At 47.7% G+C, this 60948-nt stretch overlaps 1 protein-coding gene across 1 annotated transcript; it reads right to left on the bottom strand.

Moving 5' to 3' along the window:
* Positions 1–6854: 6854 nt before the first annotated feature.
* Positions 6855–54968, bottom strand: CTNNBL1 (catenin beta like 1). Its single transcript, XM_041419314.1, has 16 exons — positions 54833–54968; positions 47274–47462; positions 45009–45115; positions 44003–44142; positions 40270–40367; positions 37985–38078; positions 37100–37191; positions 34453–34525; positions 34122–34180; positions 33298–33446; positions 28557–28738; positions 20126–20223; positions 19001–19081; positions 13213–13350; positions 12543–12615; positions 6855–7463 (listed from the first exon to the last, which is right to left on the bottom strand). The coding sequence occupies exons 1-16, from the start codon at positions 54860–54862 to the stop codon at positions 7375–7377; spliced, it is 1692 nt and encodes a 563-aa protein (XP_041275248.1). The 5' UTR covers positions 54863–54968; the 3' UTR covers positions 6855–7374.
* Between the last annotated feature and the right edge of the window lie 5980 nt (positions 54969–60948).

Genomic DNA, 60948 nt, shown 5'->3' with positions numbered 1-60948 from the left:
GCGGAGGCACAGAGCAGGCGTCACTCACACGAGAGTATCTGCATGCAACAGAGCAATCAAAAGGATATTATTTGCTCTCTAGATAAACAGAAAAAAATCAGATTATTTCAGGTGTTTTCTGCCATGAGATGACAGATGTTGGCTGCAAAGAGATTCTTTAAATTGGATTTGAAAATACTGACTGTATTTCCTCAGCCTTCCCTTGGCAGGGCTCCAAAAGAGTGGGGGTATTCTTCCCATTCCCCTCCAGCAAGGCAGGTCCCTGGCCAGGAGCTGTGCTGCCTCGTACCTGCCTTACTAATCAATAATTTAAAAAAAAAAAAAAAAAAAAAAAAAAAAAAAAAAAAAAAGTTGTACCTGCTGCAGCATTTGCTGCATGTCAGAATAAAGCCTGGCTCAGAGCAGAGCATTGATCTCTGCCCAAGTTCATTACTCCCTCTGGAGTTAAAAGCTGAGGGAAGGAGGGAGCAGCAGTGACAGAAAAATGGGCATCACAGCCATGCCCAGCTGCATGTAGACATTCCCATGGCTGGTTGGGATCAGAGGGTCTCACTCTGGGATGGCAGCAGCACCAGTGGCTAAGGACTTCAGGTGTCCTGAGGTGAAGCTGCCTGGAGCTGCTGAGCAAACACAGCTGGGTCAGGGAGCAGCTCTGGGCTAGATCCTGACAAAGCAAAAGCCTCGGATCTCCCAGAGGCATGTGTGGAGGCAAAACCCACACACTGAAACAGGGGGATTCATGTACCAAAGGATGGGTTTGTGAGGCCCTGAAATAGGGGGTTCTTGCACTGAAAGAGAGAGCTCATGTACTGAAAGATGGAGTTCATGCACAGGGTCAAGTGCAACAGGAGAAGCAGCAAAGGCCAAGCACTCGTGTTCTCCACATTTTGGGTGATTGGCCCAGTCTCGTGGCTGCTGTCTGGCCCAGGGTCCATCCTCTGCCACTGGCCAGCAAGGGAATAAAACCAAGCCCACACTGAGGTGGCAGCTACAAACTGTGCTCCCCCAGACTTGGCGCCCCGCTTTGTGAAGCACGCACCCACAGGTGTAGCCCGAGCAGGAGCAGGAGATATCACCCAGTGGTGACTGCACATTCCAGGCAGGGATTCCCAGCTCCAGCCCAGCTCCTGCACCCAACATGAGGGCAGCACATCCCCCACTGGAGGCCGAGGCCATGCAGCTGCACCTCAAGGGCTGAAACTTGCCTGTGCACCGAGATATTTAAATCATGCCAGGAGGAAGCAAAGAGCATAAATTCCTCCTGGAGCCAGGAACACCTCCAGAGGCAGAGCCTGAATTAAGTCCCATTTCCAGCAGATTTTCTGCCATCACAGTGGATGAAAAACGGGTACCGGGGCTCTGCAGGACCCAGCGGGCAGGGAAGTGCCAGCGCCCGCATCTTAAACACGCTGGGAAGGTTTGGTTCTCCTCCTAAATTTTAATCCATCGGTGACGAGGCCTCGGGCAGGTGCTGCTGCGGGTGCAGCCGTGAACCCCCTGTTGTCTGACAGCGATAGCGGGGAGGTCACTCGCACACAGAGGCGGGAGCAGAGCCAGCGGGAGCGGAGCCAGCGGCTCCCGGAGCCGAGCCCGCACCCGCCGCGGAGCGGGTCCCTTATCTGCTCACTCGTTATTGCTCTGACCGCCTCCCTCACAGGGCTTCTCTTTCACAGGGACTCGCTCTCGAGGATGAAACACTCCTTATCTCTGCCAGTGCCAGGTTCCTGCCCACTGCTCAGTTCTGCTCGGGGGGGGCACACGCCAGATGGAGGAAAGCAGCGGGCACTTCCATGCAGTGGAACCACAAAGATCCCAGAGGCACCACATCCACCATGGGCACAGCTCGTGCGCCCCTGAGGTTTGCATGCGAATTCCCTGAGACACCTGTCCATCAGGAAAAGGCAACCTCCAAAGCTGGAGGGTGCAGTGGAGTTCAGAAGAGCTGGAAGGGGTTGGAAGGGGATGGGGGTCAGCCAGACCAGCAGCACCTCATGGGGCATCAGCCTCAGGGGGACACCCAGACCCTGAGGGGCACAAAGAACCTCCCTGGGGACACAGCACTAACCTGGAGTTGCCCAAGGACACCCTGAATGAAAGCAAGAGCATTGGTCCTTCCTGCTGGCTCCCGAGTGCTGCTCGTGCTCATTCCAATGCCAACACCTCATGTTCCCTTTTGACAGCAAAAGCTGCCCAGCAAATGGAAGAAAAAACCTCAAACCCCAAATCCCAGAGCTGCTGAAGCACTGGGGTCTGCCTCATGCATTATTTTGAAATTCACCTCTTTAAGGGCTCGTGCAGGGGCACCCCGAGGCTCAGCACTGAGCTCTCCTGAGGTCCAGGAGCCAACGCTCGAATTTGCGTCTGCCTGGGAGAGTGAATTGGGTTGTTCATCTCTCTGACGGGCAGAATAAACACCCTCCACATTGATACTGAGCTCATTTCTGATACTTGTTTAGAGACTTGACAATTCCTGTATAAAAGGATTTCCTTCCACAGCTGAAGTTTGACATTCCTGCATTATTAGATTATTTGCAAAGGTCTGCGTGCGCTGCAGGAAAACAATGCTCCCGCCAGGCAACATTAGAGCCTGCTCCTCCACAAATCATCCCGGGCACAGCCAGCCACGGAGGCAGCGCCTGTCGGGATCCCCCGGTGCAGGAAGGGAGCAGCCAGGGAGGCAGAGAGTGGGAGCTGAGCAAACACAACCCAGCCACCCACACCACGACAGCCACAACAGCATCAAAAATAACAGACTGAGCAGGAGAGGGTTTTTGGGTAGAGGGAACCCTGCTCAAGATCAGCACCACCACGGGCTCCTTGTGTCACTGCCAGCACAGCCCTTCCCAGTGGCACGACCTGGCTGGGAGAGCAGTGGGAGCATTTATGGGCAGGGATACGTGGTGTTTTTGTCCCCCTGCCTGTTTTGGGATGGTCACAGTCCTGTGTCCTTGGCCCCCCACCCTGGGGAGCCCTGGGAGTCCCAGCACAATGTGGGAAAGACAGCAGGAACTGCACCCCCCAAGCGCATGGGGGTTTTGGGACTCAAAGGCCTCTGCCCAGAGCAGCCCCTGCACAGGGAAGTCTCCAAAGCATAAAATTCAGAAGAAAATTACTTGAAAAGAGTTATTTCTTCAGAGAACTCAAGGCTGTTTCCAGGCCATTAACTCCTTCCTCTGCAGAACCCACTGCCAGGTTCCTGATGGAGAGGAGCAATATCACAGGTGTCCATCATTGTGGAACAGTTCCCTCCTTCCAAACAATTAAGCACCAAAAAAATGTAAAAAAAAAAAAAAAAAAAAAAAAAAACCCCACACAAAAAAAAACCAAACAAAAAAATACCACAAACTGAACCAGCCCTTCCCCCTCCAAATAATTTCCTGCCCCAAGAGAAAAGCTTTCCCTGAGAGCAAGGCCTTAAAAGAAAAAAAAATATTTTAAAAAATCAATAGTGTAAGTGACTTATTTTGCAGCTGACGGTTTGTTCCCAGTGCTGACAGCCTCTCGCTGTATTTAGCACAGCCTCAGTCCCTCCACTGGGATATCAGGAGATGTTTCTCAGCCATGATTTACACTCATTTCTCCCCGTTTAGGGAGGCTCAGCCGGGAGCGCAGCTGAAGATGGATTTGGACACACAGTAGGACAGTCGGTGCCTGTCTCCCGTGGCCAGGGGGAAATGCCACCAGCTCCTGCCACTTCCAGCAGGAGGAAAACAGTGCTCCCACCCTCCCTGATGCTGCCAGATGGGGATCTCACCCTGCCACCCACTGCAAGGATGGTGTCACCATGCCTCTCCCTCCCCACTCCCCCACCTGCTTCCCCAGGACTTGCCCCAGGATTTGCCCAGCCCCAGCCAAGTCCAGCCTGGCCACAGCCCAACCAAACCTCACCACGGGGCAGAGGAATCCAATGACCCCACAGACTGAGGACACCATCTCCCTCATCCTTGGCTGCTTTCCTGCTTTTAAATCCTGCACTGGTGCTCAGCAGCCTCGTGCACCTGGTACCGAAGGCTGCTGAGCCCTGATCAGTGCCCTGACAAAAGGGCATCAATGTCCAGATGTCCGGGTGACAGGCTCATCCCTGCCTGCAGCAGCCACTGCCCACAGCTGGTCTCAGCCTGGGCAGCCTTGGGCATGCCCAGGGGTCAGAGCTCCCACCACTGCATCCCAGGATCCTGCTGCAGAGGGAAGCGTGAGGCACCGCGAGAACATCCTCCCAGCTCCTTTCTCCTGGAGGGCAAGATTCCTGCTTCCCATCACCAGAGCGCCCCATCCATCATGTTCCCTCTAATTACCTTCTCATTTACCTCTTTAGTCAAATCTGTTTACAATCAGAGACGAGAAGCACGGCCCAGGGAGGGGTACAGTGGAGAGGGGTCTCTGTCCGTGCATGTTTTGCTGCCCTGTGCTGAGGCTGGCCCGGTACTCTGAGAGCAGAGTGGCCAGAGGAGTGTGGCTCAACACAATGAGGGCTCTCAGAGGAGCCAAGGCCATCAGGCTGCTGTCACCAGTCCCTGCCATCACTCCCAGCAGCCCAGAGTCCCACTGGTGCTGCCTGTGTGTTGTGCCAATCCTGCACCCTCTCCCAAAACCCACATTTAGCTCAAAAGCCAAGAGTGATGCTGCAGTTCCAGGGCCACAGAACCAGCAGGGTTAAAGCAGGGCACAAATCCCCCTGTCTGCAGCCTATGGATGCTTCCTCAAGGAAATCTGTTATTAGCTCCACCTTTTAATCCTCCCTCAATTACAATAACGTCATTCTCCACAACTGCCAAGACTTGGGGTGCCCATCCTCACACCTCCAAGGCTTTTCTGTGCTGCTCAATATGACAGCACAAATGAGCTGGCTAGGAGCAGCACATTAAGCTGAATAATTACCTTAATTAATAAGAGTGTGCCCAGGTGGGCCTCCAGCCTATCCCAAGGACCAAGGCAGAGGATCCAGTGTTTCCCAGCAGTGGGGTGTGGGGTCAGTGTGGGTGCATGGCAGGGCCTGCTGTGATTACCAGGATCAAATTTGACTGGGTTCCTTTGGAGCAGTGGGGTTCCTCCCTCTGAAAAAGCTTGGAAATCAGAAAAGAATAATTTGTCATCCACCTTGTAGAAGCCTGATTTGCAGGAACCATCTCTGTGCAAATTTCTCAGCAACATCTGGAGCACTCTCATCCATCACAGGGACAGTGGCTGGGCTGGGTGGGATGGGCACACTGCCATTCCCTAATCCCACAAATTCTTCTTTCAGCTGGGGAACACAATACTCACGGCAAGGCACTCCTGCTCCCCAGGTGCAGCACCACGGCCCTGAGAGCTGTGAGGGACAGTGCAGGGGTGGCACCACGTCCCAGCCCTGCAGAGGGAACACCACCTCACCTCACAGGACACTGCTGAGGCCCAGGCCCATCACAGGCTGTGCCTGCTCCTTCTCCCGACCCAGGACAGCTCTGACTGCTGGCAGCTGGAGCAGTGCCAGGACCCTTTCCTGCTCCCCAGGGAGCCCAGCGAACGCACATACCACACCCACCACACTTTTGGTTCCTCCAGCCCCTGTCCTTTGCTGCTAGAGCTTCCAAAGTGAGTTCACTGGCACAACCCACTGTGGCAGTGACTGGTATTTCACTCCCAGCAGATGCTGCAGGAGGTTTTCCCCATCTGAGAGGAGCCAACTCAGAGCAGGGATCATGCCCTGCACACCCACAGCAGCTCACCAGCTGTGCATGGAAATGATCACATGTATACACACATGTGCAGCAAACAGCAAAGTCAGGTTTAAAATGGACACTCAGATTTATAAACTTACCTTGCCCCTAGGCAGTTTACTGAAGATTTCTCAAGACCTTCTCCGCTCTTTTCTCTCCCAGATACATGACCCCACTTCTCACCTGAAGCTGGTCCACATTCACTAAGTCCCCTTTCTGCCCTGCCTCAAACTCTCTGAGATCCCTCCCTTTCTCCTCAGCTCCTCCAACACAAGCACAGCGTGAGGGGACAGTCAGTTCTCTTCCAGGGGAAACCAGAAACCAGCTCTGACCACAGCTCCACTGGTGTGGAAAGGGAATAAATCCCAGAATCAAGTAAAAACCTAAACACACCTGAAAGCTAAAGGAAAAAACACCTCTAAGGAAGCAGATTGAAAACAGAAGAAAGAAATGAGGAATTTGACAAGTTCCACACAAAAAATATGTATTTTTGTAGCTTTTTGTGGCTGCTGAAGCCACGACTTCCATGCTGATGCCCTGAACACCAGCGTTCAATAGCACCAGGCCAGCAGTGCCTGTGCAGTCAGGATTGAAGGAAGCCTTTAAGCTTGCCTGACAATGCATTTTTCTTGGAGATAAAAAATGAATGCTGCCAGCATGCAAATCTCTCTAAATTAGGCACGGCCCAGCTTGCAGGAGCCACGATGGCTTGTGATGACAGTCATTAACTTCAGCAGCAGAAAAGAGGATGCAGGAAAATATCCTCTGCTACTTCCCATCCCAGCTGGGAGTCCCGGCTCAGGGAAGCACTGGAGTCTGGCACAGTGACACCCAAAACCACACCGTGGTTGATGAGAATGAGCTGTGGCCCTTTCCCCTGGGGCAGGCAGGGCCACATCTCTGCTCTCAGGGACTTGCTGCTCAAGAGCCAAGCTCCCTGTCCAGGAACCACAACTCTGGTTTTCTACTGGACAAGCACAGCCAAGACCCAAAGCTGACTGTGAAAGAAAGGCAATGGAATTTGGGCATGTCACTTCTTACCTCCCTTCACTCTTAGTTCTGGGTAAAACCCCAATGGACTCATTTCCTCTTTTTCCTCTTCAGAAGGGAACAGTGACCAGCCTGTGCCAGAACCTACTTTCAATTCCCACTCACCTTTGGAAAGATGTAACAGGAATGGCTGATGTGGTCAATTCCTGGATCTCGTCTGCCACTGAAGAAGGGATGAACTGGACACACACCACTGCCTCAGCCTCCCTGGTTCCCATCAGAGCAAGGGCTGTACATTTTCATTAATGCATCAGGCTGGAATAACCTGCCAACAGTCTCTCGAGCCATGCAGCCTTCCTCTCTGCCCTCCCTGCCACACAAACATTTGTATTGTTTCACAGTGATCCTTGGCAGCTTGATTTAGGGGGAAAAAGATAAAAAAGATGAGAACCTCATGCTGGCTTTGTGCTGCGTATGCAGCTGCAGCCCCACTCACAGAACACTGCTCAAATAACAAACCAGCAACTAAAAAAAAAGCAAACTATCTTTAATATCTCCCAAATCCCATTTAGAAGCAGTTTCATAGAAACATCACTTTGATCGTGCAGTAGAGGCTGGAGGAGGGGCAGGAGGAGGGAGGACTGGCGCCATGTCCTTGTGGGCAGACACAGAGGTGTCTCCCAGGGCCTCAGAAATTCTCCAGCAGATCCAGGATCCGCTTCTGCTCGCTCTCCCGGAACTCCTGGTTCTTCCCGTCCCCGATGTTCTCCGCGTACTCTGCAGGGAGAGAGCAGAGGGACACAGGCTTTGAGTGCACCAGGAACCAACAAAGGACAACAACTCCTGCAGACACCACAGCAGAATCTACACCCACACTACTGCAGACAGCCAAATGGGAATTAATGCAAGGAGCATTGATGGTTTTCCTGCCCATCCCCAGGGTTAAAGCTTTGCATAACAAACACCTGCTGACACTCATTAAAGCTTCTGAGGCAGACAGACACAGAGAACTCCCTGCTCTGGCCCAAGCAGACAGCAGCACCCAGGAGCACCCATTCCCTGGCATGGGAATCATGGCATTATGCCCAAGAAATGCAAACCATAAATCACTGCAAATCACCGGCTTCCTAGGTCTCTTTGGCAACTGAGTGTCATCAGGGAAGGTGAGGTGGGGTCTGTGACAACTGTTAATCATTCCCAGTCCTGGGTTTAACCTGCCTGCTGTCCAAGCATCCTGAATGAGGATTTTTGCCAAGGAGACCCCAATTCCTTCATCTACCCAGTGCTTTTAACCACACAGAAGAAAAGCCACCAGTTCAGATTTAACTACAAACCAAAGTACTTGTCATCAGGCAGAGGACACCAGACCCTGATCACGGTCTTGCCCATCCCTGCACACGGTCAAACACCACAGAACTAAACACTCCCTCTGTAGCTCTCCTTCCTGATATTCATTTGGAGCTGGCAGCTCTCATCTCCTACCAGCTCCCTCCTTCCCACAACCAGAACCTGCATTTTCAAAGACAGTTTAAAAAGAACATATGAAAAGCAGGTTCTGAGCTGCAGAAGCAAGGAGCTGAACAAATCTGAGGAATCAGGAGCAGGCTGATGGTTAAGACAGCACTTCCCTGCCTCCGCCTGCTTGCATTCTTTTCCTTCTTCCAAACAAACAGAACAGCTTGTATTCAGCACTGAATGGTAAGTTGCTGCAGAAAGTTTGCTTTAATATTTATACATTTAGCACAGCTACACGCTCTGAGCTCCATCAAAGCCTTTGTTACAGGAGCACTGAAAGCAGCGAGGACAGGCAGAAGTTAGCTGATGTGGGAGTCTTCCCTCCTGTGTGTACAGTCTCTCTCTCCATGTAAAAGCAGTAGAGTTCTTTACCAAACCTCTGGGAAAAATACTTGTAATATTTATAAACCGCTCCAGTACCTGTAACATGAGCAGGTGGTTGGTAATGCTGAGGTTTGCTGCAGGTGAACCTGAGCTGCCCATTGTCCCAGCAAAGGGACCAGCTCAGGGCACTTTCTCTCAGTGGAGGAGTTGCTCTCCACAGCTCTTAAAAGCAGCAGAAAGCTCCCACAAGGAGGGATTCCTGTAGCTCCTGTGTATGGAGTGATTGCTGCGAGGCACCCGGCTGTGCGTGCCTTGGGCTGCACCGGGGATCCAAACCTCAGGAACAAGATGATCCCAGTGCACAGGGAAGGGGCTCCCTTCCCAGCCAAGGCTGGCACTCAGCTCAGGCTCCCCTGTCCCCTCAGGCAGCACCAGAGCCTGAGTACTGGGGCTGGTGGAGGAGCCAGCTCTGTCCCCAGCAGCCCCTTCCGTGCTCCATCAGGGTAAGTGCCTCTGGAACATGGCAGCGGATGCAAGTGCTGGAGTTCATTGCAGCCCAAAGGCAACACTTCCCACCTGCAGTGGCCTCTCCAAGCCCAGGTGAGGGACAGCCATAGTCTCCAAGCCTGGCACAGCCAGCAGCTCTGCCCCCAGCATCCAGTAAGGAAGGCCAGACTGCTTGGACTAGGGCTCAAGCAGGGAGCCACCAAGTGCCACTAATGACACTGCCCTTCCTTTGTACAGAGAGATCACCCAAACAAAAACAAGACACAAATTCTTCTTATCTTGTCCAAAAGCTCAGCATTTCTCCTTCTAAACATCTAGGCTTTGTAAGACTAAAACCCCTGTTACTCCAAGGCAGAATGTTTACTGGGTTATGACAGCTGCTAATGCTCATTTGAAGCATTAGCAGCTTGAAGACACCAGATAAAACCCCCAGAACCAGGCTTAAAAAAGTAAATCTCCAACTGAGATTTTATGTATTTACTTTTTTATTTAAAATTCCACCACTTCACTGAGACTGGTAAAAAAAAAATCAAATGTAAGCTGCTCCTGCCAACAGTTAACCAGAGCTTACACACTGCTGTAGCTACACAAAGGGAAAGGGCCCAAGATTGGTTTCTGCTTCATTAGACAAAATACAATGGTTACAGAACAGTAAAAATCAATTGGGAAATACTGAGGCTTGTAATGGATATTGGAAGCTGTGGAGCCTGCACAGATGGAGGCACCATGAGCCAGACTGAGCTCCATCCTCAGAGCACACTGACCCTTCCTTTGTGTTTACCTGTGCTAACAGGTTTGGGCTGGAATGTGCAGCAGACATTCCACATGCCCAGCTCCCAGTGTGCCTGCTCACCTGACACCAGGTGCGAGAGGGGGGCCTCAGCAGGAGCAGCTCTGACAGAGCTCCTGAGGTAGCCAGCATCAATGGCTAGTCTCTCTGGATCAGTGAGGAACAGGGAGATTTGCCATTCCAGAGCCAAGTATCACTCAGAGAAACCTGTGCCTCACTCCATTTCCAATGACAGATGGAGACCAGGCACCTCCCCAAGATACTGACACTGCCATCTCAAATCCAGCCTCCATCCCCAAAACATCTTCCTAGCCAAGGTACACACCACTCAGTTGTTTTCTTCCAAAGCATAAACTAACTGTCCTATTGCAAGAAATGCTTGATCTTTGAGAAAAAGGAAGTGTGGGAGGACTGGTCAGGCTGCAGAAATGCATTAATGAGCCTGCCGTTATTCCCTGCCCACTCCTCCCCCTTGAAAGCTCTACCATAAGAAAACAGTCTCGCTTCCTTGCTTGCATCGTAAGTAATTCTGAGCCACCCCAAGGGATCCATCAGCTGTCAGGTTGCCAGAGAAACATGGAGAATATGTAGGCCATAAAAATCAAACTAAAAACTGAGCACCTAATTAGTATGCAAAAATAGAAAATAAAAACTGAACAAGAGCAAAACACTGAACGAAAAGTAAAAACAAACTGGTCCTCATCTGTCCTGAGAGCAAGTTGGGAAGTAGCCTGGAAACATTCCAGCCAAGGCTCAAGCTCCTGAGCTCTCAGTCACAGGCAACAGAGTCTTGTGCAGTAGACTCCAGTGAAGTTTTGGAAGCCCCTGCATCCCAGCAGCACACTGCAGGGTCCACACCAAATCCCTGTTCCAAACCCTTGGCTTCCTGGGGAAGCTGTGTCCAGGGAAGTGACTCCTTCAGAGAAGCAGATGTGTGTCCCTGGTGCTGTTACAGGCTGGTGAGTCTGTGCTGACTGCACATGTGGACACAGGTGTGTAACTACTGAAATGCTCAAATTTCAGAGCCCAGACTGCAGCTGAGCCCAGTGCTGCTCCTGCCTCCCAGGTCCCACTGTGGGACTTCACAAGCACCCACTAAGAAATTTATCACTGAGGTTTTGATTATTGTCTCTAGAAGTCTCTAAAACTGGCAAGTATACGAAGTGGGGAGAGCTGCAGTCAGAACCCAGACTCTGTACCCATCCCTGCATTTTTAACAAGCCAAAGTGCCCCTTCAAGGCAGGGAATGTGCTGCTGCTGAGAGCAGCCAGCCCAGCACAACCCCGAGCTTGCAACACCCGATACAACCGCGGAGAAAGTTTCACAATGCAAGTCACTGTCTGGGAAAGAAAGAATCAGATGAAATTTTAATGCAGCTGCCCTCCAATTCAGCTTGGTATGTAAGTCAACAGCCCAGAGCTGTGACTGTGCAGTGTGTAAATCCAGCGAGGTGTGCAGACAACTCCCCCAGGGACACACGGCCCAGGGAAAGTGTGGGAATCTGAACATGGACATGTGCCATAGTCCACATTGGAAAGGGGCAGTTTAGAGGCAGGAATTTTCAAGTATCATAATTAAAATCATAAAAGACATCATATGCAGCCCCCCTGCTCACCAGCAGGCATTAACTTGCACTTTGTGGCTAAAGACAAGGGCCAAGGAGATTGCCCATAGCTGCAGGTAATTTCACACTGTCAGAAAATCACTCTTGATTTTGTCATACCAGCCAGCCTTCTGATTCCTTTTTTCCTGCATATCAGAAGGAAGAAAACCGACAGGTTTTGCAGGAAATAAGCTGTGTGTACCTGCCATTATTGAAGTGGGGGCAAGAAAAGCCCAGGAGAACATTGTTGCTTCCAAAAAAAGCAGAAACACTGGAACACATCCCATAGCCCACTATCTCAGAAATGCTGCCAAGCTTCCCTTCCCTCCAGAAGAAAAACAGACTCCTCTCCTCACATTGAAAACAACACAGCCCCTTTGGAGCTGATACATTCCATAAGGAAGCATCCTCTCCAGGCAGCTCTGGCTCCCCTCCTCCACTAAGCCTCTCAGCTCCAAGGGGCCATGGGAAGAGGCTGAGTCCTGCCCTCCTCTCCCCCAGTTCCACTGGCTGCTGCTGCTGAAGGACAGCAGGCTGCAGAGGAAGGCCACAGCTCAAACAGGCATTGCTCTAATTCACCATGAGCATTAAAAATAACAAGCAGTACTTTAAAACTGGGATTGCAAATCACAACAGCTACATTTTAAAGCTATGGAGGATACTTTAATGCTATAATCCCTATTAATTTGACACTAAGAACAAGACAAATACACCACGGGTACTAATATGGTGCAGATGGTAAAGTGCAAGGCCATGTTAATGAAAGATGAGACTCCACTATTCTTCCCTCTAGCAGGCATGTACAATTCCCTTAAATATTTACTCTCACGTTAATGTCAGCAGAGAATTCCAGCCAGGCTGGAGCTGATGGAAGCGTGCAGTGATGTGCTGCTCTCTGACAGCAGCTACAGCAAGTGTCCTAACTCAGAGGCAAAGCAAAGCACGCCACTAATCAGGGTGATTCCAGCCCTGCCAGGATCTCAGAACACTGCTCAGCTGCTGCCTGGAGATGCTCAGGAAGCCAGGGAGAATTACATGTGAAGGCTCATCCTGCAAAGCAATGACCAAGCTGTCCCTGGTAGCGATGAGACACTTGCACAAAAATATCTCTACTCACCCTTCAGGATGTGTCGAACAATTTTAATGGAGCTGCCTCTCATGTTCAGGATCTGATGGACTCTCTGACGAATCTGATGAGGAGTAGGACAGAGAAGAAAGAGATCTTCAACACAAGTCCATGCACAGCCCCAGTTTTTCCCACTTTGAGGGATAAGCAGAGACCTGAACACCACAAAAACCAACTCAGTCTTGGTAGCCCTCAGCATCTGCTCAGGAACACCCAGGAAGGCACATGGCACAGAAATAAGAAGCCACAGGATGCATCCACAAACCCCAATGTATTCACAGAGGAAGTAGAGATCTATCTGTGCATTTTGCACAGATCAAGAAAAGCTGTAGCTGTGCTTTTGTGAGACCTCCCGAGAGCAGGTCCCTTCCCCCTGCTCCCTCAGCAATGGCATCAACACGGCCTTTCCATTTCAAACCCTGACCTTGCTCACACAGATTATATGAATTTGGTGACAACAATCAATTTCTGTTCCCACTAATGCCCTATCTGCTGCAACTTGATGGAACTGTATGGACACAAGTGCAATAAACAGCAGGTTTCCTCCCCAGAAGAAAATTAGAGAAACAATTACTCAACGCAGCATTTGCAAAGATTTAGAGTCTTGTCTGCATCAGGAATGGAAACACAGACAATCTGCCAAGCTTGCAGGCAGCTTTACCTGGGGAACGTTGGCATTACAGATCTCTGCCATGATGTAACAGATGAGCTGCAGCACAAAGAGCCCGGCGTCCAGACGACGGAGATAGAATTCATCTTCCATGTCATCGTCTATGATCTCTCCTCGACGCACCATGTCCTGTAAAAACACACAAAGGAAAGGTGTGAGGATTCTCTCAGAGCACTTCCCATTAGGAGTGGCAAAATGTTGGTGGAATTTGTAGTTTCTTAAGAACTGTGTTCCCCCAAACATTACCAGCCATATATGTCTTGCCGAAGAAGTATTTTTAATAATTCATTTAAATTCACAAAACATTTCACTCAGTTTTGAAGAAGTTTTGCCTTTGCTGGCCATGAAGTGTGTCCATCTGCAAGTCAAAATTTTAATTTAAACATACAAATCACTTTCTACATTGAAGGGTGAGAGTGTGTGACTATGGAACAGACGCATGTATCTGTGGTTTACAAGTTCTTTGTCAGAATGGAACAAAACCTGCTCTTTTACTGGCCATCTGAGGGTGCTGTTCAGCAGTGCAGAACATGACTCCAGCACACTCTAAGATCTATCAGGCTTCTAGCTTCATGACTGACTGATAAATGACAAAACACATCTGAAAATCATGCACAAGGACAGCTTTTCCATGCCCGCCAGGCTCTTCCAGCTGTTTCTAAGAGGTGCTGCCAGAGCAGATCCAGGACAGGGCTTTTTAGCCAAAGACTCCCATGGGAATGATGACCCACCATCCATCCTTCTTCTGTATACATGAGTTTCACTAGAGAGACCTGCCCAGAAAGAGGCCAGAGGAAGAAAGAAAGAGGCCATTCCATTCCATTCCATTCCATTCCATTCCATTCCATTCCATTCCTCATGTCCAGAGAGCTTATCTTCAAAACACTGTCAAGACCCACCTGGCAGCGAGCTCAGAGCAGCCTCCTGTGAGCTGGCCCTGGATGTGCCTGTGCTCCATCCTCACGGGGACTGACAGGCCCAAACAACTGTGTCACGTGTCACCTCCTGCATTTTGGGGTTTGTCTTCAGGTTTTGTTCTTAAACAAAGGAAGCAGCTCATCAGCCCCACGAGCTCGCTGCAGTTCTGTGATTTATTCTGCAGCAGTCTGGCAGGTGGAGCAATATTTCCTCATCAGAGCCATCACCTGCGAGCGCTGCGCGCCCGCAACGCTCCACAGGACGCGCCTCCTCGGGCACACGTGCTCCAGTCACCAGCACCAAAGCTGACTGAGGCTGCCAAATTTTGCTCATCAGAGCCATCACCTGCGAGCGCTGCGCGCCCGCAACGCTCCACAGGACGCACCTCCTCGGGCACACGTGCTCCAGGCACTCACAGTCACCAGCACCAAAGCTGGCTGAGGCTGCCAAATTTTACTGTTCTGTCAAGCCAAGCCCTTGCATCTAGTGGTGAGTTGAGGGTTTTAGACGTAACAAGGAAAATGAGCCCTGTGCAACTTTCCCCAGAGGGGGGAAATGGATGCTCCCCGGATGGAAATCTGATGGGAGTGACTTAGACAGCTGATTCTCACTTCCTCTTGAAAGACAGAGGAAAGCTTAGGTAGTGAAATACTTCTCCTTTCCTCCTAGAAATCCAGTCTGCCAGTAAAAGAACAAGTTTAGAAGCCAGTGCCTTCTTAATCATGTTGTGAAATCAACTGCTTTGGCTACACCCAGATGTGACGCTTTAGCATCAGATCCTGAAGACTCCGACACATGCATGACTGTCATTTACTCCAGGTTTTCAAAATCATGGGCACAGGCATGACTGGGCAAAGCCAGCATGTGAGCTCTTGCCAGTAAATAGAAAAATCTAATTTTGTGCAGAGAGTGACTTCCCTCACCCTAAATCCGTGCCAAATGGCTCAAATCTGGTCTTTAAAGCTGAACAATGATGAGTCTGGCTAGTGAGAGAGCTGAACACTGACTGAATTACCTAAAAAAACACTCAAGAAAGACAACACACTCACTCCTGTACCACCGCTCACACTCCGCACTGCACACAGGCTCATTGGCTGCTCTGCTCGACAGTGCTAAATTCCTGAGCAGAAAAACATCCACAGGCCAGGACTCTGAATCTCCAGAGCAAGAAACCAAGGCCAGGTCTGCTCTGCATTCTGATCCGAGCACGGCGATCACAGGAGCTGGATCCAGGCAGGCACGGTCTCGATTACAGAGCGGTGGCAGCTCCAACAGCCCCTCTCAGCAGAGGAGATTATTTTGTGCCAGTAAATTAAGCAGATATGAATTAGAAGACAAGTACAGTTTTAAGGTGCCTTTTCACAGTCCTCTTTTGTTTTTTTTTTAACCACAGCCACCCTTTCAGTGCTAGTCTGCCTCCAGCACAGTACCAAGCAGGGCCTTTCCCACTTGGACTCTCTTTCAAAGCTGTCAGTCGCTAACCTCCAAATGAGCGCTCAGGTGCCATTTCTAATCTGCCAGCAATATGTACTGAGATGCCCCTTGCTGATGGGAGAAGACAGCAATAAGATGGGCTTCTGTGAAGCTAAAATGAGCTTCTCTCACACTAATGAGGCAGGACTGACAGGCCTCGAGGTGTCAGGTAGAGACTCCAAGCCTAAAGATGCGATGGATGTGCCAGTGCTGTACCAAAAATCACACTGCTCCATACAGGCACTGGAGGAGATTTCTGCATCCTCCTCCCTCCTCATCTATCACTCACCTTCCAGCACACACACTGCACAGCTGAGCAGAGGAAAAGGACACTGATCAATAACAAAGAACACCTCCAGGATCCTGGTTTTACACCCTCACAATGTGGAACAGCAAGGCCAGTCCAGGCAGACAGAAATGAACATGATCCAAATAGCCACACACCAGAAAAACCACCACAACGTGTCTCTCACTCTAAGGATGGAGTCTCTGCCCTTACTACTTTCTATCTATATTACTGGGCAGAGCTGAGGGATGCAAGACATGCTCAGGAAGGGCCTTCAGACCACAGGCTAAGAGCCACACTCACAGCCATCATGTCCTGCCCTCAGCACAGTTCCAAGCAATTCGGTCTTTCTACACCAAACTGAAAGGATGGGCTGACACAAATCCCCACCTGTTATCCCCACCTGTGGATACCACACTCATCCTAGGAGTTCCACCTCTTCCTTTCAAGGATGGAGTGGCTGAGCTGTACCACAATTAGCATGTAATTTGTAAGTCATTATAGCACAAAGTGTCTGGTGAGAATATTTTATTGAATAAACCTGATGAGCATAATTTTCCGTGGAACTATAAAAATATTAAACTATCTCTTGTCATTTCCTACCATCTTTAGAGATCATCAAGGCTATTGCTGCCACCCATAATTATACCTCATTTTAGAGAGAGGTAAAGGCCACAGGATGTTGCACCGTTTCCTACAGAAATAATTAAAGAAATTGAGAGGATAACAAGATATTTTCATTAAGTAAAAATTCTGAGAAAAGTGCTAAGATAGACATGAGGTGTTGGGAGACAATGCTCTCATGGACTTTGCTCCTGGGTTTCCCATGGCAATTAGGATAATCACCAAGCTATCACCTCTGAAACCTTTCTGAACAGATTCCACTGAAGGAAACAAGGAAGTAACACTAAAAAGGGGCTCAATGACCTCATCCTGTTTCACAGTCCAGATCAGGGTGTAGATTATTACAAGTGCTCCTCCCCAAAACAGCTGGTTTGAGAAATTCCCCCCCTCCCTTCCACCCTCAACTATTCCACTACCATCACTGCCATGGGCTGAAAAGCAGGGCTATAAACCAAATCACTAAAATAAGCCAAGCTAAAAGAAATAAAAAGGAGGAGAACTACAAGAGCAGGAATTTCTTATGCCAGCTGCACTACTAAAGATAAAGCACTCAGTCATTCTTGTGTAAGCAGCTTTTCACTCCTTGTAATGCAAGACTTACACCAGGATACTCTGTCCGTCAGACTCAGATCTCACTCTCATCAGTGTAAGCTGAACCTGTAAAATCTCACCAAGTATCATTTTTCCATGGGGCAGGGAGGAAGGTGAGGATCTGTATACCAGATTTTTGGGGTACCATGTCCTCTACTGCAAGGGAAAGGTCAAAAGCCCCCCAGTGACAGAGCACAGTTTCTAAAGTGTTCATACAACCCACCTCAGTGATTCATGTGCCACACAACAAGGAACATTAAAGTGTCCCATAAATCCTGTCACAGCCAGACAGTGCCATGATGTGACAGACAGAATGATGGTTTTTGCTTATTTCTGTGTGGGGAAAACACTTGAGCCACTTCAGATCTCAGGAGACCATGTCCCACTGACCATCTGATGATGCTACAAAATAAAGCAAATGATAATTCTCCAGACGTGTTCCAAGCTAGGAATGAACTTGAACATCATATTTTATACATGCTGTGGCCAATATGTTACACCCATGAGATGCTTCTGCCAAATCCTATTATTAGTTCTAATAGAAGGTAAAGAATTGAGGTCCATTTAATTTGGATAGGAGGAGAATCTGACATTTCTTAGTTTTACTTCTCTTATGCATTTAGTAGACACGAATGGGTTAATATTATTAATTTAAAAGCTTCCACAAAAACTTCTTCACACTCAAATTCCCTCCACTCCTGCTCTGTGCTGGCTGTTTGCTACAGATGTTAACGTTTGCAGGCTGCTCCAGGGTGTTCCTGAATTAAGGGTGCATACCCTTGCTCTGCATGTGGTATTTTAGGGCTCTGTACAAGCAGCTCCAACACACTACAAAGCTTCAACTGAAAAAATCCAGTCTGGTGTTTGAGTTCTAAAACCTCCACACCAACACCAAAATGTAAAGAATAAATAATTTCTTGCCCTGTCCTGAGGAGGAAGGACAGAGCACAGAAGGAAAGCAGGAAAGGGTAAATGCTGTTTTCCTCCAGGCCACTGCTCAGCGGTGCCGCTGCCCATATGGAGCCTGAGTGCTGGCAGCAAAAGCAGCTCCATTCATCACTCACTCCCGTGCCTCTTGGAGCAGCAGCAGTGCTCTGATGCCCTCGGAATGTTTGGCAGTGCCCAGAGAAGCAGCCTTGGCACGGGCAGGCAGCTGTTTGTCGGGGCCTGGTGGGGGGCTGCTGCCCGTGGCACACAGAGCGCGGCGTGCGCGACGGCAGCTGCAGCCATTGCTCTCCGTCGGTGCTAATCAATCTCACACCCTCCCCAGCACTGATACAGATAATCTTGTGGGAAGCTGGCCAAGCTCGCTAACAGCTCTGCAAGCTGCTTCCTGACTCCAGCCGCTCTTTCAAAAGGTCTGTTCCAGCTTCAGTTCCAAGGAAGTGCTGTGCGGTACCAAGGCTCGCGTCACTCAAACGTTCACTGCTGGTGTGCGGAGAGCACACAGCCCTCGGCTGCTCCTCAGCCAACTCATCAACACAGACACCTTCTCATTGCTGATCACAAGCCTGCAGACCAGGGTAGGAGGCCTCACACATTATCATGTAATTGTCTCTCTGCATTTCACCTGCTCTCCATCTGCCAAACCAAGCAGGACTGCAGCCAGGTGAAAGTGAAGGCAAATTGAAGCACAGACAGACTTAGGTACTTCTAGTAAAATTCACTATAAGAGACAGCCAGGAGCACTTGTAGAGAAATTCTTGGCCCACTTTATCTGAGGTTACCTGGAACTTGGAAAGTGAGGCAATAGGAATTCAGAGGAACAGCAGAGGTATGAGGGCACACCTGAGAACAGTGACTGGCTGAGCCAGAAGTCCTGTAGAGATAACATGGCTGTGCGCAGGTGTTACAGACATGACTTGGCAAATCTTAACCAATACATACGTGTTTCTCCCCATCAATCTTCTTATCAGCTGCCTGCATTGCATCCAGGTACTTAAAATACAGTTCCATCAGCCTATCAACCTGCAAGGGCAGAAGAGAGAGACATAAGCAAGAAAAAAGAACAACGCAATCATCTTTTATCCTTCATGCAATTTTGTTTTCCTCTCAACTTCAGCCTTCACAAAGCAACAGGCAGCGCTGTCCCTCCCAGGAAGGAATGTGTTACAGAAGGAGGGTACAAGTGCTGGTTGGATGAGCACACTGGGGCTGCAGGCTTTTGGATGTGATCCTACATGGGAACACAGTCCCATCAGTGCCAGATAAATGGCAGCAAACAGACACGTGTCCCCAGATCACTCTCTGTGCTGTGGTCCTCCAGGCTCCTGGTTTCCCCAGTGGACTTGTCTATCTGTGCTGGATGTTCCAGCTCCCCCACTCTCCTCTGAACTGTTAGGGCAGTTGAAATCCTGTCTAGTAATTATCTACAATTGGTAGAACAGGTTATGAAAAACACCTTTAAAACACACTAATGAGGAATACTAAGGAGCCAGTGTTTTCCCAGTGGCAGAATTTACAAATCCCTTGGGATCCCTGGTTTGCAAAAGCTATTTCTTTTCTGCAAAGCTTTGATCTATCCACCACCATGTAAATATTTTGGGAAGAATTTCCCAGAGCAAACAGCACTAAAATGAAACATTCTAGGACAAGAGTGGAGAATGTTAAATGTGTACCATAGCAACTCCTAAACTCTCTGCAAAAGAGCTTCACCAGACACACTGGTGCCTTTCCACGCTGTCCTGATCTCAGAGCCAGCATAATGTAATAGCACAGATTGTCTTCTAGGGGCAGGTTTCAGCAGAGACACAACCCAGGACAGAATTACTACTACCATAGGCAAGGGCACCAGAAGACAAGAGCACAGGGGATGTGGAGGCCGTGCACTAAACATCCAGTTTTGCAGTTTGTAGATAAAACGTGAATGAGAGAAGAAAGGTCTGTGACAGAAGAAGTCTCTGCAGGCAGGTAGGAGGATGGCTTTTCCTAACTCAGCAAGTGCACCAGGCACCCTGAGCAAGAACCCTCCCAAGCTGGAGGCCAAGAGCCTGAGACACAGTCAGCACTCACCTTCTCACTGTCATTCTCTGTGAATTTATTCAGTAACCGTGTCCTCTGCTGCCCTCTCAGGTTTCGCAGAAGGGAAGCCAGGATGGAACAGACATGTTCTAGAAATACAAAATGAAAATTGCATGCTGAGATCAGGAAGAGGAGCTTATTTCCCTCTGTAACATGCCATTAAATTCACTATTAACACTCCAGCACCTAGCTGTTGATAAGCAGAACCCTGGTTCCTCCCCATCATGGTGAGAGAGACAGAGCAGCAGTGAGAGCCACAAGCCATGTTTGCAGGGAGCACAGATAGCTCCTCATTCCAGCCCCGCCAGTGAGGTCTCCTCTGCCTCAGGGACCTAAAGAACAAGAGAAATTGGTTTTCTCCTCTTTTGTGCCTAAAGGAGCCCTGGCCAAAACCAGCATCCAAATGACCCTCAGGTCACCAAATCAGGGACAGCTACTGAAAAAAGAGAGCAGGAGAAAGGGAATAAGTGCACTCCTATAGAGACTGAAGTGGTATGAGCTAGTGGAAAAATTCTCAAACCAACCAGTTTCATTTAAAGAAAATCCCATCAATGAATATAAATGGGCCACAACAAACCAGAAATGACCAAATAAACATGTTTACAGTATTCTCAATTGCACTTGGGGGTCATATTTTTCAGCACAAACCAAGGAGACAAGTAAAATTCAAGGCTGCAAGCACACAGGAGACACCTGTGTCCATGTCCCACCACTCTGAGAGGTGACTGAGCCACTCTCCTCAAGCCCAAGCACAGCAGTGCAAAGCAAAGGAGAAGGGCTTGAATCTCCTTCCCTTTCCAAACCAGTCAGTACAACTTCCCACCTGCATGACTGCATTAAACACAGACCTGCTGGTTTAGCCACCCTACCTTTTCCAAGATGTCCTCACTGTAATCTTGCTGATTAAGACTGATGAAAATTAATGGCCACAAACAGTTCCTCAGCCATGGTGATAGGCAGCAATGAGACCTCAAGATTTTATATTTTCAGAGGGGGAAACACAACGTGCAGACGAGAGGGATCACCATCTCATTGCTGTCACACCATGCATTTCCCCAGCCCAGAGCCACGAGCAGCCCTGATTGATCAATCCAGCACAACGAATGAGCAACACCATCCAGTTTGCTGGCAGCTCCTGCTCCCAGCTGCCTGGGCCCTGGAAGGTGAAGGCACGCAGGCTGCCTGGCCAGGGTGCTGTGCTCCCTGCTGCACGGATCATCGGCATCCTGCACAAGGGCAGCACGAGGAGAGGCTGCACAGGCACACTCACACCCCCCATGTCATTAGCCGCTTATAAATGGAGCTTCCTTTTCGAAACAGATTTGTGCCTGAGGTGGTGTCAATTTTTCATGTTCCAAGGAGATTGGGAGCGCTGCTGGCAGGAGGAGCAGGCAGATAACAGGTTTATCGGGTGGCCACACCGTGCGGCTGCTCCGTCATTCCGACAGCCCCACGGGGGTGAACGATGGCTCCGGGGGTGTCAGAGCACGCTCCCACTGCACACAAACTGTTACTCCACAAAAAGCAACACCAAATTAAATGCTGGCATTAAAAGCATCGTAAAAACCTTCAAGTTCTTGCAAGATCACGTTTTCTTAAGGAGAAAGAAATCCAACAAAATGAAGAAATTTTTCGCCATATATGCCAACATATGCTCTGCTGGTTTAGGAAGAAGTCAGCATTCTGTATGTCACACTATTTTTTCCCCCAACCTTCTTTTTTTGGAAGTGTTGATGCAGCATTTTAGTAGCAGTATTCTCACCAATGATCTATCTTCATTGCTTTTTTCCAATATTCCTTTACTAAGAAATGTATTTTAGCCATCATTTTTGCTTTGGTGCTTGTATGCAGATATTTATCCATTTTATCAATAAAATCTTTAAAACTACTGACAAGTCTAAAGGAGCTGACACAGAGGTTTTGAGAACAAGGTTATTCTTTCAACACATCACTGCAGAAAAATCCAGGAAGTATTCAGTTGCCTGGTCAAAATGTTCAAAGAAATATTTTACAGAAGTATTTCTGAACCATCTAAAGTGGTTTTTTATCAGCTTCCTGAAAAATAACACACTAGCGTGTTTTATGCTGCACCCAAAAATCAAGGTTATGCCTGATAATGCAAGTCCTGGCCCAATAAATACCAACATCCACAGGCAAGGACACTGGCCAAAATGAGGGCAAAGCTTGATGGAATGAGAGGCTGAGTCCATGATTCAGTGGATTAAAGTGTTTGCACAGCCATGGGAAGGGACAAACACTAACCTTGGGGTGCAGGTTCCCACAGATGGGGTCTCACCATTTTACCATGGACTGACCCAATCTCCATCTCACATGTGCAACATCCTAAAAGCTGTAATCACAATATTAGCTCAAGGTTGGACTGACCCAATCTCCATCTCACATGTGCAACATCTTAAAGCTGTAGTCACAGTATTTCCTCAATGATGGATCTCCTTTGGGAAATGGGGAGTAGCTGATGCTGTTTTGAGTCCCCAGAACACAGAACCTGCAGCTGCCTGGCTTTGATCCCAGTGCAGACAGAGGCCATGAGCTGTGATTGCCCCAGGGTGAAGCCACAGGCAGCCTCCCTGCTACAGAATATTCTGGGAGCTTCTCCATAGGAATGTAACACTCAGCCAAAGTCCACATCCCCTGCACAAAAGGCATGACTTCCAGGAAGGGCACAGTAAGGCCAGAGGCAGAGGTTGTTGAAGAGCCCTATTTCAAAGAATGACTAAATGTGATTCCTTTGAGAAGCAAACACCAAACCAAGCTGTGCTGAAGCACCACAAAGATGCCTTCACAGAAATAACAGATACCAGCTGGCAGCTACTATGCATCAAGAACAACTTTTTCATGTAAACATCCCAAAATCCCCTAAATTCATGGATGTCGGAAGATGGGAGGCTTCTCTCTCACCAGCCAGTAGCACTGCTGCTGCCCCATGGTAGGCTCACCTGCAAGCCCTGCCACTCCCCACGACCCCAGTCCTGCAGGGCACCATCCCAAACACATCCCTGGCTCCAGGAGGTCATATTCCATGTGCTTCCTGCAGCAGCACCGGGAGCCTTTCCCTCTCCAGACAGGCACAGAGACTTCAGCATGCAGGCAGTGTTTAAAACACCCTAATTAGATCGATCTTGACTTCAGCTCGGCGTGTTGGAATACAGATTAATCTATTCCATGGCTGGCACTGGCAGCTGCAACAGCAGGGGGTCCTGTCAAATCAAGCTGTAACACTACACTCCTCTGCCTATATTATCCCCACCCCCTGCTTTTTTTTCTTTTCTTTTTACATCTCATTATAATGGACATTTGCCTGGCAGGGGAGGAAGCTCAACAGTGAGGAAGAGGAGGCAAGCATCATCCTGCAGGAAGGGGACAGTGGGCAGTTCTGGATGCCAGGGAGAGCAGCCCGTTGGAGACCAAGCAGGATGATCTGGTGAACCCAGCAGAACTCATTTAAGAGCCTTCTTGTAAAGAACACTTAAGATAAATTGTAGTTTCTAAATAGAAGCAGGAAAATACTAGAAAAAAGCAAGCCAGCTCTTTGAGAATACTTCTACCCCTCCTAGACACACAACTCGGTGGTTTCAGGGCTGCTGAGAAACCTGGATGAAGCCACTGGTGCATCCCAGTACTACAGGTGGCACTGGGACATGCTATTCCAGTGGTGTAGCATCTGATAACCTGACTTGTTTCCATGTGCATTAATAATCTACATTTCAGAAGAGTAACCCACTTGAATATCACTGCATTTGCAAAAAAAAAATCTTATCTTAAAATACTGAGAACAAGCATGAACACCAATTTTATGGCTGGGTGAAGGGGGGCCTGGGAGGGTTGGAAAAGCTCCACATGCAACAGCCCTGGTGAGCTGGATCCAGTCATCAAGCTGAACGTAAAACAAAATTCTTTCTATTGACTGAGAAAGTTTATTTTTCTGATGCTCTTGCAACAGAGCACGCTCACTTTAATTGAGATAAATTTAACTCTGTTCTCAGCATCATGGCTCACTCAAATCACAGGTTCCTGTCGGAGGGTGATGGTGAAATAACAAATTGGCATAATAAAGTTCTGCTTAAACAGACTGATGCCTTCCCTGGGTGCTCACTCCTCAAGACCACCAAAAGAAAAACACTTTCTGCTGGCTGTCAGAGGGTGCTCAGTTAATACCAATAACTCCTTATCAGGCCATGTTTCTGCTGCTGCCTTTTCACTTCCCCACGCCCAGGGAACCTGGCTCTGAAGCAGACATTCATTCCAAGGGCTCTGCTGCCTTTAGTAAATATACTCTTACTCCTTTGCTGTCACAAAGGAGTAAGAGTATATTTACTAAGAAATGGGTTTTGTTGTTGTTTTTAAAGGGAGGGTGTAGCTGAGGATCTCCAAAAGAGGCTTTGTTATTGATAGAGGGCAAACAAGCAAAACACCCCAGCGACAGGAATTCTCCTTTGGAAACTGGCTGAACTAATTCTCAGGTTATCAAATTAAGCATTCCTAAGTAAAACTGACACCTAAGACAAGAGAAGGCTTTTAAATGAAGATGAATTGGACAAACATCCTTTTATAGTTCATTACACTCTCCAAGTGAGCAAAACTCGGCTGCAAATAACCATCCTGAGAAAGAGCAGGAGGATATACAGCCTGTCGAGCCAGCTATGATTGCTTCACTACAGACTCTCTAATTCAGGAGGAATTTGTGTTTTCTCCATTTTTAGCTCCCTGAGACTGTTCAAGAATTTTAAACCAGCATCCAACACTGTGACTTGCCTGTGCTGAGAGCCGCTGCACACTCATGGACAGGGGGACACCCCGACTCTCAGCTCTGCAGCAGGAAGGTTATGGGAATGTAGATGCTCATAGAGCAATCCCCACATTTCAAAAGTCACAACACAGAAGTGCTATTTAAAATCTTACCCTCTATTTATGCCAAGAACCACCCAGAGGCAGATTTCTGTGCACTCCCTGCAATCAAAGACATTAAAGGGACACTGCTGTTCAACCAGCTCACAACACACAACCACACACCTCCTCCACAGCCAGGCTGGTTCTCTTTGTGGCTGTCCAGCCCAGCTGGGCGCTCACACGAGTACTGCAACTCCACAGACACAGGAAAACTCTAAGCCATTTCTGTCTTCAGCTGCAAAATATTTCTGGTTTGAGTTGCTTCACTGCCTCAGAAAAAGGGAAATTGCTTCCAATGAGCTTTTTCTCCCAAATCTAATATCCTAATATAATGATCTGTACAAACACAGGCAAAATTCAAGTGTAGATAATGTGCACTCAGTTAGACACCACAGGCCCAATCTTCAGGCTCAGATCATCCATAAAGATGGTTAAGAAATTTTCCCTTTCTTTTTTCCTAATTACATAGTGTACATAAAGCATAAATACATGCAGTTTGGATTTAAATTGTTCATAGGCTCCCTAGAGTAAAATAATTTTTAAACACTGACAGTGTTTAAAATGTAGCTAACCAGCACTGACACCTTTATGCTAGCATTTAGAAAGGAAGAAATACATTACAGAGAAGTTACTTTTATCAAATTTAATTTGGATTATAAATTTCTGCAATAAATAAAGGCTCAGCAAGTCACATAGAGATTTTTTTTCACTGGGGTATTTATTATTTTGTCACATTCAGAACACTGCCTTAGAGACAATAAAACAAACATGGTTTTATAGACTATCTCTTATGTAAATAGCAACACTGCTGTAAAATAAAGACAAGGGGATATTTTCCTACAACCATCAGATGCATACAGAAGATTTGGTGCTCTAGAGATTGAGCATTGGTTGTCCTGGGAGAGGTGAAGCACCTGGAGCCACAGTTAGTTCCAGGACCATCAGATGCATACAGAAGATTTGGTGCTCTAGAGATTGAGCATTGGTTGTCCTGGGAGAGGTGAGGCACCTGGAGCCACAGTGAGTGCCAGGACCCCCAGCCTGGTGGCACTTCAGCCACTGCACACAAGGAGACAGAGGGACAGGCAGGACAAACCCTTCAGCAGAGCTGTTTGGTACCTCACCCGGTGCTGGAGCATCTTAGCAAGGCTGGCCTTTATAATTAGGGCCCAGATTTCAGAGCCCACTGAGGATTTTGTGTTTTACAGCACAGCCTGGAGTGCCCAGCCCAACACCATCCCAGCAGCAATGCAGAGAGGGCAAGCACAGCCCAGGTCCTCAAAGCTGCTTTAAATAAATACTGATGCCACTGCTGCAAAACCATTCCAAAGAACCCTCTAAAGGAATCTCTTCCTCCATTTGGCATACACATGAAAGGTCTCCTAACACAGAATTGTTCTAATTAACTTTTTTGAAACAGATTGAACACAGGATAAAGTTTTTATGATAAAAGATGCAGACTGAACATGAGATTTCTTTTTGATCAATAAACAAAGAGATAAGCAGAAAGCAGCATGTTCCTAGGACCAGAACAGCATGGAGGGAACCAGTTCCATCATGCCACATCTGCAGCATTTTCCTTAAAGCCAGAGGCACCCAGGAGCCTGTGCCAGGTTCCCCCCAGGAGCAACTACTGCATGGTTGGGGCAACACTCAGCAGAGTAAAAGCACAGACTGTGCTGCTTCCACCGTGTCAGGACAACGGCGTGACAGGCCCCAGGGAGCCCTGCTGAACATCTCTATTACCTCCTGTCATTAGAAATTCAGTAACTCACCTGCCCAGCGATGCAAAACAAAGAAAATTGGACTTACTACCACAGCCTTTTAGGGAGAGTTTATTTTAATAGAACTGATTTCTGGACTCATCTTAATGTTCTCCATTTCTTCAGCATGATAATGAGACGGAGATGTGATACAAAGCCTGTTTGCATGGATCACTTCATTCTCCTGAGGCCAGACTGGCTTTTCGTGCTATCACAGAAATAGTCAGGAACTGACCCTGTCAGAGCTTTCCAGACTAATCCTCACAGCAGCCAGGACTGCACACAGGTATCAACTGCAGTCTCCAGAAGAAGCAGATGAGACAGAGATTAGCTCACTTTCCAAAACTGAAAAATTAAGTCAATGGCATGAGCCACAGACTCAGACTCTACCCAGAACCTCCCCTTCCAGCTGAAGCTTTCTCTCAGTAAGAAGAATTAAACAAACCTCACTTGCACACTGCAAATGAAAATTTCTAAACCTCCCCTAAATCCATCGAAGCACAACTGTGTATTTTATTACATAAACCTGCAATCTTATTACATAACCTACAGAAACCAAACCTATCTCTGCAAGTCCGTTGAATAAACTCCAGACCACAATTTCCCCCTCACCATTATCTATCCAAGACAAGAAACACAAGGCAGATAAAGTGACCAGAACTGTCAGCAGGTGTGTGAATTGCTCTGGGGTTGGGTGACAGGTGAGCCCCTGCTCTCCACCCGTGCCAGGAAAGCAACCACTGCCACACATGCCCAGCCCACGCCACTGCCCATTCCTTGTCCTCAGGAGGGAGGACAAGCAGCTGTCCCAGCCCAGCAGCTCTGCCAGAGGAAGGAGCTGCGTCCCAGCCAGGGCCTCAGAGAGCTCTGCAGGGACAGCACCTCCCTCCTGGCCTTGGGAGAACACCTGAGTCCCACCTCAGCTGCCAGGACAGTCCCAAAGCAGGGGATTTGGGTTTCAAACTCCCATGTTTTTGCTATTTCCTTCCAATTTCCCTTGGCTTGCTGCAGGAGTTCAGGATGGATCCTAGGCATATATGAGAGCTACTCACACTTCTTCAGCTTTACACAATATTCACCTTCTGTAGAACTGAGCTGAGCAATGAACTGGCACAAAACCTTAAGCATCACTGGCAGTATTTAAAGTTTCTTTCAAGACACAGTCCACAGTCTACTTTGTTTCCCAACAAAATGGGAAAGGCAGTGCTACCAGGAGCAGGAGGGACTGACCACTCAGCTCAGTGCAAGGTCCCACAGTAATCGTAGTTTTATTCCACAGCAGATCACTGTTAAAGCAGTTTTCCAGGGCAGAGAGTTAAAAAATATAAAAAGGAAAAAAAAGCAACTTCAAAAGCAATGCAGTTTATTTCTGCAATGCCTGATGTTCATCCAGTCACACTTCAGTGCTCAGAGCCATGAAAACACTGCTTTTGAGGTGACATTTGTAGTTGCCTCATTACTCTTTTCAAAAGAGTTTTGCATCAGAGTAAGAGCTTCAAACAACAGACTCTACAGGAGTAAAATAACTTATTAACAGCACATGAAATGGAATTGCCAGGAGCTGCTGATACCAAAACAAGGAGGACAAGTGTGCCCTCAACAGCCAGCTGTGACAGGAGCAGCAGGCTGGACACCCAGACCTGAAAGCTGTGAGGATGGGTGCTGTGCCCTTCCCTCCTCCCTGCAGGTACTTTTCAGACACTGGCTGTCCATTCTCCACAGCAATAAGAAGGATCTGGAAGCACACCTACCTTCGTGCTCTTTTTCAGTTGTTCCAACTTTCTTTATCTTTTTGGGTGATTTCATGAAGAGAGGGAAGATGGTTCTCAGCCCAAGGATGTCCACAAACTTGTGACAGTTGTCTGTGCCCTCTGGTCCAATCATGGCGTGGTCCAGCACCTTCAGGGCACTGCTGCGGGAAATCTTCTTCTCCCTGTGAAAAGAGGCAAATTAAATTGTACAGGGACATGAGGAGCTTTGGAGCTCCCTACTTTAAAGAGACAAGGAAAGGAACACAAGGACAAGATGAAGAAGCGTCTGAGCACAAGCTCTAAGCAAGATTTCTCTTCTAGAAGCCAAAATATTGTATCAACAGTAACTCTTTTCAAAACTGTGGCTGAGAATATTGTTTTGGTTATTTCTTTTTTAATGTCTTTTATTTCTTTTTATTTTCTGTTTTTATATCATTTTATGTATTTTATTGTCATGGTTTTATTTTCTTATTTCTTGGCTACTGAAGAAGATATTTTTTTCACTCCTTTACAAACACTGGCACAAAACAGAAGGGGGAGGCTGGGTTGGATACAAAAGGCAAATACTATCTCCAAAAAGATCAGGATTTCAATCTAATTACAGTTTAATTTAATAAAGGAGTAAGCTTGGTGAGCATAGCTGGGTCTGTTTTAATGAAACCCATCACCAGGAACCACACAATGGAAGGAGGCTGACAGACTCTGGGCTGTTCTGCTTTAATGCCAGTTCAGAATGTTGATGGTGGTAACTCACACCAATAACACAGGGATGCCCTGAAAATGATCTCCAGCTGCCCTGTACCTCACAAACCAAACCAGAGGAAGTTGTAATTCATCCAGGGCAAAACTGAAACTGAACTGAAAAACTGGTCAGCAATACAGCCCAGACCAAGTAGTATCAGTAGGAGCTAACATGAGCATAAGCCACCAGTGTCCCCAAAGGCCAGCCTAGGAGGACATTCCCTCCAGGACAGGACAGTCACAAGCCTCACCACCTTCTACCCCAAGCACATGCCAATCTCCTCTGACCCTGCCCAGCTGCAGACTGAGCCACCAGGAGCCCATGTCCATCAGCAGGGGCCCCTCAAAGCCTCCAGAAAGCTGTGGAAAACAACTTCCCTGCAGAGACCCAACTTCATGAGCCCCTAACAACAGGCAGACTAAAATACCTAAAATGAACACCCCAGACTGCAAGAAAGTGACCCTGCCCAGTGCAGCCACAGGCACTTGTGACCCCATGGTGGGAGGGCAGCATGTGGAGCTGGACCCTGAGCTCCCCCCAGCAACCAAGAGCTATGCAGGAGGGTGGTTTGGCACCCCCACATCCCCACCACAGAGAGCTAAAAATAAAGTACTCCTTAGGCCAGATGACACCAGAAATGTTTTCAGGGGAAGTAATTGCATATTGATCAGCATTTAGGAAGGCTGTGCAGGGCTGAGCTCTGGAATATTCATTGGGTTTAAGTTCAGGCTTTTAGAGATCAATAGCTGCTTGCCTGGACTGTCTGGAGTTGATTTTATTTGAAATATTTATTCTGCCAGAGGGCAAGCAGTTTATCTTAGTCTCATCTGTGCTCATTGAGGGAACTTTTAGCTGAACACTAATTCACAGACAAGCAAACATGAGAATCACCAAATGCAGAGGGGCCTCAATGTTCATGGAAACTCTGAATTACAACTTTACTCACTGACCATTGTTTTTCTCCTTTTAACACCCTTTACATCTGAGACAACTCTTTTGATATATCTTTTATTAAAAAAAAAAAAAAAGAAAAAAAGGTTGCTGACATTATTTGTACTTTCCACATTAGCAGAACATAGCCTTTAACTTTCCAAAATACAGTAAACGCAGAACACTGGATTTCCTGGGAAAGTGTGCATAAAATGGTTCCGTTTAATTAACCAGAAGATTTAGTAAAGAGACAGCTTATGTTTCCAGGGGTCATTAGGAACAGCAGGACAAGAAAACATAAAAATATTTTAATAATCATATAAAAAAAATGTACCCTGAAATAGCTACAGAAAAGCTTTAGGGTGCCATATGGAGTTGTCTGGTTTCACCTTGTTTTCTACACAGGAGACAAAAGCTTTTACTGGGGGTCAAGAAAAGTCCCAGCATAGCTGCAGGACAGAACATTTTGTGGCCCAAGTGATGCAGGTCCCCATAAGCTCCCTGGGCTGTATTTGTCTCTGTGCATACACATGCTCCTCAGTTCATAGCTGGGGAAGCCACACATAATTTTCCCCGAGCAACAGAGAATCTCCCTGGCATCCCCTGGGAGTGGCAGGGCTGCATCTCCTCAAACCCCACAGGGCTCTACAGCCAAAGCAATAACTGCCTGTCAGTGTGCACCAGGAGCTGACAGGACAAGCCTGTTTCCCTCTCTTTTGGCTAAACTGCAGTTAGGTTACTAAGGTAAGACTGAGGGACTGAGCAGTAAGAAGTACTTCCTGAACTAAAAAGAAAGTTTAGTTTAATTCTAAGGGACATTTATAAACTTTCCGCTGGTGGCTACTACCTTGATAAACCATCTTGTTTTTGATAAAGATGTGACATAAAATAAACAAGCTTCCCTTGGTGTAGAGATGTAAATTAAATAATTATACATAGCCCTGCTCTCATTCTACTTCCAAATTTCCTCCTTCACTCCTGCTGTCATCAGCTTCATCCCTCTCGACCTGCTCTTCTCCCAGACCCTCTGCTCACCTCCCATGTACCTGCCTGGTGAAGCCCCAATTCCTTCAGGGCCAACTGCAAATCCCAATCACAGCATGAGCCCAGGACCCATCTGGCCATGGACATGCACAATAAGGCACATCAGCCACACTGGGCTCATTTTCAGGCATTACCACTGACCCCCTTTAAACAAGAAGAAGTTCACATGATACAACATTGCCTTTTGCTGTTGGCCACACATTTTAAGGCTCAGTACAACAGAAACCATCCTGTTCTCATGACTATCTGTAGGAATATCATGAGCACATTAAATGCTCATTGAAAGCTACTGAGCTCTCTGCAGGTCTGTGTGCACAACCATCAATAATGGAACGACTTGGCTGGATGGATCGGGCAGCACCAGACACAGAATGCTGTGTTCCCTACGACAGTAATGGAGATTCAAGCCTGATATCTTTATTCTCACACAGCTTATCTATCTCACATCATGTCAATACACTTTCAACTTTGCCTATTTGTCCTTTCATCTGCACAGGCTGCGGTACAGTGATTAACCACCTCCAAAGTAAAACCAAAAAACAACAGTTCTCTGCCCCCAGCCTTCAGAGGACACCAACAGGAGAGAAAAATACTCTGCCTTGTTTGTGGGCAAGGTGGTCAATCACAACTGAAAGGCATGTCTGCTCTCTGCTGTTTATCATGAAGGTATCAAGCAGATACAGATGTACAGCTTCAGATCACAACTATCCACATTCACTCCCTATTTACGACAACAGACTGTGGTCACTTAAGTTGCTCTGTCCAAGAAAAACTGAGCACCTGTGAGAGCTTCTAAGCACTGCACTAGAAGAGTTTAAAAAATATAAAATAATCAGCTGTCAGTATAGTACATGCCTGTGGACAATAGCGACAGAAGCTTCTAGAACAAATTCTGTAATAGGTTAGTTTTTTCCACTGTCACTTTACCAATCCCACTCAAATTGTAGAATCCACAGATTAAGGCCTTGGAAATTCTGTCTATCAGACAGAGCTGTTGCTGGCAGATTCATCACAGTTTGTCCCTCCCAACCCCTTTGCAACTACTATGGGGGGCAAAATGCAGCCAAGGAGAAATTTTCCTCTCATCATAATTTTCCAGCTGGAATCCTGTGCAGAGAGTGGTAAACAGTACAGCCAAAAAATGGGTAAAAAGCTCTTAAAAATCCAAACACTGAATCCCACCCACATGGCACAAAAACTCCAACTAATTAGTTCTGCAAGGCTGGTTTAGCAGCTTAGGACTCCAGGCAGAGGGAGGCCTCCCTCCCGTTCTTAGTTTTGGAGCTTTTCTTTAATTAGCCTCAAGAAAACCCAGCGTTCCTATTTGAATAATCCATGTTGGGTTATTTATTCAGTTCCCTGCTGCCACACATTCCCCAGCCCTGAGCTGCAGGAGCTCAGCATTCCTGGCTGGTGTTTGCTAACCAGCCAGCACACAGCCTGGCACTCTGGGGACAGCCAGACAGAGTCCGCTGTGCCCTCCCGCAGCTCTGGGGAGCCAGACAGCCCAGCAGACACAACTCGGTGCCAGCCCAGCAAGGAAAAGTGCAGAGAGAGCAGAGAAGCCCCAGAGGTTTAGGGTGTGACAAAGCACAGCATAAGAAATGCAAACTTACGCCCCATTCACAAAAGTAATTTTTGTATCAGCAACCACAAAAATTCAGCAGCTCAGAGGCTACACAACACAGTGGAGCCTGAACTGGGAAAAAAAAAGAAAAATGTTTTCTCTAGATACATCCAAAGGTCCTCTCCTGCCCTCATAGAGGTCATTTAAATCCTTAGAGGATTTACCTGACCTACACCATTCTCTAGCAGACACCCAGATGAAAAGATATGCCACTTTCCAGCAGCCACTGTGGCAACCTCAGTTCTTAGAAAATAAAGAGTGGAGATTCCATGTCTGAGAAAGTCCAACTTACTTACCTGATAGAAAAAAAAAAAGAAAGGGAAGACAGCCAAATATCTAGCTATAATATGTATTGGCACATCAAAAGCAGGAAGGAAATCACAAGGCTAATGAGGTACCTGAGCATCAGGTTCATCAGCTGCAGACCCTCACCCTTCAGGAAGCGATCGCGGTTGGAGCTGAGCATTAGGCAGGAGCAAAGGGAGTCAAACAGGTTCTCCATCATTTCCTGTTCCTCTGCTGTACTTGGATTGTGTCGTTTAAACACCTGAATGACAAAGAAAGCAAAATTACCCCCAGATGTTGGGCTGTGCTGTTGCAAAAGAGTTTGTGAAGAGTCTGCACCAAAAGCTCCAGCACCTGAGAAGTGTCAGCCAGTGATCACAGAGGTCACTGCTGCATCCTCTGTAGCTGCTACCCTTTGCTGCCTTGACTGTGCACCCACAAATGTGCAGCAGCCTGGTGCAGGATTTAAAGGATAATACACAGGGCCTGCAAGGGGAAGGGCAAATTCACCCTCAGGTATGTGATAAGCTGATTACCAGAGATTCCTACACAATTCATACCTAAGGGTGCTGCAGACAGCACTGCCTGAAGAAATATAGGCAAGCTAGCAACACACTACCTTCAGCCAGCTCAGACATGGGCAGCCCTGTGCTTGGAGTGGAGCATGCTGAAGATGGACCAATTCCAACCCTGCCTACCTCCAACTTGCCATGAAACTATAATGTAATAATTCAACTTCCCTGCAGCTCAGCATTAACATCTTTACAGAAGGGATTCATCTCACTGACCATGGATGACACACCACATGGAAGATATTTTGGGACTGTGCCTCACCAAATATGAAGCGCTGCTAGGACAGCACCCCTGATGTTTTCCACTCCTCCCACCCAGGCCAGCAGTCTCCCGATGGAAGAGAAGGCATGTGGGAATTACTCACAGATAACTGCTGAAGCAGCACATCGATCCCATCCAGCTCCCCAAGCAATTCTCTGTTGTCTAGACGGAGGTGGGGGGAAGGGGGAAAAGAGAGAGAAAAATGAAGCTAACTGTCAGATTTTACAGCCATCTAACACTGATACATCAGCAAACAAAATCAATACAGCTTGACAGAGCACAAAAGCTGCAGAGAAAGAGCGGGTGGAGGTGAGGGAGCACATGGGGGAGAGTTAAGCCAGCAAAGGAGAGCTGGAGGCAGAAAAGTGCTGCTGTGATCTGAGAGAAGCCTGGATTCTGCCCTCACTGACAGAGATATGGCAGGCATGGCTCACCATCATTATTCTGGAGCAGAATCGCCAGCACCTCACTGCAGTACAGCTTGTTGGCATCAAAAGGCATCTTAGCCTGTGGGGGAAGGAGCAAGAGACCCATCAGGGCACAGCCCTCACCACCTCATTGATTTGAAGAACACATTAATCAAATCACCAAATGTATGAGCAGCACATAAAATAAAACACCTCTGCAGTAATTCTGCAGTTTTCCTCAGTAACAATTCTGATGCAGGGGTGATGGGAGGTGCATGTGGGTTCATGCACACATGTAGAATGTCCACTGTAATGCTTCACATGGTCCTACATCAGTAGGTTTGGCCAAGTTGGCTCAAAACCCCCAAGAACAGTCTCCAGTTGTTTGCCACACAGAATCTCTTTCCTGTGATATATTTTCCACAACGTTACCTGGGTGCATGGCACTTATCTCTGTTCTGGAAGCCTGTGCCTGTCAGCAAAACCAGAATTTCAGAACACACGTCACAATAACATTATATAGTAACTGCCAGAGTTTCCTCTGAGGATCAGTGTCACAGTCAGAAGAACATGAGATGGGTTTTGCCTGCACAATCACCTAACTTCCATTTCAGATATTTCTCCATCCTCTTTATGCTAAAGAAGTCATAATGAAATGAAAATGCTGAATTTGAACCCCCAAAAAAATCCCTAGAGTGGATTCTGAATTGGATCCAATGTTTTTGCATGCTGCCAAAGCTGCTTCATCTACAGAAACAGACTGAACATTAACCAATTAGATAATAATGCAACCTGTTTTACTGAGAGATTCATAAAATAAAACAAGATTAAAAATCATCAGTTACCAGCTATTTATACTCCACTGTTCAAGAAGGGAAAAAGCAGAAGTCCTAGGCTTAAAACATAGCATTTTTCACCCAGTTTTTTCCCCAAACACACAACTCCCTGCAGCATGGTGGACAGTCCTGCCTATGCAGGGCTGCTGGGCCAATCATCCCACCCTTCTGCCAAGGGACAAAGCATGGTGTGCAAGCACCAGGCAACACACAGAAACATGGAAAGCAGGAAGATCCCAAACACCACCAAATATTGACTTTAAATAAAGCTTTTCCAAATTCCAAATGATCCCCAACCAGTCTGCAGAATGATCCTCAACCACTCTGCAGAGGATGGCATTTACAGCAGCCAGGTGACACCTCCAGGCAGACCATGAGGGAGAGGGGAGGGTGCTCGGTGCTGTACAGCCCTGCCACCATGGGGTGACCAACTGCTGCCCTGCAAATCCTGGGAAACAACATTCTGATCTCCTAAGACTGCACACGTCATCAAACACTGCTTGTGTTTGCAGAAGTGAGCTCTGAGCTCTCCACCTGAGCTTTCTGATGCAGTTCTGACAGTCACAATACAGTTATAAGACCTGAAATGCTGTCAGGAACAAAGTCATGCTCTGTGCTGTGTGCCAGATGTCCTCATCACTGCTCAGACAGAACCCTGATCTTAAAACTTATCCTACAGACATTCCACAGCAGCTCTACCCAGCTGCTGAGATCCTGGGTTAATCCCAAACACATCTGTCAAGGAGAGAGATTCAAGACTAAGCATGCCAAGAGCCAAAGCACCTGGAGCGGGGTTCATTAGCTCCCCACGACCCTGTACAGGCAAGAAAAAGCCCTGCCTGATCCTGCATCCCAAATCCAGCAATTAACACAGCCAGAGAACCCAACAGACACATCCTGCACAAGCTTGGAATACCATTGAGCATTCATGTTCTGTGGCACCAAGGAGGGGACTCCTAGTTGGGCTTATTTTGCTTTCCCAAGTTTTTCAGTCTTTCAGCTGCCACAGCAATTCCAAGGCAGGCAGCAGTACATACCTGGAAGACTAAAATTAACTTCACTTTTTCTTTTCAAGCAAAGAACATAATTATGTTACTTCCTGTAGTGAGAAATTACAGATTACTTCTGTTAACAAGGATGTGAAGTGCACAGAGGGGTACCTGCACTTACACAGCTGATGGAGAATTTCTGGAATTCAGAGGCTTTCTAATCATGCAGACATTTAAGCATGGAAGTCTAATGCCTTAGTGACAGGTCAGAGAACAGCCAGAATTTCTTTGCTATATTTCCTTTACTATTTCTGTGAGAGGGCTGAACCATCCATTCTTTTTCTACAGCATTTTCCAGTGAATGTTTAGGCATTTTTTCACACAAGACAGAGTTAAAGTGTGTAACTCGCTATCGAAGGATGCAGAGTATGAAAACCAGATTTTAATTTAAAAGGCAATTAGCTGAGTTCAAAGCAAAAGCCACCCCCAGCAGCATTTAAACACAAACATCACTTAAAACTCAAAAATTGTTAGAAATGTGGGAAGCAAAAACCATTAAATGGTTAATATTAGTGTGTCCTCTCACTGGTCAGCTTTCAGAGTCCTACAGATCTCACACATGGAAATTCAACATATATGAATCATATGAAAAGATAAAAGACACAATTTCTACTGCAAGACATTTATAAAGACAAAACCTAAAAACTAAAACTGCTGAGGACATAGACCCTGAACTATAACTTTTTGTCCATAACTGGGCTTTTACAACACACACAAGCACAACTGACTTTTCTTAACCTAGTTTTTGTGCTAACTGGTCTGTAGAAGGAAAATGAGAATCCAGCTCACCTTCAGCCTCTTGAGCAGCCACTGCATGAGGCCCTGCTGTGCAGCCTCCGTGCACATCTCCGGCCTGAACTCTGCCATGTTCTCCACGATTCCTGGCAAGAAAAACACAGAAAAAAGATGGTTTTCTCCACCAGGAAGTACAAATCTCTTGTTTCCAGTCTCTCTCATTCTTGCAGTCCTGGAGATTACAATCCCAAAGGACTGCAAGGAGTGGGTGATGGTGTGACTGCCAGCAGTGGCACCACCCTGCAATGGTTCTGTGCTGTGCAGTGATCAGGCAGCAGAGGAGCAGTTATGTCCTTCCATGAATTGCAAATGTTTTACTACCTAAAAGTTAAATATATTGTTAAGACACAAAGTATAGCTCACAGATATGTTCATAGTAAATACATGGACAGTGGAGCACTTTCCTGGAGGTTTTTAAAGGCTGTGTAGATGTGGCACTTTGGGACATGGTTTAGCGGTGGCCTTGGCAGTGCTGGGTTAATAGCTGGCCTCAGTGACCTTAGAGAGCTTTACCAACACAAACAGTTCTGTGATTGCCTCTGGTGCAGTGCAGTGATCCATGTATCTGCACCTCCCAACACAGCTGGCTTGGGAAGAGGCACCTTTCATGATGCAGCCATGGGACAAAGGACAAACTCTGGCTCCAGGGACAAGTGACTCCAAGCTGTGCTTGAATAAAAGCTGTACCAGATCCTGTACTGCAGTGCTGGCAGTCCAAGAGAAAAAGAGGAGGGTGACAAGGAAGGGATAACTCATACCCCTTGGTACAAACCACTATTTCTGTGAGAGGGCTGAACTATCCATTCTTTTTCTACAGCATTTTCCAGTGAATGTTTAGGCATTTTTTCACTGCTGTGCTGCTGTGCAGCAGCCACTTACCCAGGGTGTTGTGGACACCATCAGCCTCCTCTTTCACACTTTCATCCAGGCGCTCTAAATTCTGCACCAACAAGGCCACAACCTGGCCCTCCACCTAAATCCCCGGGGTCATGGAAAAGATAAAGAGATGAGAAACAAGAATGAAAAGAAGAAAATTAAGGAAATACCCTGCCAAACATGACCAGAAGACATGAACAACCCTGCTGTAAAATCTCAGAGGAAGAAAAAGAGTCATCATGCAAATCTGTCACTACGCTTTTCCTAATTAATGAAAAAACTTTTGTGTTTCAGATTAAACAGAAAACCATCAGGAGGAAAACATGCACCTTGTCACAGTCTTATTTCCCGAACCAGCCTGACTAATTTATAATCCCTCAGAATTCTGAAGCATGAGGCTCACAAACCACTGTGGATGGGAGAACTGTCAGCTCTGTGAGCAGCTGCACTCCCAGCTGGTCACTGCTGCCTGCCTACATTGCTGCTGGACCTTCCACCTAACAGGTACAAAAAGCTGACAGAACAATGCTCACACACAGATCCAAACCCAAGAGCTGAACTGTCACCAGCTGAAGTCCTGCAGTTAAATCCTCTCAAGATGAATGCACCAAGTTTGCTTCAGTGAGTTAAGGAAAACTAGAGAGGCAGGGGGGAGTCCCTGAATCACAGAGCTCACACCCTAAATACACCTTTGAAACTGGAATTGGAAAGAGTCCCAGCTTGACTCTGGCAAACTTTCCATTGTGGATGTGAGCTTGGAACAGTTAAACAAAATAGCATTACAAATTCAAACACTCTCTACCAGCTTTGGACCCAGTATGTGGAAAAAACACACATATGGGCTGCTGCAGAAAACAATGTAACAATCTTCAGATACCCTACAATCTTTTACCTACTTTCTTTAAAAGAAAAAGTAATCTAAAAAGCAGATATCTAAACATTTCTCCCAAGATAGGCCTGACCTGTTTCTTTCAAGCAGGACAATGAAACCTCTAAACATGGCTATTATCAGTGGGCTGGTGACAATGAAAACAGGAAGAACTTCACTTGATTTACTACCTCTCCACATATTTTATAGAAAACATCTTCTCTAGCAGCTCCTTCCTCCCATTTCCTTCACCCAGCAATCTCCCCACCAAGGCAGAGTAATTAACAACAGTCCAGAGGCCAGCTGGAGGAACTGGGCTCTGGGCACTGTCATTAACCTCTGGAAGGTAACATTATAGTGACTGGACAAGGATTGTAGGAGAAAACAGAGAAGCCAAACAAACCAAACAAAAGAAAAACTGTAATTTCCTGTCTTCCAAATTCAACACAATAGTTACAGAACTAGACACAGACACAGCCATAGTGATGCTCAAAGGCAGCAATTCACCAGCTCCAAGGTAGGACAGACCTGTAAAACTCAGGATTGGCTGGGCATCACCTCTCTGGAGGGTTTGGTATTCCCCTTCTGCAGCGGGGGAGCAGAAGGCATCCAGCACAAACAGCAGGAAAAGGGGAAATCCACCCCCATAGAGGCCAAGGGGCACTCAGAGAGTTAACTGTGCAAGGAACACTTAACACCAACCAATGCATCTGCTACCCACCTAGGTAATTTTCTGGGTTGATCCACTCTCTGTGCCAAAAGGGATCCTTACCTCTGTACCCTCCTCCGTCCTTAAAGTTCATTTGCTCTGCTACATGAAACTTTCAAGTTTTTACTTCTTGTTAAGAAAAAAATCCCACCGTCACTGACAGATGCCCCAGTTCAAGCCCAGATTTTGGGGCCTGAAACAAGAGTTACTGGGTAGAAGACATCCAGTCTCCTGTGCAAGAGGTAAGACTGAAAGATCACAGGGGCATCACTGTCCTTTGGGTAACAAACTTCAGTTCTCCATTAGTGAATTCAGGTCACACTTTTTCACGGGAGAGAAGGGAAATGCAAACAAAGCTCCTGTTTTCAATGGGACACTGTCCAAGTCACAAATATTATTACTTTGTTCTCCCTCCCTGCACCAAAAAATCTCCCAGCCTACACAAATTTTGCAATATAAGTGTTCCATCCAAAAAATAAGTGGTGCAACAATGTGCAAACGGTGCAACCACCCACTCCCCAAACTCTAGCATTTTATCAAAAACAGCCATCATGGTCTCAGGTTCAGAACAGGCTTCTCCTGGCTATCTCCATCACAATGCTGGCAGCAAAGACAGCCAGACACAGCTGCAGATAGCAGGATGGGTCAGTGCTTATTGCTGGGCTGAGGCAGATGTTGAGGCACTGAAATAATCTGGGGTTTCCTACTTACAAGAGCGTCTATGAGGACTTCAGCTCCTTCTTCACTCTCATGGAGAGTATCAATATCAGTCAGCTCTTGCAGCAAGTCAACCACAGCTATGGAAACATGTGCCGAGTGTTAAGGACAACCAACAGGGAGGCAAATGCACTTAGTATCAAGAGCAGATGGCTCTTAGGCCAGTGTGTTCATGACATGACCCCAAAGCAACTGGCAATACATTACCAGTGAGGTGATCAAATGCATTACAATCACAACAGCAGGGTACAGATACCAGACACAAGAGCACACAGACTACTGCAGCACACCTTCCCCAGAAGTGCTAAAATTAGGGAATCTGAACAATTGGAAATGATAAAAACAAATGTGATACTATGCTTACTGTATCAGGCAATTTTACTGTTTCTTCGTGGAAGTTACTTATTTTTTTCAAATCAAACATGCTGGAGTTGGTCTAAGGAGGCACCATCTTGCATTGTCAAGACTGAACACAAGCAAAGAGAAATGAGTTATAATAATGTGATTTGGGTATTCTGCTCTCAGTGATAGCCCTGCTAACCTGATACACAGACACCTAACGAGGGCACCGCCGGCAGCAGGAGCATCACCCCCCTCTGCCCAGCCCAATTAGGGCAGCACACTCCTCAAACTGCAGCCCTCGCAGGAACAGCAGAGCTTCTGCCAGCCCAATTTTCACTCATTAACTCTGGGCTGCATAACACACAGCTCCCCTGCCTGCTGCACAGCTCCCTTGTAAGACAAGACGTATTCCAGCTCATTAGACCCACTTCCCTATTCTCCCAGACACGCTGATCAATCCTGCCTGCGTCCCAAGGGCAGAGCAGGAGACGTGGTTTTCTCAATGTCCTAAATAACCACCCTGTGATGGATCTCTCTCAAGTGCCCGGGCTGACAAAGTGGCTCCCAGGTCTCCTATTTGTGCATTTGCTCAGACACACAAGCAGCAACAGGAAAAGTATTTTTATCTGTCTTTTCTTAGTGAGGTTCAGCCATTGCTGGGGCTGGCTGGAGAGGTGAGCTCTGCAAGAGAGAGCCTGGACCTTCTGCTGGACAAGCTGCAGGAGAGTCACCAGTGTGTCACTTCAGGCAAGTGCCACGTCAGCAGAGTGTCACTGCAGTGACAAAGGCTAATCACACCCTACACTGCACCAGCAAGAGCAAAACCAACAAGTCAACAGAGGGAATTCTTATCTTCTCCTTGGCCCTCATGGAGCAACTTGCATAGTATTTTGTTCAGTTGTGGGCTCTCCCAATAAAAGAGAGGCCTTGACACACTGTGCTTGGGAGAGCAGAGGACCACTGAGGTGGTCTGGGGGTTAATACAGGATGGATGAGGACAAATTGAGGAAATGGAGTTTCATCAGCTCATGGGAGAGAAAGCTCAGAGAGGAATCAGTTGAAGATTTCTGCTGTCTCCTGGGTGCCACAAAGATAACTGAACCAAGTTCTTTTGAGAGTGCACAGCAAAGAATTCAGCAGAGTTCATCACACAGAGCATTCCTGTCTGGGAAGCTTCTGTTGGGGCTTGCAGTGAGAGTATCAGCTATCCTATAACATTTAGGAGATAGTAAAGCAAAGCCTTGCTTGAAGCTTTTGTGTCTTTCATTAATAAAATCTTGTTGGTGATCATCTTTCATTCACATGTTTTGTGTAAAACTGTATGAATCATTCAGCAGATTATCTGCTCCCCCTGGACATTGCTTTTGTCTCCTTGCATTAGTCCCTCAAGACACCACAATTAAATTGCATCTGAAGAGTCATTTGTTTAGTTCTCTCCTTGAAGAACTCATTTTAAAAAATATTTTCCCATTTGTTTTAACAAAATGTCATTAGAAATCTGAGCTGTATCAATTCAGCTTTATGTCTAGATGCCTCATCTTAACAGTGCTTCTACCCTGTATGTGAGCAGCAGCAGTCTCTGCTTCCAATGGAGCTCAAAACACTTCAGCAGTTTTACAACAAGAAATACACTTTTCCCAAAATTGCAGTTCTCAGGCCAAATTCCTACCCATTAACTCATTGATAGGCAAGTTGCAAACCAAATAAAAAGAGTTCACGATGGAAACCCTGACAAGTCTTTGACAGCAGCAGTGAGCCAAGCACAAAGCTTTCCATGGCAGACAGGACAAAGCAAGCTGTGCTCTGGTGCACTTTATCTGGCAAACAGCTCTGCTATCCTAGTCAATATTCCCAGAGTTCCTTTTCCCCCTGTGAATGAGAAATTCAGTATAAAAGCACACAGTACAAACAAATCTGTGGTGTCTGGTATAAAATAAATAATTAAACTACAGTAACCACGAAATTGGATTTGCATGGGAGGAGCTTCCCCCTGTACAACATAAATTGTTAACAGTTATTTGAGAGCCATTTCCTTGCAGATCTTGGATAAGGGAAGCTGTGGGCTTTACTGTTTTGCAGGGACCAGCATTGATCACATCAAGGTTCTACCTGATGCAAGTCAAAATACCCAAACACAGTGCTCGCTAATATAAACTGGCATGCAATAAAATATTTATGTTTTGGTTTTAGCTTCTGATCACTGCACCCACTTAGAAAGAATGAATTATGAATTCTCAATAGATGGTGCTATAAAGAAAAGTGCTAAAAAAGAAAACCAAGATCTGTGCATCAGACCACAACATGCAGCACCAACAGGCCTTTTCACATTGTATATTCCAAAACACCTCAGGAAAGCTGGTAAGTGTTATCTCCTGCTTTCCACATAAAGAAGCAAAGAATAAATTACCTTCCTAAGGCCATGGATCAATAAAAATGGAAAAAGGACTGCCTGAGTCCCAAGTCGACACGCAGTGCCCTTTCCACAGGGCTTCACTGCTCCCTCCACCCACAGATATTTTCAGAACACACACATGCAATCTCCCAAGTCATGTAACAATTTTTCAGCTTAATCTGCTGTAGAGTATTTTACAAGCAAAGCGGTCTGAGGTCTGCTTTTACAGACTGCACAGTGGCGAGCTGGGCATGGTGCCAGTTCCCAGCTGACACCTAAGCATCAAGGCACCAGGACACTCAAAAAATGGCACTGTTTTTGATCAACACTACATTAATAGGAAGCTCTTTCTCAGATGCCCTCAGAGCTCCAGAGTACAAGAGCCAGGTGCACAGAGGGATGAGGGTCAGTGACACCGGATCTCACTGAGCATGGAAATGGAATTGTCTCTGGTTATGTACTTAACCAGAGGGGCCACCCACAGCCTTGAGCTCTGTGCACACCAAACTAAAGGCATGGGCACATGAAGAGGACACATTTACAAACTAAGGTGAAGCGTGTGGTGAGCTAATCCATGACAAACAGCTGACAGCCTGACAGCTCAGCTCTCAGCAAGAAGGGGTAAAACAGTTTCCTTTTCATTGGGGCTATTCCAAAATTTGCACAGTCTGAGATTATCATTGTGAAGTCCAGGTCTTCACTTCTCCTGTGCTGCTCATCTGCTCACACTCTTAACACTGCCACTCAAAACTAGATGAAAGGATCATAAAACAAGAAAGGAGAATAACAGCACTGAAAAAAAATTCAGAATCAATATCACTTGAACAAAGAAGGCTTTCACTGGGAAAAAAATGAAAAACCAACACATAAATTCAGTGTGGTGGGAAGAGGAGAAAAACATCTACAGGAGCCTGGGAAAGAGGATATGAGAGATTACAGAAAAGTCTGTGGAAAGCCTCTCCCATGAGAGCTGCTTCAACAACTGAAGGATATCTGTGTTGTCATGTCCCAGCAGCCCCAGCAGAGACTGCACAGCGTTCAGCTCCACCAGCAGGTGATACAGGCCGGGCATCGTCGCAATCACGTGCATTTCCTGAATGATGTCATTTAAATCCAGTTCTGACTCCATAAACCTGAGGCAAGACAAAAAAAGGGTAACAAAAAGGTAAGAAGAGACCACTACCTTCCAGGAGACACCACGCAGGACTTGTCACCCCAGGTGCACACAGCACCAGCATTTCTATCCTCCCTGTCCTACACCTGCCCCTTGAAGTTTAATCCTGCAGCAGCATAAACATTTCTACTGTATAATTTACATAGAGTAAATAAGCAGATTTGTTCCAATTTTGCAAATCAGTTCTAGAATTTCAAGAAGAAATTAAAATCAAGATGCTGCAGCCACACAAGAGAAAACCTGCTTATAAAATAAATTCTGTAGAGCGCTGCACCTTCCCTAGCTAACAAATATTAGTATGTGGGTTGCATGAGCCTGAAGTCCATAAAAATAAACTGGGTAAGGGAAAGGACAGCAAACTGGACAAAAAAATAATGGCATTAAACTGTAGGAAGAAATCCCTTTAATGTGTATAAAAGAACACCTTGAAGGGAGGAAGAGGCTTCAAGAACACAAACACACATCAGGCTCTCAGAGCCCATCCTGTTCTGCTCACCACAGCACTGGGTAACATGAAATGATTTCCTCCCCACACAGATCTCTGGCTGGTATGCAAGCACACACCTTCACATCAAATGATGGAATGGAACCTCTCATTATTGCTGATAATGGTTTTTGTGCTGCCAGCAATATATTGGCCCCACCAGAGTCTCAACAAAGCCATTTTTAATTAACAAAGTCAGTTTCAAATAATATTTAGAAGAACTACAAGGCAGTAACTGCTGTTACATAAGCCTTATGTAACTGAAAACATCTCTATATTCCAGAAATTTATTTAGGTTTACACCTAAAATCAAAGGAAAAAAAAGTTAAGTATAGTCTTACTTCTCTGGATTATCAGGAAACTTGATCCGCAGCTCCTGGTTTTTGTAGGATCTTTTTTCAAAGGTGAGAATCATCTTCTTCACTGAACTTTCATCCAAAGGTTCCTCCTGACCAAATCAGAAAAGTGAGCTTTGGATGGCTGGAGAAACATCAGCAATGTGGTGGGAATGCAGCCAGGCCCAGGGCCCTGGGAATTCCAGCCAGCTCTGGAATCTCACTGCACAGAGCTGCCAAACACCTCAGATGCCACCACTACCCACTCCAGCTCAGAGCTCGAGCTGCTCTTTTACACCTGTTGTAACCTGGCACCACCAGTTCCTATCGAGGTTTTTCTGCTTCTGAGAGCAAACCTGCACTCACAGCCTGTGCCCACAGAGAGATTCTCTGCAGAAGTCTCTTGTTGTGCTATTGCTTTTTTTAAGTCTACATTTAACTGCCCTGAATTTATGTTCTTCTGCATTTTCCTCACTTGGATAAGCTTTCACTGTTATCTTAAAGCCTTTTCCTAAGAAAAAAATAAATCAATATTCCACTCTAGTATATTCTCTTTATTTTGTAAATGCTCCTAAGGTGTTTCTCAGCTGGAGTTGTATATTTACTGTACAGCAGCAATGCAACATCAGCTGCCTCCCTGACACCTACAAACGTTTTCCTTAGTTTATGATTTTAATGCACTTCTTTTATTAAAAAGTTGATGATATAGATTTCCCTGTGTAACCTCTTCCCTCTCCTCTGACTGCGTTACAACCACTATTTAAGAGAAGCTCTCAAAAACCAAACCAGACATCCTCCCATCTTTAGCCAAGTTTTGTGCCCATCCCCTGCTCAGGATTAAATCAAGAGCTGCTGCTGCTGGTGTTGCAGTTTCTTTGGTCAGTGACTCTAAGCAGCAATGTGGCATGAGATAGAAAACCTCCACTTCTTCAGCAAACTCCATTACAATAACAACACCAGCCCCAGCCTTCAGTTATGATTGGATTTCCTCCATTCCTTTGCCCAACCTGTCTCACTGCCACCCCGCTCATGTCACCACCCCATTCAGCCAATCAATACTACAGTGCCCAAAGCACATTCTTCTTGCAGTGGGATTTCAACCCACACATGCTGACACTGCTTCCTTCTGTTCCCTTTGATTCTTTGCTTCCTCTAACACATATCACTACGATATCTCCATTAGGATCTGCTTTATATCTTGTATTGAATTTGCATTCAGTATTGCAGTGTCCTACAGATTAGCTTCTTCACATCAGATTTACTGGGACAAAGCACATTTTAATGGCACTTGTATTAACTGCAGTCCAAAGTAATAAACAAGAGATTTGAGTTCTAAAGAAAGCCTGGACTTTCAGCCTTTAAAATGTCTGGCTGGGAGGACTCCACTTGACAAAGATGAGGGACTGGCACACTGCAGGAATCCACGAGACTCCAGCCAGTCAGGAGGACTCTTCTCTCGATCCATCCTCCCTGGAGCTGAAATGCTACAGAAATCCTGCATTATCTTTCTCTGCTATCAGCAACAACTGTCATGGCAATAGCTCAACATCAAAAAAAGAGGGAGATTCTTAAAGACGGATGTTGGCAATGCTGTATACAAAGGACAATGATATTTTACAAAGCTACACGATTCTGCAGTGGTGAATATCACTTGTTTTTTTATCAAACAGGACACAGGCAGCAGGAAGCAAATATCTTCTAGATTTATACCAATCCATGTGTCACATTTATAAAGTGATCTTTTCCCTGGCCCTTGGCAGAAAGGCCAATGCAGCATTGGATTTCTGTCTCCAAGGCTTGAAATCATTTACCCTTGACAGCTGCCATCCCCCTCCTCTGACCCAAGACCTTTCTTGTACAGAAGAATGTTTGTTTATTTGCTGCTGCTGCTGCACAGCTACAAAGAGGGGGAGAAGCTGCGTGGTTGGGGGTACTGATGAGAACAATAGTCAGGAAATTGGTTAGAACACAGAAACTGTTTCTTAAAAATATACTTTAGAAGATGATATGGATATTCTCAAACCAAACAGAGATTAGACTTGAAAGCCCTCTCCTTTTTGCCCCCACTTTAAATCTTCAGCTGATATATTTGAGAAATTTGAAATTAATGAACACCCCGCAGGGCAGGAAAGCAAACCCACAAACCGAAGCTGTATGAGCACAGAAAAATCACGTTAAGCCTCACCACCTACATGGCAAGAAATGGAAATCACATAGAAGGGGTTTGGTGTTTGGTTATTTCCACTGCCTCTCCTTTCCCAGAGGACTTACTTCCTCATCTTCCTCTTCTCCATCCCTCTCAATTATCTGAAGGAGTTTCTTCTTCTCATCATCAGTTTCCTCCAGGGCAGCAGACTCCTCTTCCCTATGACGACCATGCTCTCGGGCACTGGCTTGTTTCCGACGTGCTTTGATTTCCTCTTCCTCTTCATCACGGGGTCTTTTTGTCCCTCTGTTAGGCTGAAGTCAGAGAAGTTAAAGGTGAATGAATACAAGTGTTTAGTGACCCTTGCAAACCAGAATACCAATATTACAAGCCATATTGAGGAAATTCTTACGAGTTTAAAAGATTTGCTTACACGACACTTAACAACTCTGAAAACTGGAAAGGAAATTAATTTAGTGAAGTGGAACATCACATGAGCAGATGAATGCCTCTGCCAAGAGCTGTGTCAACATCCTACCTTCTTTGATCTATGAACACAATTCACGGGAAAATATCTTCATAGACAGCAAGGACAAGGAGTGCACAGACAAGGAGTGGCCCAACAGCCCTGCTCAGTGGGGCACAGCTGCCCATCAAGGCACCCCAGCCTGCTGACTCAGCTCAGACAACCCCACACTTCACAGCCAGCAGACTGATATGCTCAGCAGACAGCAGGGAAAGATAATTTTTTACCCACAATGTATACAAGATTATATTGAATTCCTGTGTGCCTCCCATTTCACCCCCATCCTTCTGTCTGAAGTTTGCTGACAGGTCAAAGCAGAATCAGCCCAACCCAGTGTAGGCAAGACAAGGAGGACTGCTGCTTGCTGCAGCTCTGCAGGGGCTTGGCACTGGATTAAACAGTGCTCAAACCATCGTGGTTTGCTTGGAACAACCTATTATTTTATTCCACTATTTCTAGTTAATTGTCAAAATAAAATTTGCCAAGGACAAGAAGAAGTCCATTAATCCTAATCCCATGTTTTCATTCAGGCAGAAAGGGATAAAAGCATTTGCAACAGAAGAAAAAACTTTCCCCTCAAAAGCTACAAGGACATTAAATTTGGTCTCTCACATTTTTGAAGGACAACCAAGCTGGAACAGGAGTACTCTATGCTCTATAATTACAGCAAAACAAAGCTTAATTCTTTACTATTTAAAAGAAGTGTATGTATCAAGAATAATAAATAATAACAAAAATACTTTTACTTTACATCACTGCTCAAGTCACCTGGTAGGTGATTCTGTAACTTCATTAGGTCTAACACATGTCCATCTTAATTGATAAAACACCACCTGGCAGGCAGCCCCTACTCCTCTGCTCTGTGGGACCCTTTGTCTAAAATGGCAAAAGTCGCACCAGGCTTCCATGAACCCTGCTTTTATGCAAGGCTGAAATCCTTCTCATGTTTGATGAGAAGAAATTTGATTTGATGAGAAGAAGTTTGATGAGAGGAAAAAAGTGACACTGCCATTCTCCTGCCAGGTCTGGCACTTGTGTGAGCATCAAGATGGGAATTTCCAGCTCCCTGGCAGGTTAGGAACTTTTGGGCTGCAGAGGGTAATAAACCCTCCAGGCTCCTAAGGGAATCCAGCTGTGGTTCCAGCTCTGCCACGTGCTGCACCACTGGCACAGCCCAGTACCAATGACAAGCTGGTAAATCATCTGCTCCAGAGAAAATGCTGCTTTCAGATGTAAAAAAATAAAGCCCACCCTCCCCCCAGCCCCAAAAAGCACATGAGGAGTTAATTATAGTTAAGAAGCAGGCCAGAGAGCAGCCTGGCTGGGATCACCTTGTTTTCAGGGTTACCACCTTGTCACCACTTTAGGGAAGATGCAGAATCAAGTTTCCCAGACAACACATTAGCACAAATCAGAGCTGTATCTGCTCGCTCCCAGGCAAACCTGTTCAAGCTCTGTTATCTGTCTCCTTTCTATATCTTCTCTGCCATTTCCATTACAAATGGTACATTCCTGACTTAAAACCCTTCTAAAGTGCCTCCATGCACTTTTAAAGCAGTTACTCAGCTCATAATTCAATAGCCATGACATGGAAGCATACCCAGAGATTCTGTGAAATGAAAAATTTATTTGCTTGGAGGGTTTTGTGGATTGGGTTATTTTTTTAAAGCAGATTCCTATTACTTATCTTCTAGGTACATTAAAATATAATTTCACATAGATCCATTTGGAAACAAATGTGTCATTGACAACAACTAATAATTCAAACACTCCCTGAGCAACCAGCAACCCCATAAAAATAATAAGGAAAAGGTGCTCTGCTAAATGACATCACCCAAAGAAAAAACTTCAGTAAATCCATACTCCTTACTCAATGTCCTCGATGTCACACTGGGCCCTGCCCTTCCTATGTCCTTCCATTCATTCACTCCTTGGTAATACCCCACTCATCCTAAACCATCTTTGACAGATTAATGTCACAAATACAGCAATTAGTGACATAAATCCTGAAATTTACACCTAAATCTCAACAAGATTTGCCATGGATGTTCCTAATTCAGAATTGGAATCTCAATCCTCACTCTTATTTCTAAACAGTGAAAAGGACCAAAGCCTCTGGCAAGCCTGAGGTGTAATGAGAGGCTGAGGGAGCTGGGGGTCTGTCAGATGCCAACTAACGTGCCATAGGAAGGGACTGCACCCCAGAACAATACCTAAATTAAAACTCCATCATGAAACCATCCCCATTTCCTCTGAGCACACAATCCTCAAGACCAGAATTTACACCCTTGCTTCCATCTCAATTATTTCACCCTTTTTTGTATTTATGCATTGCTGGGGGAGGCGTCTCTAACACGGAGCAGGATCATTATGATAAATCACGCAAGTGCCCCGCGTGCGATCATTAACGCTGCCAGCAGCCTGGCAGTAGGCAGTAATTGAATTCTGGGCAAACGCTATTAAGCAGGCATTAAGGCTTTGCCTCTCCTTATTGATGTTATGCAAAACCTCGCTAAGAACGCTGCCGTTCCCAACCAGCACTTATTAAAGCCAAGAAACCAAGGCCTGAGTGGAACACCTGGGTCCTGCTCATTCCACAAGAGATGCGCAGTCATGAACAACTGATTTAAGGCAGGCATTACTTTCTGTTCATTGATTTTCATCTTGGGTTTGCATTTGTGTTTTGCAAAGGACTCTTACCAACTAGCAAGAATTAAGCTCATAGGTTGCTGCACCGAGCCCGGTGCATTTCGCTCAGCAAACACACAGATTGTGATCAAACACATTTATTTAACCAATCCCACAGCTTCACAGACATCTGCACAAGTTCTGCCTTTCTGGTAGAAAAGAGAAAGTTAATCATTTATTTGATAAACAAATTGTGGGGTTTTTTACTTAGTTGTGCTAAGGTGAATCTGGCAAGAAGTTAGAATTCATTAGAAAATGCACAAGAAAAGCATTTTTCAATTGTTATGTTAGCTAAGCTTAATTCTGTTCCTGATGAATGCAGGGCATTCACAGTAATTTATTCAGCAGGCATTTTCATTTAAATCTAACACTGATAGCACCACACAAAAACCAATGAATACAAAAGGGTTTAAAAAAAAGCTACTGTTTATAAAATATGATAAAGTAAATAGAAGCTGGTAATTGGGAACGGGAGAATTGGAGAATTATCTTTGCCTTACTCTTGTAATCCTCCTGTACTGGTTGTGTCTGTTAGCTGGCAGACACTCCCTGGGGCCCAGCCTTTGGGTACAGACTTTCCCCAGACACACCTGACACAGATCCTGGTCTAGGCACAGCCAGGTAAAGCCAAGCATGACCTCAGTGTGGGCAGCAGGAGCAGCATCAGCCACGTGTGCCACGAGGAACAGGGAAACAACGTCCTAAATCAAAGCACAATAATCTGCCAGCGCCCCTGGGCTCCCTCCAAGCAGTGATTGCACATTAATATCAAGGTTAAGTACACCACAAAATCAGAACACACATTTCTCAGAATCCTGATTGCTTCAGCCTTTGCCAAACATAAGGAAGGTTTAGAGAGGTCTCAGTAGTTTCATATTACCCAGGAAACACTCAGGAGTTTCGTATTACTAAGGTATCTGTTTTGTAAGTAACCTCATTACTGTGAAGCTCAGAAATTTTTTGTTAATGAAATCTGAAATAAATCTTCATAAATGATGCAGCTTCTGTGCCCACATCCCAGCCTGCTCCAAAGAGCCACTCAGAAAGCAGCACAGCAGCTGTCAGTTTGGGATCCTGATCTCCAGAGGAATCTTCAATGACTTCCTAATTTTGTTTCCAACGTTTGTGATACAGCAGGCTACCATCAATCTCACTTTGCTTTTTCTTCCTGAGGCATGACACACAGCCCTTCTAAATGGCGCAGGATCTGAGTGCTAAAAACTGGAAGAACTGGTACCCCAGGAAAATCAGAAATCTCAAGAGACCCAAGAGTTCCAAAATCACACAACCTGAGGCAAATGCAAGGACAGGTACCCACATGGATATAGATTATTAATTTCAGAGGGAACAAACCCCTGTGCCCTCCAGTGAGGCTCTGAACCACCCAAGGAACGCATCAGGAAGGGGCAGGACAGGGATCTCTCTTGACATCCCCTGGTTTGGTGGTCAAAGACAATACATTGGGAAGTAAACTGGAGATTCATCTGCCACCCTGTGAGAGCACCAAGACAGCTCTAGCAGCATGGGGCTGTACTCCCAAGAGCAGAGCCAAAGGATGTGGCAGACAGCTGAGCCAATGAAGGCTCCTTGTTTTAACTGCAGGAGCTACTGGGGTAATAATGCTGTAAGTAGTCAACAGCCAGCTCAGCTGAGCTGCCCCTACCATCAGATGCATCCATTACATTGCAGATTGACAGCAAATTATCCATACCAGCAGCAGAAATGATGATGTGCCCCCGTGGATCCACAGAGATCCATCCCTGTACACGCCGCACTGAACCCCGACAGACCACGGGGAGATCTCACCCCATCAGTTACTGCTTCTTCTGCTGCTTGATTTTACTGACAATCAGTGCTTTGCAATGATCACTCACAGTGATGAAATCTGCCTTTAATGAGAATTCAAATAATCTCCCTTATTCCCTCCCAAGACAACTGAAAGAAGACGCTGAATAGCCCTGGAGTTGGCTTTGTCCTCTTAATTACCCTCTGTAATCAGAGACCAAACACGGAGGATCTGGGCAAACAGCAGCAATATTTAATCATCACTTTAGACCATCTGCAACTGTTTTGCAGCAACACGTAAAGTTTATGGATTCCTGAGCTTTGTATAAACGGCCAGGTGCTGTTTAATTGTATTTTTTGTTGCAAGAGGTTTCTTTTTCCGTTCTGGCAGACACTTGGTGCTGAATTGGTGGCACGGTGCCTGCAGTGTTCCACGCCAAGTTTGGCTCTGAAGGAGAACATCTTCTTGCCGAAGCAAGGGCACAGATTACACATTTAGAGGAGAAAATTCAAAACATGTAAGAGGAAAGCAATTATTTTGGTTTGTGCTGAAGGAGGTTGAGAAGACCAACTCATTTGCAGCAAGAGATTAAAATCAGAGAGCTGAGGCACCACAGCACCTCCCCGACAGCCGGTACCATCCCTGCAACGAGGACAAGCAAGGAGACCTTGAGCCAGCCCACAGCCCAGCCCAGAGCAAGAAAACTCCCAAATCCAGGGCTGGAGCAGGCCAGGAGCTGCTGGGGGAGCTGCCAAGCCACACTCTCCTGGCCATCTTCTTCAAGCCACCCTCCCTGCAGGCAGAGCCTGACCCACAGGATGGCAGGCAGAGAAATCGGCTGTTTCCAACTATTCTTCCCCACATCTCAGCAGGAAATGCCCTCACAGAAGGGAATCTCATTTTCTCTGGTTCTGAGAAAACCAAATAGCTCTGGTTTTCTCAGAACCAGAGCTATTTGCCTGCCTTCTGCTCCTGCACTTGTTTCAGCTGTACTCACATTGCACCCAGTTCTGGAGGTCTGAACTCAGCACCACTCACTTCCAATGCTCACTAAAGCATCACCTCAGCTACTGACACAAGAACCACCTGCATTCAGCTGAGAGCCCAGGAGAGCACAGAGCCAGGACAAATCCTTTAGGAACTATTTCAGCAGTTGGTTGAAAGCTGGAAAATGCTTTTCCCCACAGCTAAGAACAATTTTAGCAGCAAGAAATGGAATTAAAATTTAGATACCCTGCAGCTAAGCAGCACTTCTTTACCTCGACAGAACAGAGCCCCCACTGTCACAAGCAATCACCCCCTCACTGTGCTGAAAGCTCATCCAAGGGAAAGCTGCACAAAATCCAAATGAGCAAAGCAAAGGGGATGGACACTTCCCTCCAGAGTAGAGGGAATCCTGGGGAGTTCACATTCTGAGAGCAAGAGAAAAACCAACCAACAAAACCCCAAACTGGAACTTGGTTAAAAAATTACAAAGTTCATTCAGGTTTACCTCTCTGTGCCTTAACCTGCATCCCAGACATGTAAGGGCTGACACTGCTGACTCCCAGATGGGGAGGACAAGGCCAAAGAATCATAGCAATGTAAGAAATGAGAATTCTAACTTGATGTTGAAAAATCACATTTGAAAAAGACAGAGAAATACAGAAGTGGAGTAGATCTCAGACCAGCAGGGCCGTGCAGCAGGATGTGGAAGGATGTTTGAGACAGAGCAATCCACAGAGGGAAACATCCTGGAGCTTACCAAGGAATAATCCAGTGGAGCTCTCAAAGACAAACTGCCCCAGAAACTTCAATACCATTGGGAAAACTGCTGAGAAACTTCTCAAACCCAACAGCAACTTCCCCTTTTTACCTGAGCATCTCCACACACCACATTCCCAAAGCACAAAGATGGAGTGAACAGCAAGACCCTCCCTCCAGCTGTGTGCCCCACGGAATGAGGCACACCAGCAACTCCGTGCTCTCAGCTCGGAGCAGAGCTCACACGACTCACAGGCTGAAACGCCTCGGGGTGTTTTCCCCACCCAGGGAAACCCACGGCGGCAGCCGGGCTGAGGAGCGAAGCAAAGCTGGGCGTTATCCCACAAAAGGTATCAAAGTGTGACTGCAGTTCGTGCCCGCATTCCCCGTTTCACAGGGAACACCTGAAATCTGCTCCTGGGACGATAAACCAGCACTCGATACCTGCACACAAGGAGCCGCCAGCGGCTGCGGGGCGAGGGGAGAGAACGCTCCGAGCAAAGGAAAACTTGTACAAAGGAAACTTCTAAAAACATATTTTGATGAAAATTAAATTAAATGGGTTTTGTCATAAAACAGGGAGGAAAAGAACAGCCACGGAACGAGCCCAGGCCTCGCTCCAGCTCCAATCCGCCCGTCTGCGGCCGAAGCGACACCGGCAAAGCCGCGGAGCCGCCGCTAACCGGGTCCTACCGGGCACCGCCGCGCAGAAAAACGGGAGAGACCCCCAAAACCTAGCGGCACTTTAACCAGACCCCGTGCGAGCGCACCGAATGCGGCGGTGAGGCCCCGCACGGCGGCCGTCCCAGGCCCGCGGCCGCACCGGAGCCGGAGCAGCATCGCTGCCGCCGCAGCGGGGCCACGGAAGCGGTCACCTCCGTGCTGGGAACGGAGCACAGGGGACCCCGACCCCCCAGCACGGCCCAGCCTCCCGAGCTCACCTGGTAGCTGAGCAGCTCCCCCACGTCCATCGCGCCCACCGGGCCCCGCCACCGGGAACCTGTCGCAAACCACCGGGGCCGCGCGACACCTGCCGTAAGGCAGGCAGCACAGGCCAGGGCGGCGGGGCGCCACACTGCCGTAAAGCGAGGCGAGGGGGGCCGTGCCGGAAAGGGAGAGGCGGGAGGCGCCACACTGCCGGAAAGCGAGGCAAGGGGGGCCGCGCAGGAAAGGGAGAGGCGGGAGGCGCCACACTGCCGGAAAGCGAGGCAAGGGGGGCCGCGCAGGAAAGGGAGAGGCGGGAGGCGCCACACTGCCGGAAAGCAGCGCGGGGCTGTCGCGAACGGGCGCGGGCGGAGCGGGGCCTCCCCCGCCCCTCACGGCGCCGGGACGCGGCTCGGGGACATCCCGCCTGTCCCCGGTGCCACGCGGTGCAGGGCAGGGAGCGGACGAGACCCCGAGGCACGCCCGGAAACAGGAGGGCCCGCCGTGCCCCGAGCAGCCGGTGCCCCGGGGGAGCGACACCCGGCAGAGCCCCCTCAGCCGGCCCCCGGGAATCAGCGATTTGCCGTGACACATTCTCCGTCCATAGCCTCCCAAAGGCGCTGCCTGCTCGGGAATGCAGGCAGCGGTTATTGACAGCCCATTTCTATTTATACCCGGCGTCATTAACCGCTGTCACCTTGAACACACGCCAATGCCCGGGCTCTGAGCGCGGCGGCAGCGACGTGACCGCCCCTCTGTTCGCTGAGGTCGTGACAAATGGCTCTGTAATTCCACAAGATGCAGAACCCCAGGCATACCGAGGCATTTCTCAATTTAACAAATAAGAATAATTAGGAGAGAGTCAACTCGGCCAAAATCGTACGGAATTTATTTCGGCTATGCTTTAAAAAACAGTTTTGAGCTAAAATAATTTTTCATAATGATCACAGCTGTTATGCAGTTATCTCAGCAGGAGTCTGGTTTGAGAAATCTCAGAAAATTAAAAAAATATATAATGTTTTTGAAGGAGTCCCTCGCATCCCCCGTTGTTTCAAGAAAATATAGGAGATCGGTCATGGCAAAATTAACTCAACAAATCTGCATGTTAAAGATGAGATAAATAGACGATAATTATTAGCTCGTCTGGCATTGGAGTATTGAGTGTTCAGATAATTCCCCAGCTGTGAAACCTCCACTTTTGCAGACACTGGAGGGGTACTGGCACAGACTGGGAACAGGATTCAGCCACTGGGAAGCTCGACCCCCACCCAGGGATGAGCACAGCAGGCAGGTGTAGCACACACACAGAGCAGTGGGGACAAGAAGTGAGCACCCACAGACACAGAATATGATGAGCTGCTCCTGCCCCGAGGCTTCCCCTGCACCTCATTCCCTGGTGTGGACAGCTCTGCAGGAGCTGAGGGAAGGCAAAAACCACCAGGGACAAGAAGAGCCCCAACCTGAGCACAGCCAGCGAGGCCGGCACCTTTGCCTCGAGCTTCTTGTTAAAGAAAGGGATAGAAAATGTTCAACTCACCTCCCTGACAGGACTCAAAGGCCAGGGGGAACACTCAAAAAAAAACCAAAAGCAGGAATTTGAGGAACCGAGGCACCGCATTGCTGCCTGGGAAGCCCAACTCTCATCCAGTCCTACAGGGCAGGATGCAATAAAAGAATTTTTATCCAATAAGGTGTGTTGGAGCACAGGGACAAAATATTGAATTAAAAAGCAAAACCAGGAGCAAAGTCAAAGTATTAAAAAAGCTCTCAAGGAAATAAAAGAAGGATGGAGAGGAGCAGCTGCTCTGGGTGGTGGGTGCTGCACGGGGCTGGCACCAGCCTCTCCCAGGTGGAACATGCAGCAAAGCTGGGAATGGGGCTGAAGGCTCTGGATAGGCTGGAGCAAATCCTGGGACTTGGCTTGGTCAGGAGAACAAGGACTCCTGGCTTCCTGTTCCCAGGCACCCACCTGCCACAGGGGATGGGGTGCCACCCTTGGGGCTGGCCATGTCCCCAGGCCTTTCCTGACACTTTTCCCTGGATGGGCACAGAGGAGCCAGGACCCAGCAGCAGCTGCAGATGAGGAGAAGCCCCAGCCTCTGCAATGGTCTCAGCATGGAAACACCAGATCCTCATCCCAGCAAAGCAGGGCTGCAGGGGATGCTCAGAACCATGGATGGGAGCGGAGGTGGGAGGAGGAGGAGAGGAGGAGAATCCTGGTTCAATTTTATTCCGAGTTCAGGTTTCAACCCAGATGCCTCGAGATCTAATTCCGAATAAATAATTGTACTGAGTAACCCAGGTCCCCCAGTGATTAACTAAACACACTGAGGCTCGCTGAAATTGAATTAGTGGTGTGCACTCAGCCGTTATTACCCTCTCCACGTCATGAATATTAATGAGGGGTTATTAAGAAATGTAAATGATGCCTCAGGGGGTTGGGAGCACAGGGGGTGCAGGCCCGTGCAGGCTGATATGACAAACCATTAGGAAAACAGCCTGATTGAAGCCACTTTTTAATTATGTCAGATCTCGCTCTTTGGTGGGTGCGTTTCTGGATGCTTTCGTCTTTATTAAAATGAGAAAAAGGGAACAAGTCAGAGCTGGAATGGGAAACGAGCCTTTGCGTGGGGGAAGATTCAGCCACCCGACAGCCTGGCATGTGAGGGTGACTGTGTCCTGCACCCCAGAGGGTCCCCCCCAGCTCAGCTCCAGCCAGGACACCCCCATGCTGACAGAGGGGGACACTGGCACCCCCACAGCACCTGCCCCCCATCCCTGGACCCCCACAGCCCCCAGGTCCCCACCACGGCCCTGCTGCCTGCAGCCCCCTGCCTCGGTTCAGCCTGGCTGGGCAGCGGAGCGGCGGCCACAGGCTCATGCATTTTAACAGGCTCTCACAGGGCTCCCGCGCCGGAATGGGAGCTGACAGGGCCAGCTGAGTTAATCAGAGTGGATAATGGAGGGAAAGAGAGAAATCTCAGCCCAAATTGCTGCAGAAATCATGAGCCGGGACTCAAAACCATCGAATTAAGCTGGGATGATGCTTAAAGGGAAAGGCAGCAGTTCTCCCAGCCTGCTGTCCCACTGAAGCAGGGAAGGAGAATGGCCACAGAGCCCCTGTCCTCCCACAGAGGGTAGGGGCCACCAGACATTGAGGAGACCCTGTTCCATGGTGGAGATGTGCCACTGGCACTGGGACAGGCATCATGGTCCATCCAGCTCTGCCCATCAGGAGGTCACACACAAAGCAAAGCAGGCCAGGGGCTGTTCTTTGGAGGGCACCAGCAGATCAGGTGCTTTGCTGTAATTACGAGTTTGGCACAAGCCTGGACCTGCTCCACCATCCCAACACTCACTCCCCTCCCTGTGCTCGCCCTCCCAGAGTATCAAACCTGGGTGCCTGAACAGGGCTGAGCCGCCAGCAAGGGAACAATGGGCATCAGATGGAATCACAGCCGTCCCTGTCTCCCTGTGCTCGCCCTCCCAGAGTATCAAACCTGGGTGCCTGAACAGGGCTGAGCCGCCAGCAAGGGAACAATGGGCATCGGAATCACAGCCGTCCCTGCGACCCGCTGGCACCGTGGCAGTGTCACCGCAGACAGATGGGACAGCCTGGGACCGGCACGCACACGGAGTTCGTTGGGATTCAGGTCTCTCCGCCCTGATAGCTTCATAACACCAGGCTGCCGCTTAATTGCACCCGTAAGTGTTGGAATTACTGAAGGGTAAAATGCAAATGGTGTAACCTTTCCTGAGCTCACCCGGCACTGCTGTGCCGGCTCCGTGCCGAAGGGAGCTGCCTGAATCCCTTCCTGCTTCTTAATTGCTCAAAAGCTGCTGGGAGATGTCCTCCCTAGGCCCCAGGAGGGAGAGGACAGGCTCCTTATCACGGTTGTCTGCTGGTTCCCTGGAGGTGCTGGGGAAGCCCTGGGAGCTTCCACCTCCCCAGTCTGACCATGACACCCATTCCAGCCCCACAGCACCGTGACCAGCTGAGCTGGGGCTGTGAAGGTGTAAGCACGGAGCAAAACACAGCCTGTGCCCTGCCACCTTCCCACCCCAAGAGCCTGGCACAGCTCCTGGCCAGGAACCCTGTGTGCTTGGTCCTGGGGTCCCGTGATGTGCTGGATGCCAGGGCACAGCACTGGCTGAGCCCACAGCACGGCAGGAGCTGGAGTTCTCCAGTGCCAGCACGGGAACCCAGCTGTGGTATTATGGTTAATGAGATTTTCATGAACCTGCGAATCATTTGGTGGGAGGGGTGGGGACAGGCCCGGGTAATTAAAGGTTGCTGACCTGTGAAATCAGGCTGTGAGAAGCAAGGCACTGTGCTGAGGGTAGATGGGACTGGAGGGGGAAGGGAAGAGGAAGGTGCAAGGGGTGCTTGTGGTCAGGCAGTCCCTGCTCCCCACCTGTGGCAATGCCACTCACTGTCCTGGTACAGTTGGAGCCTGGGTGCTGAAGCAGTACCTTATTTATGGCTCTACTTTCCTGAGATAAACTCCACAAAGTGTGACAATCAAAATTAAAGATTTCTCCAGAAAGGCAGCCTAGGGGAAATCACTGCTGCGGCCAGTGGAGATTTCCCAACGGTGACTTTTAAATTAAAGGAGAAAAAAATTTCTTTAATTTGGCAGCATGCATGGGATGCAGCTCAGTGGGCACGTTATTATCCAGCTCAGCAAATGCTCCCAGAATTCACTCGTGCTCCAAATTACCAATCTATCTGTGAGGCTGCACATCCCCACCTGTGCCAGCATCAACCTGCACTGGGGGGCTGCATCCCAGCGGGGACTGGGTGTGCCCTGACACCCCAGAGCTAAGTCCTGGCAGCTGCCCCCTCCCCACACAACCCAGTTTTTCTGCCCGAGCTGGAGCAGCTGCCGCATGTCCCCAGTGCAGGAGCTGCCCAAGGCCATGGGAATGGTGGCGCAGGGGGTGCAGGCAGCTGTGGCCCTGCCTGCCCTGGCAAAGCTCTTCCCCTCCCTCTCCCCCTCCCCTTCAGGATGAAGCAATGAAATTATTTTTCTACTTGAGTAGTTTTCAATTTAGATTAAGAAAAATCTGCGCTCCGTTAGCGACGCCGCAGTAAATCACGCGCGGGCGGCGCGGCGCGGCCGCAGCCCCATCGCTTATCGCCTGCAAACCTTTTTTCACGTTGACAGGCTCTGAGTGTGACATTGAGCAGGGCAGCAGCAGCCTGGCAGGGACACTGCAAAGGGTGGGGGATCCCCACCTGGCACTCTATCTGAGGCAGCACCCAGGGCAGGCAGACACCCTGGGAAGGATCAGGCTCGCCACCATCCCATCCAATCCCTCCCAGTCCCGGCATGGCTTGACAGCACGCCGGGGGCACACTAAGTGCCTGCTGCCAGCATCACTCAGTACTCCAGCAGCTCACCAAGCCCTTGCTCTTGCCCATCACCCAACACAGCTGTGATGGTGCCATCGCTGGCTGCCCTGCAGCCACACCACAAGCAGGTCCCATCCTCACGCTCATCTCTGTACTGCCGCCATCATCGTGCCAGCACCATCAAAAGGAGCATTTGACAGAAAACAAACCTTTTTTTTCCCCTCTGGTTCTTGCAGCTCGTTTATCGCTGGCGCGGGGCAGGCGGAGCTGTCAGCGCCTGAACCTCACTCATCCGTTTAACCTTGGGGGAAGAAACACATTTGTGCCGGATAACGTGCATCAGATGGTGGCACCAGGAGCGCCTGTAGCTGCTGCGCCTGATGGATGGGCTACAGGGGCCTCGCCTGACCTGTGCTTGTATGTTATCTGCATTGCTGCGGGAGGCTTTTCATCACGCCGACAGCTCCGGCAGCACCAGCCTGGCAGGAGCGACTCACCTCACCAGGAATGGCTGTGGGCACTGCAGCCAGAGGCACCCGGCCGCATGGCTGTACGGCACCGTGGCACCTGAGGCAGCGAGCCACCGTGCCAGAGGACACGTGTCAGGCTGTGCCCGTGCCAGATGCCTGGCTGTGGCAGGGCTGGAGGGACAGGGAGAGCAGAGCTGGTGCCTGCCATGCTGAAGGGACAAAGGAACCCTCACTGCTGGCAGTGCCAACCAGGCCAGCTGACAGGAGAAGCCAAGCTGCTGCACTTGTTCTTTGGGTGACATTTTGC

The sequence above is a fragment of the Onychostruthus taczanowskii genome, unplaced genomic scaffold (assembly GCF_017590055.1).
Source record: "Onychostruthus taczanowskii isolate IOZ18803 unplaced genomic scaffold, ASM1759005v1 scaffold60, whole genome shotgun sequence".
Taxonomy (NCBI): Eukaryota; Metazoa; Chordata; class Aves; order Passeriformes; family Passeridae; genus Onychostruthus; species Onychostruthus taczanowskii.
This window is presented reverse-complemented; position numbering and strand designations above follow the sequence as displayed.

Excerpts from the sequence above, each read along its gene's own strand:
- CTNNBL1 (XM_041419314.1), bottom strand. The coding sequence starts at position 54,862 with ATGGACGTGGGGGAGCTGCTCAGCTACCAG. Across the intron at positions 38,079-40,269 it reads AAGTCCTCATAGACGCTCTT|GTGGAGGGCCAGGTTGTGGC; the intron begins GTAAGTAGGAAA and ends CCGGGGATTTAG. Across the intron at positions 13,351-19,000 it reads AGATTGATGGGGAGAAACAC|GACATGGTGCGTCGAGGAGA; the intron begins GTATGTATTGGT and ends GTGTTTTTACAG.